The sequence below is a fragment of the Schistocerca serialis genome, chromosome 3 (assembly GCF_023864345.2).
Source record: "Schistocerca serialis cubense isolate TAMUIC-IGC-003099 chromosome 3, iqSchSeri2.2, whole genome shotgun sequence".
Classification (NCBI taxonomy): Eukaryota; Metazoa; Arthropoda; class Insecta; order Orthoptera; family Acrididae; genus Schistocerca; species Schistocerca serialis.
Genome location: NC_064640.1, coordinates 395,671,083 through 395,743,171, shown reverse-complemented (window position 1 = coordinate 395,743,171; position 72,089 = coordinate 395,671,083). Strand labels below are relative to the sequence as shown.

Here is a 72,089-nt window from a genome sequence, read left to right as displayed (position 1 = left end):
TATCTGGTAAGAATCCCATTGCGCGCAGCAAAACTCCACAAGAGAATGGGCAAACTTAGACTATACAGTCTCTTTAATAGATTTATTCCATCATCTTAGTGTTCTGCTAATAAAACCCAATCTTTGGCTCGCCATGGTTTCGATCATTTAATTATTTTCTTCGGATAATTACGTAAATAAAACTTCATTAAGTATCTATTTAAGTTATGTAAAGCGAAAACAGTCAAAAACTGTAAAATAAGGGAAAGAGCACCGTAGTCAGCTTGTACAAAATTCAGTGTTATCCAACATGTTACTAATACCACTCTGCCTCGCACAGATGGTTCATCGTGCGATATTAAAATGTCAGAAAAATATTGTCTAAACATATAATAACATTAATTTAAAACTAAAAATCCATTTGTATAAATGCAAATAACATTCATACATGAGACATCCTGCTAAAATCAGTAATTAAATTGTTGTTCTTAAACTTTGTATGAACTCTGTTTTCGTCAGAGGGAGTCTAAAGTTTGTGCTTCTGCTCGTGTACATTGGGCTCGGTCTGCCAGGGGCTACGCTGCCACAGAGCCTGCTTGTGCAGCGCTGCTAACGTCGTCTTCCTCCGAATACGACTGATTGGGCCGGCTGAATACGTCGTCAAAAGTGGATCACTTCTGACACCCTTCTTGTAGGTGGGTATGACCTTTGTTGTTCTGTCACTCTTTAAGGTCTTATGTTCATTGTGTACCTAATGTTAAATATATACATGTCTGCTAAATACACTACTGGCCATTAAAATTGCTACACCACGAAGATGACTTGCTACAGACGCGAAATTTAATCGACTGGAAGAAGATGCTGTGATATGCAAATGATTAGCTTTTCAGAGCATTCACACAAGGTTGGCGCCGGTGGCGACACCTAGAACGTGCTGACACGAGGAACGTTTCCAACCGATTTCTCATACACAAACAGCAGTTGACGGCCGTTGCCTGGTGAAACGTTGTTGTGATGCCTCGTGTAAGGAGGACAAATGCGTACCATCACGTTTCCGACTTTGGTAAAGGTCGGATTGTAGCCTATCGCGATTGCGGTTTATCGTATCGCGTCATTGCTGCTCGCGTTGGTCGAGATTCAATGACTGTTATCAGAATACGGAATAGGTGGGTTCAGGAGGGTAATACGGAACGCCGTGCTGGATGCCAACGGCCTCGTATCACTAGCAGTCGAGATGACAGGCATCTTATCCGCATGGCTGTAACGGATCGTGCAGCCACATCTCGATCCCTGAGTCAACAGATGGGGACGTTTGCAAGACAACAACCATCTGCACGAACAGTTCGACGACGTTTGCAGCAGCAAATGGTTCAAATGGCTCTGAGCACTATGGGACCTAACTTCTGAGGTCATCAGTCCCCTTGGACTTAGAACTACTTAAACCTAACTAACCTAAGGATATCACTCACATTCATGCCCGAGGCAGGATTCGAACCTGCGACAGTAGCGGTCGCGCGGTTCCAGACTGTAGCGCCTAGCATGGACTATCAGCTCGGAGACCATGGCTGCGGTTACCCTCGACGCTGCATCACAGACAAGAGCGCCTGCGATGGTGTACTCAACGACGAACCTGGGTGCACGAATGGCAAAACCTCATTTTTCGGATATCCAGGTTCTGTTTACAGCATCATGATGGTCGCATCCGTGTTTGGCGACATCGCGGTGAACGCACGTTGGAAGCGTGTATTCGTCATCGCCATACTGGCGTATCACCCGGCGTGATGGTATGGGATGCCATTGGTTACACGTCTCGGTCACCTCTTGTTCGCATTGATGGCACTTTGAACAGTGGACGTTAGATTTCAGATGTGTTACGACCCGTGGCTCTACCCTTCATTCGACCCATGCAAAAACCTACATTTCAGCAGGATAATGCATGATAGCATGTTGCAGGTCCTGTTGGACTGCTGCCCTGGCCAGCACATTCTCGAGATGTGTCACCAACTGAAAACGTCTGGTCAATGGTGGCCGAGCAGCTGGCTCGTCACAATACACCAGTCACTACTCATGATGATCTGTGGTATCGTGTTGAAGCTGCATGGGCAGCTGTACCTGTACACGCCATCCAAGCTCTGTTTGACTCAATGCCCAGGCGTATCAAGGCCGTTATTACGGCCAGTGGTGGTTGTTCTGGGTACTGATTTCTCAGGATCTCTCCACCCAAATTGCGTGATAATGTAATCACATGTCAGTTTTAGTATATTTGTCCAATGAAGACCCGTTTATCATCTTCATTTCTTCTTGGTGTAGCAATTTTAATAGCCAGTAGTGTATAAACTTTCGGTTTTGGTACTTGAGCTTAAACTATAATTGGGAAAGGGTGAAGCTTTTTTGAAAGGAATCCTCCCAGCGAGGGTGTCCAACACTTGGCCTTTCATGTGCCATCGTGACAAGGCTGTACTGTGAATACCTCGATGCCAGGAGAAAGCGGCAACCAGACTCAACTTGTCGATGACAGCGGTCGCAGTCGACTGCTCTAGACTCAGACATTAACCAGACAACCCATTCGCCAATTCAGCGCTGGACTACACAAACCTGCAAGGAGCCATAACATCCAAAACATTCTTCTCATTGTACGGTTCAGATGCCACCTCCTCATGCACTGTACTTTTGCTCGCTACACGACAGGGCACTGAGATTAATAGATGGGCAGTATCACTGCCACTGCACCATTACGCACTCCAAGCATGGAAAAAGTTGCCTGGGCTGGTAAATTGGGATAGGCATTGGTGTGCGCCGATGGCGAGGTACATGTCCGTTGAAAAGCACATTAGTCGATGCCTCCCACTTCGTAACAGTGCACTGCCGGCCGCGGTGGCCGTGCGGTTCTGGCGCTGCAGTCCGGAACCGCGAGGCTGCTACGGTCGCAGGTTCGAATCCTGCCTCGGGCATGGGTGTGTGTGATGTCCTTAGGTTAGTTAGGTTTAAGTAGTTCTAAGTTCTAGGGGACTTATGACCTAAGATGTTGAGTCCCATAGTGCTCAGAGCAATTTGAACCATTTTGTTAACAGTGCACTATTCAGACAGGTGGTGGAGATATTCTCGTGCGAGGAAGTTTTACAAGAGTCATTCAAATACAAGCCAGAATATCGTAACATAACTTTATTGATGATAAATACCAATGCAAAGAGAGTGTCTTATTTTTCTGCATAGCTTCTGTCAACCGAAATACATTTTCTCCATTAGACTGAATTCCTTTATGGAAGAAAGGAGTTGGTTGCAATAGTAGCCAACTGTGCACGTACTGTTCGACCGCAGAATCGTCTTCGAAATGTTCCGTTCCTAATACGTTCCCTTCCTAATGCGTTCTTCAGTGGACCAAACACGACGTAGTCACATAGGGGCAAGGTCTGGGAGAGGATGGAGAAGAAGGGGGGGGGGGGGGTTCAGGACGTTGCCAATATAGTTAGTGAGCTCGAGATAGAACAGCTTATACAAGTATACCTGCAGGAGGAGGACAACACTATTCGGCTGCGGGAGGCATTTGGTGCCTTCTCATCATCCAGTAGCTTGCAGCAGTAGACTTCGCCAATACACGTTGCCTATCACCACACTCCTTAAGAGTCCGAAAGCACATTTACCTGAACTTCCTCGGCTGGCAGTGAAGTCTCCAACTTGATCAGTGTCCCAATTCCACTTCACACTACTACATAACTCGTACTCTTGTTCTTTGACGTACAGTGATGGACACATGTTTCATCGTAGGTCACGACATGACGCAGAAAAGCCTCTACGTCTTCTTGAAGATTCAGAAGTCACTGACAGGCGTCTTTCCGCACGGTCTTTTGGGCCTCGGTGAGAGGTTGTGGAATCCATCTTCCCAACATTTTACTGCATTTTAGTGTATCCGATAAAATTGCATGGGCAATTACTAACAATCTCGGCAACAGTAAGCAACAGTAAAGTGGCGATCGCGTTCCACAAGCTCAAGGAAGCGAATCAAATGAACTAAGTTTTGGTTTATACTCTATATGATCAAAAGTATCCGGACACCTGGCTGCAAATGACATACAAGTTCGTGGCGCCCTCCATTGGTAATGCTGGAATTGAATATGGTGTTGGCCCAACCTTAGTCTTGATGACAGCTTCCACTCTCTCAGGCATACGTTCAATCAGGTGCTGGAAGGTTTCTTAGGGAATGGCAGCCCATTCTTCACCGAGTGCTGCTCTGAGGAGAGGTATCGATATAGGTCGGTGAGGCCTGGCACGAATTCGGCGTTTCAAAACTCCTTAAAGGTGTTCTATAGCATTCAGATCAGGACTCTGTGCAGGCCAGTCCATTACAGGGACGTTACTGTCGTGTAACGACTACGCCACAGTCCGTGCATTATGAACAGGTGCTCGATCGTGTTGAATCGGATCCCCACATTGTGTAGCGTGATTCGTCACTCCACACAACGTTTTTCCACTGTTCAATCCACTGTTCAATCGTTCAATGTTTACGCTCCTTACACCAAGCGAGGCGTCGTTTGGCATTTACCGGCGTGATGTGTGGCTTATGAGCAGCCGCTCGAACGTGAAATCCAAGTTTTTTCACCTCCTGCCTAACTGTCATAATACTTGCAGTGAATCCTGATGCAGTTTGTAATTCCTGTGTGATGGTCTGGATAGATGTCTGCCTATTACACATTACGACTCTCTTCAACTGTCGACGGTCTCTGTCAGTCAACAGACAAGGTCGGCATTTACGCTTTTGTGCTTAACGTTTCCACTTCACTATCACATCGGAAATGTCTAGGAGTGTGCAAATCTCGCGTACAGATGTACGGCATAAGTGACACCCAATCACCTGACCACGTTCGAAGTCCGTGAGTTCCGCGGAGCGTCCCATTCTGCCCTCTCACGATGTCTAATGACTACTGAGGTCACTGATATGAAGTACCTGGCAGTAGGTGGCAACAAAATGCACCTAATATGAAAAACGTATGTTTTTGGGGATGTCCGGATACTTTTGATCACATAGTGTGTACAGTATTTTCGACTATACATGGGTATCGAGCCCATTCGTAAGTTTTGTGCTGTATCACAGTATCGTTTGGTCTCGGAACAGCAAATGCAGCTCATTTTACAGCATGCTTTCAAACTGGTATTTGATTTTTGGTAGTTTATCACAAGGAATGCACATTCAGTTTACTATCGTGTGCGTTTGGCATTGTTTCTACGATAATCACGTACAGAAGACAGACCAAGAAGCAAGTACATTGCTTAAGTCATTGGACTGGTATTCGGAAAGAGCGGTCCGCCCATTAGAGCTTTCAATTTTCAGTGGCTTCCTTAAATCGGTTTAGATGAGTGTTGGCACGATTATAATAATGAGGCCACTTGCTGTCACTTCTACAGTTCCTGCCTGTGTTACATCTCCAACGACTTTGTCTTCGACGGGACTTTAAACTCTAATCTACATTCTGTTCTCCCGGAAAAATCAAGCGGAAACAAACTCTCCACGCACCCTGATCGAGAAATATTCTGCGTTGCAGTTACACCACTGCGCTTGTGAAAATCACTTGCGTACGTAGAACAAAGTAACTACCAGTGACCCTGGAATGTCATTGGGAATGCATCAAAGCTAACGTTTCGTAAAAACAAAGGAAGAAAAAAAAACAATGAATATATGCCTTGCGTCGAGTGACCTTTGATGTTCATGACACTTGCTTTCCAATTCCTCTCTTCCCACCGGGTCCTGAATTTTTCTCGACTTGGAAACTGCAAGACGAATAGATAAGGAAGTGACCTTAAAAAATCACAACACCGAGAAGGAGTCGTGCGACATAAATGAAAGTTGGTAGGTGTGCTTCTACATTTGAAAGATGGTGTCTGTTCAATTTTCACGCCAGTCGCATAAGAGTGGCACTAGTAACGTCACTATGATGATGCAAATCAGGTTTGCAGTAGATACACGCTGTAAAAGTTGTGAGTGTCAGATACCTTTGAGGTTGTACGTGGTGAGTTGATGTTAGTGAAGAATGCCTTTAAGGCGGCAAAGACGCCATTATCAACAGCTGATTGAGTTTGAACGAGGTCGTATAATAGGGCTACGAGAAGTTGGATGTTCATTCTGCGTTATTACAGAAAGACTTGGCGGGAATGTAACTACTGTACATGATTGCTGGCAGCGGTGGTGACGAGAATGTGCTGTCGCACGAAGACCGGCCTCCGGACGACAACCTGGCACTACCGAGAGCAAAGACCATCGTGTTTGGCGTTTGGCTCTGGCGCATCGTACTGCATCTGCAACAGCAATCTGAGCAGCGGATGGCACCACAGTGATACAACGAACTGTTACTTATTGGTTACTTCAAGGACAGCTCCGAGCCAGACACCCTGTAGCGTGCATTCCACTGATCCCAAACCATTGCCATTTGTGACTTTAGTGGTGTCAAGTGCGAGCTCATTGGAAGGCAGGGTGGAGATCTGTGGTATTTTCTGATGACAGCTGGTTATGCTTCGGTGCCAGTGATGGCTGTTTGCTGGTTAGAAGGAGGGCAGTTGAGAGCCTGCACCCAACCTCCCTGCATGCTGGACAGACTGGACCTACTAATGGAGTTATCGTCTGGGGTGCGATTTCGTTTGACAGCAGGAGCACTCTGGGGGCTATCCCACGCACGCCGACTGAAAGCTTGTACGTCAGTCTGGTGATTCCACTTACTGTGCTGCCATTGATGAGCAGCATTCCAGGGCGTGTTTCTGACACGGTGGCGCTCGCCCCCTTACCGTTACCGTTGTTGTAATCCAATATGCTCTACAGAGAGTCAACATGTTGCCTTGACCTGTTCCATCACCAGATCTGTCTCCTCTCGAACACATATTGGGCATTATTGGACGTCAATCGCAGCCTCATCCACAAACAGAATTAACGGTCCCTGTGTTGATCGATGAAGTGCAGAAAGCGTGGAACTCACACCACAAACCGACATCCGACACCTGTACAACACAATGCATGCACGTCTACATGCCTGAGCCGCGTGGGATTAGCCGAGAGGGCTAAGGCGCTGCAGTCATGGACTGTGCGTCTGGTCCCAGCGGAGGTTCGAGTCCTCCCTCGGGCATAGATGTGTGTGTTTGTCCTTAGGATAATTTAGGTTAAGTAGTGTGTAAGATTAGGGACTGATGACCTTAGCAGTTAGGTCCCATAAGATTTCACACACATTTGAACATTTTTTTTTCTACATGCCTGCATTCAACATTCTGGTGGTTACACCGGTCATTAACGTACCAGCACCGAGCGAGGTGGCGCAGTAGTCAGCACACTGGACACGCATTCGGGAGGACGACGGTTCAAACCCGCGTACGGCCATTCTGCTTTAGGTTTTCCGTGGTATCCCTAAATCGCTACAGGGAAATGCCGGGATGGTTACTTTGAAAGGGCACGGCCCACTTCGTTCCCCACCCTTGCCTAATCCGATGGGATCGATGACCTCGCTGTTTGGTCGTTACCTCAAATCAATCAACCAACCAACCAATATACCAGCATTTCACATTTGCAATAGCTTATCTCGCGCTGATAATAACTGTAATCTTGCACTGTTAATCAGTTAAGTACGTTGCCTAGACAAGTGTATTCCAGAAATTTCATTACTCTACATTAATTAGTTTTTGCTGTTGCGATTTTTTTCCGTCAGTGAAGATTAAAATAAAACCTTCTCTTTTCCAGTTGAAATATAATGTGACTCACGATACTGCAACATTAGTTTACTGTCGCGTTACTGCTCCGATAGACGCAGTTTTTATGTAAAATGTACTCTTAAAATAACATTCTTAAGCCAGGAACAGCTAGCAGAATTAATAATATGGGTTATAAAAATCAAAGTGTTCGCCTCGTTCCGTACTTTTAGAATGCTTAGATTCGATTGAGCTACATTTGAAAACAACATGTCGACTTCAGTATAGGTAACTGCTTAACCAAGTAAGGCTCGTTCGGTAGATCAGATGCACTTACAATGAAGAAGGAAAAAGCTGGCCTCACTTGCATAGAAAACTCAGTTACATAAATTGAAGATACGAAAATTTAATTTATGAATCAGATATTGGCAAAAAATCAATGTTAAGTTTACTGATATAGTTTGTGCTGAAGTCCGGTGAATAACAATAAAAGTCCATTACTTCTGTCTCAGATATATGAAGACTTTCATAGGGCATTTTCGACTATTTATAATTCCTATGGCAGTTCTGTGGCCTAGTTTCGAAATTCTAAATAACAACTTCTATTTTGAGTATAAAATCTGTTAACTCATTCGCCAAATTACTACTGTTTATCATTAGCTTGCTTTGAATTTCGTAATAAACAACTGTTAAAGAAAACGGACGTGTACTACGAATAGTCTTAATTTTCTATTGATTGTTAACAGTTTGCGTGTCTAAACGTAAGTCAAAATTTTTTGTTTCGTTTAATGTATACCAGTAATGATTTATGAGACAAATACCTATTTCGTGGAAAATTAATGACGTTTAATGTTTCCTTTGTAACCAGCCATCAAAAGCAGTGAAGATACAGGTAATTTGTAATTACATTTTGTCGACCGATAGCCGAAAAAATTGCAGTCGTAATGCATAGCAACCACATGTAACGAAAGTGATTTTTCTGTAAGGACCGTACCTTCTCTGAACAAATTCTGTAACTTACCCCAATCTGAAACAGTTAAGTCTGCAACTAACAGCGCATAGCTGTTATGTTAAAATACTCTTATTGATTTTCTGCTGGCAGGACGGGCTTGTTGCTGGCTTCGCCATCCCCTCATCCCCCCTCCCCCCGCCCCCAGAACACAATCGTCGTCAATACCATTTTTAATGTGCCACAAATGCCTAAAATTTTGAAAATAATAACAACAAAATGTTTTATAGGATAATTATTGTATAATAATAATGTAATTTGTTAGGCAATCGCTGTATTTTTTGTTTTGAGGGTTATTTATTAAAAAGGGTTGACATAATTTTGAGGAGGCGCACGTCCAACAAGAAAATAGATGAACTGCAAAATAGATTATTTTTCAATTTCGTATCCCCATTATGAGACGTTAAGTGTGCACCTACACAAAGGAAAAAATACTGTCACAGACTACTATCCAACAAAATGAACCTAAATTTATAAGCTCAGAAATTCAGCAGAAGAGGTCAGTAATTGCTAAATCTAACAACAGCAAAATCCAGCCACTGCTATTAGCAAATGAAGTCGATAAAATGTATACACAAAATTGTGAACATCACGAACACATGCTTATCAAAACTGTTCAAAACCAAATTCCTTTACAAACGTGGAAAAGGCATCATTGATGGAATGAAGACTGTGCACAAAAAGTAATATCCCGACATAAAACATGGAGTAGTAACCAGTCGGAAAATGTTCATAACATGTTCCTGGTAGCAAGAAAATACGTTTCAAAGTTAATCAGAAAAATAAAAAGACAATATGACAGCAGTCGTGAAATTGTAGGCGACTTCCAAAATTACACCAGGACGTTTTATACAACCCTTAAAACACAGCAAAATTGATACCACTCCAAAAATTGCTGCTTCAAGATGGAAAATGGACAGTTAGTACTTATCAACCAAGAAAACTGCAGAGAACATTCCCATTTTTTTAAAAAAAGAAAGGAAGCCTCTTAAACTGCTCCGAACCCAACGTAAAGCTTTCTACCAACGTAAAGCTTTCTACCTAGAAAGAATCTGATGAAGACGGAATTGCAGCAGAACTCCTGAAACCAGCTGTCCCAAAAATCCTGAAAGAAATTCATTGATCATGTAGAACATTTGCCAAGCGGAGAAAATTCCGGATGACTGGAAAACTGCGTTGATACTCCCACTACATTTGAAGGGAGGCAGAACGAAAGTTAATAACAACTGCAGTTATTAATGAAACACTAAACAGTACAAAATCTAGGGTAAACTTCAGGGGAGAAAACTCGAAACATCTTCAAATTAACACGAGAGTGAGACAAGGGGAAGGACTCTCTATACTTTCCGTGTCTTAGGCAAAGTAATCCAAAAATGCCGGGAACTGAAAGCAGAGCTAAAAATTGACAAACAAATGAAATCAGGAATAATCTGTATTGGGATAGACTGCTTAGCTTTTGCAGACGACGTGGTAATTCTATGCCAGGACATTCAGACACCACAAAAAAAAAGTTCTTAAAGAAACTGCAGAAAGAGTGGGGCTCCAGATCTTGTTTGAAAAAAGAAAAAAATACTTTTCCAGCAACAATTTGGCACCCAAAATTCTAAAACCTAAATACTGGAAAATCGAGAGTATTTCTCATTTCAAATGTTTAGGCGAAATCGTTAAGGAAACTGGCTTTTAAGATACTGTCTGCGAAATTCGTTGTCAAAAATGGGAAACAGCTTTGAGGTTTACAAGTGACAGCTACAACAAAAAATTCACCTCAAAATACACCGAACTGAGACACTACAGAACAGTCGCCGAACTAGGGTGTCTTTATAGGCCTCACACACACATTTCAAACAGAAAGACACAGATTGAGAAAATTCAAGAGAGATCCAAACGTAGTCATGAAAATGTTAGGTTCGAATTATACTGAAAAAGGAATACACAGCCTAAGAGCAAATAACGAGACTCAAAAGTATACCAACATCTATTCTGTGGGCATACTAAAAGAATGAAAAGAATGGAACCAGCAACATTAATTTGACTGGTTGCAGAATTCTAGGAAACTCGCAGAAGAGCAAAAACTGAAACAATAAAATGGATCCGTACAATGAAAGAAGCAGGAATATCACAAGTTTATATACAACATAGGAAAATACTTAGGAACAAAATTCAGACTAGACAATCTGCCTTGCATAAAATTCAGGAATGCCAGAACAACTTGATTTGACGTGCGTAAAAAAGCCTGTTCTGGGAGAATAAAGGTGATATGGGCACAAAAGGAAGTTGAAACAATGCGCTGAAAACGTACCATGTTGTACATGACCTGGACCGCTAGGGCCAAAACGTGAATAATAATAATAATAATAATAATAACAATTTGTTTACATCAATGTTCAGCACTTTCTTTTAACATAATTCCCTAGAAACCGCAGTTCAGAGAAAGACATTATGTGAAATGCATTCATTGGTAAAGTGCAGTAGATTTACTAAGTATAGTGGAAACAAACTTTCACAACTTTGACAGCGTCATGATTTACAAAATATAAAAATAAGAGTGGGTGCTCACTGTTGTCCTTACTCACCGCTACAGCTGTGAGCACAATTTGCAGATTATGGGCATGCGAGTGTGTAAATACGGGGAATGTTATTTCTTTCTGTCGTTTTCGCCATAGGAAAGACAATCTTCCATTTACTTTATTTTTTATTTTATTTATTTTTTAATTGGTGGCGGGTCTTTCGATTTCTTTCTTGATTTAATTTAATATGATTTGCCATTTCTACTTGTGGACTAGCGAACCATGTAGCATATCTAATGTTGGTGTCATTTATATAAGCAGGTGAACAAGTGTTCTTGCCTGGCTGGAACGTTCAGTGCAGCCGCAGGCCAAACATACATCCGCGTGGACTAGAATCTGAAAAGTATCCTCTGTGCAACATAGCTTGTAATTTTCCTTGCCACTTAAGGTACTCAAAGTTTTGATGCTGGGAGTTAGCTGAGAAATTTGAAATGATTATATCCACAATATAAACACTTGTAGCAAAATGTTGTTGGGGAAGGGGGAGGTGTGTGGCCGTCATAGTCATGACCACTCCCCCCCCCCCCTTACCCCTTGGTCCCTTGAGGTCCGGATCCTGCATCGTTTGGTGCGTACGAATATAAAAACCTATTTTTATGCGAGCTTTGTTTGTAATTTAAACCAAATAAGCTCTGTTGACAAAATTGAGTCGCAATTTTCTAATAATATACAGAATACCAGAGCGGAACGAAACATTTCACTAAAACTCCTGCGTCAATTTGTAACAAGTACAATGTGATATAGTAATACTGCTACTAATTGCAGTCACTGTTCCTCAGTAACTATTTTAGTTATATTTATCATGTAGATACGAACGAATGATATCCGTATTTAGCAACTGAACGTTTGGAATTACAGCGAATGTATGCTTCAAATGTTCGAAAATACACACAATTTCTTTTTTCGATGGTTTAAAAATGCTACACGAACTCACGCACAGAATTCTGAACAGTATTATTAGTTACAAGTCAAAATTGGTAAAACTAACTTTTGTGCTGAAAAAGTGGGCAGTGCAGTGCCTTTACAATGTGTGGCGTGCGGTGTATGAATAAACTGACGCTGGCTGCTGGACAGAGACGAACTGATTTTGAAAAGTATCTGCTAGCCGCCATTGAGTCAACTGCGCATGAGCGGAAGCATGGAGCATTCTCCTGCCATCTGACGAATACAGATAGCAACAAAGCAATAGTTTTGTAATCCACCAGATGGCAATACTAGCAAATCTGTTAAAAAGTAGGTTTATCGAAAAAAAAACACAACAAGAAAGATATATAGTCTGAGTTCGTCGTTCCAGTCAATTATGTAATAAACAAATTTCTCCGACAATAATAATTGCATATTTATGTTTTACATTTTATTCCAGTTGACGCATGTGTTCTCAGTTCTCTTCTTGTAATAGTTTATTTTAAATATTAGTGAACGGGCGTGTGAGGTATAGGGATTTCTTAAGTTTCTCTTGTTACAAAATTTTTGAAAGGGCAGCGTTTAGTGACGCAGTTCCCTATAATACTAGTATAAAATAAGAAGTGTTTAGGCAAGGGTTGTTCGTGATTGCAGTGGAGGAACTCTTTAAGATAATGTACCTGTTTCTTCCTTCCACTAAATATTTGTATCTGAAGTTGGCACCTTGTATGATCGGTGTGTGTGCGCATGTATAAAAACCATTTCTATGTAATTTTTATTATATATTTAAGGCAAATAAGCTCTGTTGACTAAATTCCGTCACAATTTTGTGATAGTAAAGGAAAGAGGAACAAAACATCTAATTAGATCCCCCATGTCAGTTTGTAATAAGTAAAATGTGGTTCAATAACACTGCTACTAACTGTATTCATAGTTCCTCAGTTGCTGCTTTAATTACGTTTATCATGTAAGTACGACCAAATAGTATCCGTCTTTAGCAGTGACTGTTAAATTTTACAACGAAAGTATTCTGCAAATGTTTGAAAAATGCACGCAATTTCATACTAGTGAGCTATTATTTTCAGTGGTTTAAAATGCTACACAGACTAATGCACACAAATCGAAACAGTATTATTTGTTTGAGCTCAAGAGTGGTGCAGATTACTTTCGTCCTGCAAAACTCGGCAGCGTGACGTCCGTCGCATGTGCTACCAGTGGTATATAGATAAACCACCGCTGACTGCTAGACGGAGACGAAATGATTTTGAAAAGTATTACCTGGCCGCCACTGAGTCAATTACGCATGAGCGAAAAAGCCTGGAGGATTCTCCTTTCATCTGACGAATACAGATGGCAACAAAGCAATAGTTTTGTAACCCACAAGGTGTCAATGTTAGCAAGTCAGTCGAAGTATAACGTTCATCGAAAAAAGAAAACTAACAAGAAGACATGTAGATTAATTTTGTCGTTCAAGTTAATTACATAATGAACAAATTCCTCCGAAAGTAGTAAATGCATATTTATTTTGTACATTTTATTACACCGCACACAAGCCGGCCGTGGTGATCGAGCGGTTCTAGGCGCTTCAGTCCGGAACCACGCCGCTGCGACGGTCGCAGGTTCGAATCCTACTTCGGGCGTGGATGTGTGTGATGTCCTTACGTTAGTTAAGTTTAAGTAGTTCTAAGTTTAGGGGACTGATGATCTCAGATGTTAAGTCCCATAGTACTTAGAGCCATTTGAACCGTTTTTGAACAACGCACACATGTCTTTTCAGTTTGCTCCCTAGGTATAGCGTAGTACAGATATGAGCGAAGTTCGGACAAACTAAGGTTCCTCATGGTACAAATTCTTGGACGAGCAGTGTTTAGTGACGTGTTCTCTTACATGTAATCGAAGCGTAAGTAACATATATCTAAGGTTTGTTAGTGATTGTAGGGGGAAATTACTATACAAAAGTTTTGTAATGGCAAACCTTCGTTGGTAGTATGGTTGCACTAAGGAAATAAATTGGAGACAGTGTTCATTACGAAAAACTTATTTTTAAAGGAGAATAAATATTGTCACTCAAAACAAGAGGTCCAGAAAAATATGCAATGTATGGTGAAAGTCGTGCATGATGTCAACTGAAGTTGCTACATCGGAAATTGCAGAAGAAAAGCTAAAAATTAACAGCAAAAAAAGAAAAGGAGTTATTTTTAGCTGGAATTCTTAATCAGTCTTCAATGTAACTTTGTTTTGTTTTAGATATCTTCCAACATCAGCTGTGTCACATATTCCCCAATTCGTGGGTTGACTCAAGATGATTTTCCGGTACTTTAACTGCTTGCCTTGCACATTTCTTTGAAACAGTTGCCATGTCTCAATAACCGCAGAAATATTCTTGCTAATGGTTCACAGTAAGAACGCTGCTCAGGGGAAAACAGCCGTCAGCCTGGTAACGGCGATACGTTGCTGGGATCTGCACACAGGCGACATCTATCCGCATTGGGAGCAAACCATCACCGCAGTACCTCAGCTCATTAAAACCTCGCCTGATACGACGGTGTAACTTTTTTTTAATTAATAACTTTTCTCCTTATACTATGTCGTATTTTGTTGAGTGATACAGGTAGGGACAGATAATAGGATACACAAGAAATTTAAATTTCGTTGCACGTGGCTGACAAGCGAATAGCAGGCGCATCCTAGGCCAAATATCGTCCCCCTTCCCTTTTCCGACCCATAGAAATTGTTAACTGGAATTGATACAGTACGAAAAAATTACACCGTCTAAAGAACCTCTCTGTCTGATGCATATTTAACCCATGTCAATTACTACCACTGTTTTGCACAACTGTACTGCTGTTAAGTTGTAGCATGTATATTTCTAAGCGTCGTTCAACTATCTTCGGCTGCTCCCTTTTTTTGTAAGAATGCATTAGAAGTTTAGGAAAAAGTCTAGGGACATTCGCAGCGTTCATTCACGCTTTTATTGTTTCGTTCACAAGAGCCATTTTTTCGCCTAGTATAATGGATAGTCGCGGAAACTTAGAAGATATACTTATTAGGCAGATGTTCGATTACCAGAGGGCTAATTCAGATATAATGGACAATTTTCAAATGTGTAGTCTAGGAAGTATCCTTTTCTGACAGTGCTATGGTGCCAAAAATGACTTACTAATAACGTCTGAGAAGTATACGCAACTTTTACTACAAAAATCGTGTTACAGTCTCACTGCAGGAAGTTTATTGTACATTGACTTGTTTTCAGTGTTTCTCGATAATATCACACTGTTTATTTACTTTATTGCACTTTATAAGCCCCTTTATAATACTTGACATATAACCGATACGACATGATCTCGGGTAACTTGATTCACTCAAGTTGCTACGGACGGAACGAGATGCTGTAATGAGAAACACAGTATGGGCTAAATATTGAATTGTTAGGTCATAATTATAAAACACACGAGATAGGGCGAGCGGTACTACTATAATGGTAACATCAGTCAGATGGTATCACAAGTACTTGCACAGTATTTTGAACTTGTAGCAGTACGCACTTATTGCACACATCATCTCACCTACATCTCTATTGAATGTACAGCTCTGGAGACTTAATGTAGCTTAAGTAAGGAAAACAAAAGAGTATCTTAATCCACTAGTATCTACTTATCTTTTATGCAAGGGGGAACAGCTATGGAGTCCATCACAACTGACAAAATAGTTTTTTTTTGCGGAGTAAGTGATAAAGCAAGCTGTGTGTCACAACGTGAGAGTTGCACGTAATGTGAAAATGAATCAAGCATATCTCACGGAGGGACAGACTACGTATTTGGTTCTTAGTTCTGTCACAATGACATAGGAAGAAGAATGATGAGCATTGTTTGTCCTCTTTCTTCCATAATTGGATTTGCCTGAAGTGAATTAGGAAACCATGGAAAACTCGTATTAAGAGGACGGATAGGGAGACAGAGAGAAAATGAGAAAATTGTACCTTTACTCAGCTTGTATAATTTTGTTTTCGTTCGTATCGAATGCTGAAACTACTGTCATGAATCTTCAATTACCTGCTGTCGAATTCTGTCGCGTGTGTAGTCTGTTGACGATTCTGCTGATGGCAATTATACTATACCTACATTTAATTGTAGCTAATCTCCGTCCTGAAGACTATTTAAAAAAAGCACAGGCCGTATTTCCCGCGTTGCGGAACGGAACACATAGCTCCGAGCGGGCGGAATTGGTACTAATTCTCAGCAACTGTCAGTAGTCGGTTAGTGTCGGTTCAGCAGATGATGCTTGGTGTACTTAAGGTAAGCTTAATCAATGACTTTACTCTCAAAAGTATTGGCGCATTAGACGCTACAGATAGTATTTTGTACAGAGAGGTGCTTGTTACATCTTTAATAAGGCCGTAAATGTTTTACTTGCGTCCGATGCAAGTCTGGCTGTCATGAGAAACCGGTATCGTCTGCTACGCTTCGTGTTGTAAATAAGCGGTTTCAAGTATTTGATGCAGTCAGCGACAATGTAAATTGTTTGTACCTGTTCTGTATGATTCGTTGAGCGGTGTGTGGAGTGATCTTGGTTGTAACGGATCGCGGATAAACACTTTAGGTGAGGGCTTTAACTTACGGCGTGCTCTGTGGTACACATTCTGAAAATAAGTTTTAAATTTCATGTTGACATGTTATATGTAACATTTAATTTGTGAGTCATCTAATCCGACAGATTATAATTTTGAACATTTTAAAACTTGTATTTAGTGTTATCCATGAGCTGTTTTCTCTTTCGGCTTTTAGGATACAACTAAAACATACGACTTTGTAGCCGTATGTAAGTACATAAAACTGCAACCAGTCACTTTTTGCCTCAGTATTGTGACGGTAATTTTATGTCGAGACACTGTGGTCGTAGTCTTATGTTACTCATTAAACGCATGAACGCATTCTTTTTTTTAAGTGTAGACAGTATGCAATCTGTTGCACAGATAGTTTTATTTGGCACCACGCACAATAAAGTGTCTTGCAGAGTGTAGACGTAAATTTGTCATTTACTTCCTTCTTCTGATATGCTGTGGAACCAGCAAAGCGTTTAGAACTGACTTTTGCGTTTTTTTTTTTTTTTTTTTAACCAAAAGAAAAAGCTCTCTCTCTGTGTGTGTGTGTGTGTGTGTGTGTGTGTGTGTGTGTGTGTGTGTGTGTGTGTGGCGAGTTATTGACACAAGCTATTCTTCCACTATTTTGTGTAAATGGCGATTCTCTTTGTTTTTATGTTCACTCATGCATATTTTGTCTAACTTGGAGAGACACTATTATTCTAATATTTTCCTTCGGTGTTATCGCGTCTTCCAGTATAATAGCACCTTTTATTCTGTCTGGCAGTAATAAGGATGCCTTATTCTCAAGTTTCCTTCCGCTCCTATACGATCCTGCTGTTCTAGATAAATAAGGTGACCATTTAAGTCTTGGTTGGCATATTTAAGCTGAGTGTGTTACAACCGTCGATGACACAGACTAATACTGCTAAAATGTGCCTTCACTGTCAAGACACACAGCAAATTTGAATTCTGGAAAATGTCTGTAAAGATCCTAAATACCACTTTGTAGCATTTCCAAATTGGCACTATATTTTCTCGTATTTACTTAGCCTTTTATACGAACACTATACACTGCCAATGCAATGAGAATGAGTAGGAAAGTGAACTAGAGGCATTTCCTTAACATTATTCAAATTTATTACGACATAAATCATTGTGGGCTTATCATTACAGGAGTTTTTCTGATACTTAACCCTCTCTCGCCAAGCTTCTATGCGCAATACGTCTCCTGCTCAAAAAGATTCCTTTGATTCGTAGACATCAATATTCTATAAAACATATTTTGCATAATTATCGTAACCTCGACCACACTTCTTTGGATGATTTGAACGTATGGCATAGCTTCCTAAAGTAAACCAGTACACGGCTGTTTCGCGATGCTTCCAGAACGTGCTTTCACAGCGTGTTATTCATTTGATATCTTAACTTATCCCGTACATCTTATTTGGTTTATTATATTCTTCTTCTCGTGTCCATATTGTGCATGGAATTCAGCTTTCCTCCACAAATTCTTAATACCTGTTCTGATCAACGGCGCCCATGCGATAGTTTGTAGGGAGGTGGGGGCGGCTAGACCCGGGGGGTAAGGAGTATTTTTAATATTCTGGAAGACGAATGGCAACTTGTAAGTAGCCTAAATAGTTACAGTTCTGACCCTGTTCAAAACCTACGTAATACCGACTTTTAAATCACTTTCTTGGAACAAAAACATCTGTCTACACAGTACTTTTTGCCTTTGTCTGAGAACTAGCCCCCCCCCCCCCCCTCCCTCCTTGCCACTGTATGGGCGCCCTTGGTTCTGATTCAAATGGCAGCTGCAGTTTGAGTGCCCTCTGGTTTTGCTATGTATTATCTATACTTTCCCCGATCACTGTTTTTGTCAAAAAATCGATTAGGTTAACTGAGTCTCCCTAGCGCACGACGTTTATTAAGCATCTAACGTTAAACGTATGTCCGTATAACGCTGATTTGATAGATTTGTAGGCGTCTGCAAGAAGACCGGAACATTATGATTAGGTTACTGTTATGTTCAGTTATAGCAAACATTTGGATATAATTTTTCAAAACCAAGTAACTAAGTGTACAATGGTGATAGACTGAGTTATTCTTTCCGTTTAACAGCATAAAAGTTGCGATGAATGCAGCTACTCCGTGAAATGAAAATTGCGGGACACATTGCTATTAGGTCTATTTGTAGAATTCACATACTCTCTTTTATTGGTCTACATTAATTCGGTTTTCTGAACTCTTATTGGAGCAGACCAGTCTGCGCTTGTTCCTTACACACTTCCTGAAATATTCGAATCCAATAGTCTAGAAGTAAATTTGCATAAGGTAGACTTCACTGATTCTGCGAGATTTAAATTTCTCGATAGCCTACCCCCTTCAGTTAGACAAATCACTGTACACTTCTTGTGTTGTCCAGGAAGGTGGTAAGATGCAAAAGACCCAACTTCTATTCGAAAGAAGTGTCCTTCATACCTGTGTCACGCATTTTTTATTAGATTTAGCGTTGATTATCTAAACCTCTTCACACGCATGACGGTATGGTTTCTTTAACAGAGCTTTAAGCCAAGGGTGCATTTGTAAAAGCTGATACGGACCAGGGCCAGATAAACGAGATTCGCGTTTAGGCGCCTGCCCCCCCCCCCCTTCCCCCTCCCTCACTTAGATTTTCATAGAAACGTAAATTTATTTAGAAAAGTAATACAACATTTCAAAATTTTAAACATGGCTGAAGCAGCAACTGTTAAAAATCTTCACGGTAAATGATAACAGCCAGACAGTTGAAGGATAAAGATTTATTGAAATCCTTGACACGGTTTCGGTATATCTAAATATACCTTCATCAGAAGCAAAAATGCACCTGAACAGGATGACACCTTCATTAGCAAAAAACTCAGCAACAACTGAGATAGGAGAAAAACAAACGCTTATAGCTTTAAGTAACCATGGAAATTGCCAAAGTATTACAAGCACAAAAACTTTTAGTCACTTACTAAAATCACATCCTGCAGTAGAGATACATAAAACAATCGTGCCAAAGGCGGCAGCAGCAGTTAAGATTAAAATATCACCCCCATCTGTACAGCATAATTATGAAGAGAAAACACTAGTGCCTTCTCTCGTTAAATATGTTCCTTAGCGCAAGCTTCACCTGTTTGTCACTAGGACACAGGCAAATTGGTGTTCATATTTTCTATTGTATGCAGGTGGTTTAAATGGTTCTGATTTGTTGTTGTTGTGGTCTTCAGTCCTGAGACTGGTTTGATGCAGCTCTCCATGCTACTCTATCCTGTGCAAGCTTTTTCATCTCCCAGTACCTACTGCAACCTACATCCTTCTGAATCTGCTTAGTGTATTCATCTCGTGGTCTCCCTCTACGATTTTTACCCTCCACGCTGCCCTCCAATACTAAATTGGTGATCCCTTGATGCCTCAGAACATGCCCTACCAACCGATCCCTTCTTCTGGTCAAGTTGTGCCACAAACTTCTCTTCTCCCCAATCCTATTCAATACTTCCTCATTAGTTACATGATCTACCCATCTAATCTTCAGCATTCTTCTGTAGCACCACATTTCGAAAGCTTCTATTCTCTTCTTGTCTAAACTATTTATCGTCCATGTTTCACTTCCATACATGGCTACACTCCATACGAATACTTTCAGAAATGACTTCCTGACACTTAAATCAATACTCTTCTTCAGAAACGCTTTCCTTGCCATTGCCAGTCTACATTTTATATCCTCTCTACTTCGACCATCATCAGTTATTTTGCTCCCCAAATAGCGAAACTCCTTTACTACTTTAAGTGCCTCATTTCCTAATCTAATTCCCTCAGCATCACCCGACTTAATTCGACTACATTCCATTATCTTTGTTTTGCTTTTGTTGATGTTCATCTTATATCCTCCTTTCAAGACACTGTCGATTCCATTCAACTGCTCTTCCAAGTCCTTTGCTGTCTCTGACAGAATTACAATGTCATCGGCGAACCTCAAAGTATTTATTTCTTCTCCATGAATTTTAATACCTACTCCGAATTTTTCTTTTGTTTCCTTTACTGCTTGCTCAATATACAGATTGAACAACATCGGGGAGAGGCTACAACCCTGTCTTACTCCCTTCCCAACCACTGCTTCCCTTTCATGCCCCTCGACTCTTATAACTGCCATCTGGTTTCTGTACAAATTGTAAATAGCCTTTCGCTCCCTGTATTTTACCCCTGCCACCTTTAGAATTTGAAAGAGAGTATTCCAGTCAACATTGTCAAAAGCTTTCTCTAAGTCTACAAATGCTAGAAACGTAGGTTTGCCTTTCCTTAATCTTTCTTCTAAGATAAGTCGTAAGGTCAGTATTGCCTCACGTGTTCCAGTGTTTCTACGGAATCCAAACTGATCTTCCCCGAGGTTGGCTTCTACTAGTTTTTCCATTCGTCTGTAAAGAATTCGTGTTAGTATTTTGCAGCTGTGACTTATTAAGCTGATAGTTCGGTAATTTTCACATCTGTCAACACCTGCTTTCTTTGGGATTGGAATTATTATATTCTTCTTGAAGTCTGAGGGTATTTCGCCTGTTTCATACATCTTGCTCACCAGATGGTAGAGTTTTGTCAGGACTGGCTCTCCCACGGCCGTCAGTAGTTCCAATGGAATATTGTCTACTCCGGGGGCCTTGTTTCGACTCAGGTCTTTCAGTGCTCTGTCAAACTCTTCACGCAGTATCGTATCTCCCATTTCATCTTCATCTACATCCTCTTCCATTTCCATAATATTGTCCTCAAGTACATCGCCCTTGTATAGACCCTCTATATACTCCTTCCACCTTTCTGCTTTCCCTTCTTTGCTTAGCACTGGGTTTCCATCTGAGCTCTTGATATTCATACAAGTCGTTCTCTTATCTCCAAAGGTCTCTTTAATTTTCCTGTAGGCGGTATCTATCTTACCCCTAGTGAGATAGGCCTCTACATCCTTACATTTGTCCTCTAGCCATCCCTGCTTAGCCATTTTGCACTTCCTGTCGATCTCATTTTTGAGACGTTTGTATTCCTTTTTGCTTGTTTCACTTACTGCATTTTTATATTTTCTCCTTTCATCAATTAAATTCAATATTTCTTCTGTTACCCAAGGATTTCTACTAGCCCTCGTCTTTTTACCTACTTGATCCTCTGCTGCCTTCACTACTTCATCCCTCAAAGCTACCCATTCTTCTTCTACTGTATTTCTGTGGTTCTGATATGTTTTATTTATTAAGACAGAGGGTTTGAATTAGCACAACCCTTAAAATTTTGACGCGCATGAGTATGTATCCTAGGTTTTAATGTGCGCGAGTGTCTCGCGCATACCACAAGTGCCCTCTCGGTGAAACTGTCTGCCCTAGTGCTTCCACTCCCTCTTCATGCTAGTTCACAAGCTAAGTAGTGAGAGTATGCTGCGTTCGCATCGACCATCTTTTCATAATCAAGCTGTACAGATAGAGGTGATATTTTAACTACTGGAGCCGCCTTTGGTGCGATTGTTTTGTGTATCTCCACTGCAGGATGTGATTTTAGTAAATGACTAAAAGTTTTTGTGCTTGTAATACTTCGGTAATTCTCATGGCTACTTAAGGCTATAAGCGTTTTTTTTTTTCTTATATCTCAGTTATGTTGCTACGTTTTTTGCTAATAAAGGTGTCATCCTGTTCAGGTGTATTTTTGCTTCTGATGAAGGTATATTTCGATATACCGAAACCGTGGTCAAGGATTTCAATAAATCTTTTACCTGCAACTGTTTGGCTGCTATCATTTACCGTAAAGTAATACAACTCAATTGCTTTAAATGCGCTGCAGTGCACTCGTCTGTTTTTCAAAGCCAACGCTGTTGCTCCACGGGCCCAACTGCCTCATTCTGAAGGGCGGAGTCTAGCAAACACCAGAGTTCAATCTCCTTATTCACTCGTTGGGCCCTCCGTGCGGTAATCGCCTAGCAAAGTCAGTTGTTATTGGTTTTTTCCGTCTTGAGCTAGCTGCAATTTAATTAAAGAGCATTTTACACCAGACGAGTTTCGATTCCCTGGTTTTTCTGCAAATCGGATAATATGTTTGTACTTTGGACACGTACGTTTGTACATGTCACAGAACGACCACGGAAGATGCTTTATAAATAAAAGCAAAACGTGTCTGGTGTAAAATTCTCTGTAATTAAATTGCAGTAAGCTCAAGTCGGAGAAACCAATAATAACTGATTGTAACAGGTGCTGCCGAAGATGGACATGCAAAAAAACACCTACCAAAATATTCACTGCTAACTGGGTTATGTGCAGGTGCTCGCTTAAGGTGTCACCATTATATAGGTGGTATGGGTCACACAAATATCCTTTGAGGGCCGCATGCGATTTACTTCACCATCTCCCAATCACTCATTCACACACTGTGTTCCGTAACTCTCACCACGGAGCATGGCCTTCGGGGATATGGAACAATAACGTTATGCATTAACTGGCAGAAGCAACCAACGCAGGCTACAATCAGCTGAGACTACTGCTAAGCAACTAACGTTGATGACTCTGGTAATCACTTGAAGACGGTTGATTATTATGGCACTTAAATCTGTATTACACGTGTCATCGTCGTCTTCAGTCTGAAGGCTCATAGGATGCGGCTCTCCGTATATTCTACTCTGTGAAAGCCTCTTCATCAGTGCAGAGCTATTACAACTTACATACACTTGAGCTTGTAACGATACTCGTATGTAGGTGAGCGATTTGGCCGCCTGGAGTAGGTATGAGGGAAGGAAAGTGAAATTATTGTACGCCTGAACGATAGCAGGCGCAGGGTTCAGGGCGCGCCGCGGCCGATCCGGCTACGTGACCGCTACGAGCGAGTCCATGTACAAATACGAGCAGCCTCACCCGGAACGTGTAAATCTCAAAGCTGGGAATTTGGAAGACTGTTAATCGCATGGTGTTTGTGCAGGAATGCACCAAAGACGCTGAAAGATGGCTTCTTACAGCTCTTTGAAAATCTACACTGAAGAGCCATAGAAATTGATACACCTGCCTAATATCGTGTAGGCTCCCCCCCCCCCCCCCCCTCCCGAGCACGCAGACGCAGAAGTGCCACAACACGACGTGGCATGGACTCGAATAATGTCTGAAGTAGTGCTGGAGGAAACTGACACCATGAATCCTGTAGGGCTGTCCATAAATCCGTACGAGGGGGTGGAGATCTCTTCTGAACAGCACATTGCAAGGCATCCCAGATATGCTCAATGTTCATGTCTTGGGAGTCTGGCGGCCAGCGGAAGTGTTTAAACCGAGAAGAGTGTTCCTGGAGCCACTCCGTAGCAATTTTGGACGTGTGGGGTGTCGCATTGTCCTGCTGGAATTGCCCAAGTCCATCGATATGCAAAATGAACATGAACAGATGCACGTTATCAGACAGGATGCTTACGTACGTATCACTAGTCAGTGTCGTATTTAGTCAGATCAGGGGCTTCTACCACTCCAACTAAACACGCTCCACACCATCAGAGAGCCTCTACCAGCTTGAACAGTCCACTGCTGAAATGCAGGGTCCATGGATTCATGGGGTTGTCTCCATATCCGTACACGTCCATCCGCTCGATACAATTTGAAACGAGACTCGTTCGACCACGCAAGATGTTTCCAGTGATCAATAGTCCAATGTCGGTGTTGACGCGTCCAGGCGAGGCGTAAAGCTTTGTGTCGTGCAGTCATCAAGGGTATACGAGTGGGCCAAATGCTTCACCGAATGGTTCGCACGCTGACATTTGTCGATGACCTAGCACTGAAATCTGCAGCAATTTGTGGAAGGGTTGCACTTCCGTCACGTTGAACGATTCTCTTCAGTCGTGGTTGGTCCCGTTCTTGCAGGATCTTTTTCCGGCCTCAGCGTTGTCGGATATTTGATGTTTTACCGAATTCGTGATACTCATGGTATACTCGTGAAATGGTCGCATGGAAAAATCCCTACTTCATCACTACCTCGGAGATACTACAGCTCATCGTTCGTGCACCGAATATAATACCACGTTCCAACTCAGTTAAACCTTGATAACCTGCCACTGTAGCAGCAGTAACTGATCTAACACCTGCATCAGACATTTATCTTATATAGGCGTTGCCGACCGCAGCGCAGTATTCTGCACGTTTACATATGTCTGTATTTGAATACACATGTCTATACCAGTTTCTTTGGCGCTTCAGTGTATAATAATCTGCAGTCAAATAATAATGCAAATCTGACATCGTCGACCTCAGATAAGTGATGTGCATCCAGTGCCACAACAATATTTTCGGTATCTTAAAACTCCAGGCGTAAATATTTCGCAGTGAATAAATATTTTTGCCATGAACCTCTGAATGAACAGCTTTTAAACGCTTAATGCAATTTCATCGTACGATATATCGCATTGCACTATAACTATGATCTCTGAAAGCTACGTATCTGTACCTATTTTATTTCTTGATTTGTTACGTTTTTTATACAGTTTCATTATGCAAATTTTTGTCGGGAACATCGTATCTTCCACCATTACACAGAAACTGAATACAGCATGACTACTCATATTTTTTCATGCTTGTGTATTTATTTAATGAAATGTTTAGTCTTGTGCCAGCAACTTCATTTAAATATTAATTACAATTTATAATAAAAATTATGGCAATTTAATAAGTGGTCAGTTGCATGTGTTAGCTGACATCACCTTTGTAAAAGTGTGCCAAAAGACGCTCCTGACAAACAGGCGTAAATAATTTGTTTAAATAATCTTAACAATGATCTGTTGTCATTTATAGTGAGCGCACTTGCACAAGAATACTGGCTAATTTATTTATGGAAAAACCTAAATTTACAAATGGTTCAAATGGCTCTGAGCACTATAGGCCTCAGCATCTGAGGTCATCAGTCTCCTAGAACTTAGAACCACTTAAACCTAACTAACCTAAGGACATCACACACATCCATGCCCGAGGCAGGATTCGAACCTGCGACCGTATTGGTCGCGCGGTTCCACACTGAAGCGCCTAGAACCGCTGGGCCACACCGGCCGGCGTAAATTAACATTTATTGTGAATGGTCTGAGTGTGACCGAATGCTTATAAAATTTTTGTTTAAATATTGTTGTAATATATTAGTTTAGTCTGGGAGATGGTCGAGTTGAGTCAAATGATGTCTGTTGAACGACACATTTTTTTAGTGAAGAGCTCAAGGGAGCGCTTCTGCGCACTTTTAGGCGAATACTGGGAGTCAGACCTGCCTGTGGTAACGAATGGTATTCAGTCGTGGAGGTGTTTGAGTCCGGGCGGTGAACGGTCGCTATCATGCTTCAACTTCTGAAGCGGTTTTGTAATTTGGGAGGTCTGAGTGTGCTCCAGAGTTGGACTCTTAACATTTTCCACTAGAATTACAGAACTGAGGATTGACAGGGCATGAATTACTATTCTTTGTCTCGTGCGTGATAATTTACAAATCATCATGTTAAACTCTAAACTGTTTCGAGTTGGTGAATATTTCGTGTATTGTGGTTATGAAATGGACTTCGTTTTTGCGTAACTTTACAGCTTTTGATACGGATACTTTCTGTCTGTATTTTAACTGAATATCGCAGGAACGCTTCCCGTTTATTGGAGATGTCATTTCTTAAATAAACGCTATTCAACACAATTCTCTGTCTGCCCCCCCCCCCCCCAGGGGGTCCACAACTCTTTTGTGGATACGTGCGTAGCGAGCACGGGACCCCGAGCTAATGTGGCCCTCCTTCCTTTCCGGGCTGCATACCCTCCCTTTCCGCATCCTTCCCCGTCCCCCATCTTCGCCCCCTCCCCTCACCTCTGGCTCTTTCTTTCCCTTTCTCCCCCTCTGGGAGTATGGTTTGTGCCTATGTCCGGAGACGGACGCTCGAAACTGTTACAAATTCCTTGCTTTCTATACTTAGAAGTCTTCGTCCTTCCTCTGTCCTTCTCTTTTCCTTCCCTCTTCTCTTTGCCCTTTTCTCCGCTTCGGCGTTTGAGACCCCTCTTCTTTCCTTTCCCTTTCTCTTTTTTCCTCCCTGTGCGTGTCTGAAGGCCGACCCACGCACTTCCATGCGTAGCTGGTGACGGGGTAACGCGTAATTCCCCGCCCCGGGTAGACAGGTAGGACACGTACGTACCCCCTGGTAACGGCCAGGCCCAGGGAGGGGTGATTACCCGAGCTGATACCTTCCGAAAGTGCCGATTGGTCCCTCCGTCCGTTTGTCGGGAGGTGTGATCTGAGGTGTGAACAATCACCTAAGGCGGGAGTGCCATCAAAAAGGGCCCCCACAAGGGAGGAGCGCGCCATCGGAGACGCCGGTAATCATGGGGGATTCTTCCGCAATGGTTTCCTCACCTTCCACTATGCCTGCTCACAAGCGTAAGTTCACTGAGTCTCAGCCACAGACAGTTCTTCCATCGTTGCCACAGTTCCTTGTTGTTTCTCGGTCTGACGAAGGTCACGACTTCTCCACGGTCAACCCTTTCATTATTCAGAAAGGTGTCGACGCAATTGCAGGTCCTGTAAAGTCTTGTTCCAGATTACGGAATGGCACCCTGTTGTTAGAAACAGTCAGTGCCCTCCAGGCACAAAAATTGCTGTGTACCTCACTACTACACACCTTCCCTGTCCGGGTGGAACCGCACCGTACTTTAAATTGCTCGCGTGGAGTCGTTTACACACGCTCCCTCGATGGATTGTCTGACGAAGAAATTCAGCACTACCTGTCTGACCAGGGCGTAACGGCTGTTCATAGGGTTATGAAAAGGGTTGACACGAACATCATTCCAACCCACACTGTCTTCTTGACATTTGACAAAGTTCAACTCCCATCGAAAATCAAAGCAGGCTATGAGATAATTTCCGTTCGCCCTTACGTCCCAAACCCTACGCGTTGCTATCGGTGTCAGCGGTTCAATCACACCAGCCAGTCCTGTTCCAATCTGGCCAAATGTGTTACGTGTGGCAAGGATGCCCATGAGGGCGTTTGTCCACCTCCATCCCCTCGCTGCATCAACTGTATGGGTGACCACGCTGCTTCCTCTCGAGATTGCCCCGTTTTTAAGGACGAAAACCTCATCCAGGAAATTAGGGTGAAGGAAAAGGTGTCGACCTTTGCTGCTCGAAAATTATTCGCCAGTCGACAGCCCACCGTGCCGCAGACAGGAAAATACAGCACTGTCCTTGCTTCTCCTCGGCCAACAAAGGAGGCGGCCACGCAGACTTGCGACCTCACCTTTAGTGCCACGGTCGTCAGATCGGCCAGCGCAAAGATCGGCCGTTCAACCTCACCACTTTCGCCTGCCCACTCTCTGGCTCACCCTTCGTCGGGTTCTGCTAAATCTCGAGCCCTAAAGTCAGACACAAAGACTTCGAAAAAAGAGCATACTCGTGAAGAGTTTTTACGTACCGCAACTTCCCAACCATCGGTTCCTCCTTCATCTAAGCATCATACTTCCAAGAAGGCTACAAAGAAACCCAGTTCCTCTCCTTCTCCACCCAGGCGTGTCCCATCTACAGCACCACCTGGCGGAAATCGCCCTCGGCCGTCTTCTGTGTCGCCGAGGCGCACTGCTGGCGGCCGATCAACCGGCCGATCGCTGGTGGCAGGAGCTGCTCCTAACCAACCTATGGATCAGGATCTTCTGCCTTCGGCTGAATGCCATTCCATGCTGTCGGTCGCCAGCTCTGAGCAGTCGTTGAGTTGACAGCGACCTTGATCACATTCCTCCATCTTCTGTTCACCCTATGTCCATTATCCACTGGAATATCCGCGGTATTCGAGCCAACCAGGATGAATTGTCGATCTCCTTACGATCCTACTCGCCGGTCATCTTCTGTCTTCAGGAAACAAAGCTGCGTCCCCATGACCACTTTGTTGTCCCTCATTTTCAGTCCGTCCGATATGATCTCCCCTCTGTTGAAGGCACTCCAGCACATGGAGGACTCATGATTCTTCTTCAGGAAACTCTCCATTATCACCCGATCCATTTAAACACCTCCTTCCAAGCTGTCGCCGTCCGTCTTTCCCTTTCCGGATACACGTTCTCTCTTTGTACTGTATACATTCCATCGTCCACGAGCTGATCTCCTTCATCTTCTTGGTCAGCTTCCACCCCCCTATTTGCTGGTTTGGGACTTCAATGCCCACCACCCGCTTTGGGGATCTCCACATCCTTGTCCACGTGACTCACTATTGCTAGACGTCTTCCACCAAGCGGATCTAGTTTGCCTCAACACTGGGGTCCCTACATTTTTGTCTGCCTCCACGACAAATTCATCTCATTTGGACCTTGCGGTCGGTACTGTTCCGCTAGCTCGGCGCTTCGAGTGGTTCGCCCTTGATGATACACACTCGAGTGACCACTTTCCATGTGTCCTTAGACTGCAGCCTCAACTGCCATACATGCGCCCGCGACGCTGGAAGTTTACCCAAGCTGATTGGACACTTTTTTTGTCTCTAGCGACATTCGATGACCGTCACTTTCCCAGCGTCGACGATGAGGTCACACATATTACCGACGTTATTCTTACAGCTGCGGAACATTCAATACTGCGCACCTCCGAATTGCCCCGGCGCCCCCCAGTTCCTTGGTGGAACGAGGCATGCCGTGATGCAATACGTGAGCGGCGACGTGCTCTCCGCGTTTTCCGCCACCATTCTACTTTGGCCAACTGTATCCGCTATAAGCAGTTCCGAGCGCGATGCCGTCGTGTCATCCGCGATAGCAAGAAGGCAAGCTGGAAATTCTTTATTAGCTCATTTAACACCTTCACTCCCTCCCGGGAAGTTTGGAGTCGGCTTCGACGGTTCTCAGGCGCGCCTAGTTTCTCCCCAGTCTCTGGGCTCACTGTCGCGCATGACACATTAGTGGACCCCGTCGCAATTTCTAACTCGTTGGGTCAGCACTTTGCTGAGATTTCGAGCTCTTCAAATTACCCGCCAGCGTTTCTCCCGAAGAAACGTGCAGCGGAAGTGCGACCTCTTGCTTTCTCCTCTCAAAATCGCGAAAGCTACAATACTGTTTTCTCCATGCGGGAACTCCAACATGCACTCTCTTCTTCTCGCTCCTCCGCCCCAGGACCGGATGTTATCCACGTCCAAATGTTGCTGCATTTATCAACCCATAGTCTGCGTTACCTCCTTCGCCTTTATAATCGAATTTGGACCGACAGTACTTTTCCCAGACGATGGCGGGAAGCTATCGTCGTTCCTGTTCCGAAACCTGGAAAGGACAAACATCTCCCCTTTAGCTATCGCCCCATTTCTCTCACGAGTAATGTCTGTAAGGTTTTGGAGCGTATGGTGAACTACCGTTTAGCGTGGTGGCTGGAATCCCGCAGTCTTTTAACACCTGCCCAATGCGGATTCCGAAAGCATCGTTCTGCAGTTGACCATCTTGTTGCTCTCTCCACTTATATCATGAACAATTTTCTCCGGAAACGCCAAACAGTAGCAATATTTTTTGATCTGGAGAGAGCATACGATACCTGTTGGAGGACAGGCATCCTCCACACACTGTTCTCTTGGGGCTTTCGAGGTCGGCTGCCCCTTTTTCTTCGCGAATTTATGGCAGAGCGCACATTTAGGGTGCGGGTGAACACTACTCTCTCCCGTACTTTCTCCCAAGAAAACGGGGTACCCCAGGGCTCCGTGCTGAGTGTTGTACTGTTTGCCATTGCCATCAATCCCATTATGGATTGTCTCCTTCCTGATGTCTCGGGCTCCCTCTTTGTGGACGATTTTGCGATCTACTACAGCTCTCAACGGACCAGCCTTCTTGAACGACGTCTTCAAGGATGTCTCGATCGCCTCCACTCTTGGAGCATCGAAACCGGCTTCCGTTTTTCTCCCAGTAAGACCGTTTGTGTTAATTTTTGGCGACGTAAGGAGTTTCTTCCGCCCTCCTTACATCTAGGTCCTGTCAACCTTCCGTTTTCAGACGTCGCTAAATTCTTGGGTCTTATGTTTGACAGAAAACTGTGCTGGTCCTTCCACGTTTCCTATCTTTCGGCTCGCTGTCTGCGATCCCTTAACACCCTCCGTGTCCTGAATGGTACCTCCTGGGGAGCGGACAGAGTGGTCCTTCTCCGCCTCTATCGCGCCTTAGTCCGCTCGAAATTGGACTATGGAAGCATAGTCTACTCCTCTGCTCGGCCGTCTATTCTTCAGCGTCTCGACTCTATCCACCACCGTGGATTACGTTTAGTGTCTGGAGCTTTTTACACCAGCCCTGAGGAAAGCCTTTATGCTGAGACTGCTGAACCTCCGCTGTCCAATCGGCGAGCAGTCCTTCTGAGTCGTCATGCTAGCCATCTGTCTTCCATGCCTGCTAATCCAGCCCATGACCTTTTTCTCGACGCCTCCTTTGATGTAGGGTATGCAGGCCGCCCCTCCTCCCTACTACCACCGGGAGTCCGCTTCCGTCAACTGCTCCATTCTCTTTCCTTCCGCTTTCCTAAAACCTTCTTGACAACTTGGGGTACAGCACCGCCTTGGCTCCGTCCCCGGATCTGCCTGCTCCGTGACCTTTGTCGATTTCCCAAGGATGGTACCCCTTTACTTGTTTATCGTCGGGCATTTGCTGCTCTATGTGCACAAATGACGGACGCCACATTTATTTACACCGACGGCTCGAAAACATTGTTAGGTGTAGGGAGTGCCTATATTGTTGGCGACACCCCAAATCACTTTCGGCTTCCCGACCAGTGTTCGGTTTATACTGCGGAGCTTTACGCTGTTCTCCAGGCTGTCCACTACATCCGCCGCCATCAACGGATACAGTACGTTATCTGCTCAGATTCTCTCACCTCTCTCCTCAGTCTCCAAGCTCTTTACCCTGTGCACCCTCTGGTCCACCGGATTCAGGACTGTCTGCGCTTGCTCCACATGGGGGGCGTTTCGGTGGCGTTCCTCTGGCTCCCGGGACACGCTGGTATCTGTGGGAATGAGGCGGCCGATACAGCGGCCAAGGCTACAGTCTCTCTTCTTCGGCCAGCTATTCAGTCGATTCCCTTCACCGATGTACGGAGCGTTTTATGTCGTCGAGTTGTTCTTTAATGGTACGCACATTGGTCGACACTTCCCCATAATAAATTGCGGGACGTGAAAGCTCTTCCTTGTGCTTGGACCTCTTCCTCCCGAACGCGTCGTCGGGAGGAGGTAATTTTAGCTAGACTCCGGATAGGGCACTGTCTTTTTAGCCATCGACATCTTTTAAGCGGCGATCCTCCCCCACTCTGTCCCCACTGCTCTCAGCTGTGGACGGTAAGACACCTTTTAATTGAGTGCCCCTATTTTAATCCGTTACGCTCCCGTCCACAGCTATCGCCTGATATATCGTCGATTTTAGCAGATGACACGCGCTCAGCCGACCGCGTTCTCAAGTTTATTAGTGCCAGTGAAATGACGTCAGTCATTTGAAGCTTTTTTGGGGACAACCAACCCCTTTCTGTAGTGGATTTTTAAGCCGTCCTTCTGCTTTTAGTTTCTCCAATTTTATGACTTTCGTTCCCATTGCTACTGGTTTTCAATTTCGGTTTTTTACTGTTTCCTAAGTCACGGACCGGGCGCTAATGACCATAGCAGTTTTGCGCCCTAAAACCAAAACAAAAAAAAAAACAATTCTCTGTTGTATACATCAGTTACAGACGTTAGAATAGAACCTTTGTTATTATTCATTTAACTTCTTATTTGTATTTCCGTGTATTTTATCAACTTGAAATTCTAGTCAATGCATTGACTGTTTGGCTGCAGGATCACAGCAACGAGTTAGCTGCGGAAAATAAAAGCAGCCATGTCCCTCGACCCTATGACTACATTGAACTATTCTTTTTAAACTGAGCTGTGCATAGCCCAAATACGTATAATAAGAGTAACCGCAGTAAAGACGCAAATATACTCCTGGAAATTGAAATAAGAACACCGTGAATTCATTGTCCCAGGAAGGGGAAACTTTATTGACACATTCCTGGGGTCAGATACATCACATGATCACACTGACAGAACCACAGGCACATAGACACAGGCAACAGAGCATGCACAATGTCGGCACTAGTACAGTGTATATCCACGTTTCGCAGCAATGCAGGCTGCTATTCTCCCATGGAGACGATCGTAGAGATGCTGGATGTAGTCCTGTGGAACGGCTTGCCATGCCATTTCCACCTGGCGCCTCAGTTGGACCAGCGTTCGTGCTGGACGTGCAGACCGCGTGAGACGACGCTTCATCCAGTCCCAAACATGCTCAATGGGGGACAGATCCGGAGATCTTGCTGGCCAGGGTAGTTGACTTACACCTTCTAGAGCACGTTGGGTGGCACGGGATACATGCGGAAGTGCATTGTCCTGTTGGAACAGCAAGTTCCCTTGCCGGTCTAGGAATGGTAGAACGATGGGTTCGATGACGGTTTGGATGTACCGTGCACTATTCAGTGTCCCCTCGACGATCACCAGTGTAGGAGATCGCTCCCCACACCATGATGCCGGGTGTTGGCCCTGTGTGCCTCGGTCGTATGCAGTCCTGATTGTGGCGATCACCTGCACGGCGCCAAACACGCATACGACCATCATTGGCACCAAGGCAGAAGCGACTCTCATCGCTGAAGACGACACGTCTCCATTCGTCCCTCCATTCACGCCTGTCGCGACACCACTGGAGGCGGGCTGCACGATGTTGGGGCGTGAGCGGAAGACGGCCTAACGGTGTGCGGGACCGTAGCCCAGCTTCATGGAGACGGTTGCGAATGGTCCTCGCCGATACCCCAGGAGCAACAGTGTCCCTAATTTGCTGGGAAGTGGCGGTGCGGTCCCCTACGGCACTGCGTAGGATCCTACGGTCTTGGCGTGCATCCGTGCGTCGCTGCGGTCCGGTCCCAGGTCGACGGGCACGTGCACCTTCCGCCGACCACTGGCGACAACATCGATGTACTGTGGAGACCTCACGCCCCACGTGTTGAGCAATTCGGCGGTACGTCCACCCGGCCTCCCGCATGCCCACTATACGCCCTCGCTCAAAGTCCGTCAACTGCACATACGGTTCACGTCCACGCTGTCGCGGCATGCTACCAGTGTTAAAGACTGCGATGGAGCTCCGTATGCCACTGCAAACTGGCTGACACTGACGGCGGCGGTGCACAAATGCTGCGCAGCTAGCGCCATTCGACGGCCAACACCGCGGTTCCTGGTGTGTCCGCTGTGCCGTGCGTGTGATCATTGCTTGTACAGCCCTCTCGCAGTGTCCGGAGCAAGTATGGTGGGTCTGACACACCGGTGTCAATGTGTTCTTTTTTCCATTTCCAGGAGTGTAGTTTGGTCGTATGAGGTGCTGCTTGGAAGAGCAACCACCTAGCAGTAACCGTTACGTACCATCGCAAGCCTCCTTATTGTAGTCAAGTCTTTGTATTCTTTTATATTCTTTTCACTTCTTCCCCCACGCGTGCCTCCCTTCATTGGCAAGTTAACAATTCTTTCATATTTTAGTACGTTTCCTGTTAACCGAATAGTTTGTTTAGTCATGCTGTGACACAATTTTTTTTCTTTCCGATTCGATTTAGTATTTCCTTATTACTCACTTCATATACCTATCTAATCGTCAGCATTATTCTGCGCGCCAAACTTCAAATGTTATTTTACTGCTCAAATAGCAAAATTCATCTACTACCTTCAGAGACCCATTTCCTAATTTAATTCCTTCAGCATCACTCTGTTTAAATAGACTACATTCGATTACCCTTGTTTTATGTATGTTAATGTTTACCTTGCAACTTTTTTTCCAAGACACTGTCCATTCCATTCAACTGATCTTCGAAGTCCACTGTTGTCATTGACGGTATTACAACGTCATCCACAAACCGCAATGTTTTTAATTCTCCTCCCAGACCATTAATTACCTTTGCAAATTTGTTCTTGATTTTCTTCACTTCCTGCTCGATGTATACATTGAGTAACGTCGGGGTATACTACAACTCTCATTCCCTTCTCAACCACTGCTTCCTTTCACGTCCTTACACCTTCTCCCTGCTTCAGAATATAAAGTGTATATTCTAGTTAACATTGTCAAAAGCCTTCTCTGAATTTTCAAAAGATATAAACATTGATTTTCCTTTCTTTAGTTTATCTTAGAAGTTGTAGATTCTGTATTGCCTAGGGTGGTCCTACATCTTTCCAGAAATGAAGGTAATCTTTTCGCAGATCATTCGTCTGTGAATAATCCGCGTTAATATTTTACAACCATGATTTATTTAACTGTTGGTTCGGTAATATTAATATCTAGCAGTACATTCCGTGTTTGGAATTGGGTTTCTTAAATTCTTCTCGAAGTCTGTGAGGGTATTTAGCATTTCGCGTACATTTTACGGACTTGGTAGAATAGTTTTGTTGATTCACTCAAAGGTCTTAATAATTTTGAGGGGGGGATAATTATATATAGGGTGATTCCGTGATGCCACAAAGTTTCTGGGATGATGGAGAAGGACAAACATATCAATTTGAAGTAAGTGACCCCGGCTTGGAAACAAACGTGTCGAAAGTTAAAAGCAAATCTTGTTCTGATGCCTCTGACAGTGGTTACATGTACCGGTACTGTTGTTGCTGAAGTTGTAGGGTAGACAACTTTCAGAGGTGTATGTAGTATGGACCAGCACAAGAAAATGTTCAGTAAATATGGTCTCCAAAATGCATACGTCAAGACCTTTAGACTAATGGTGGTGATGAGTTCCCGGACCAAACTGCTGAGGTCATCGGTCTCTAGGCTTACACACTACTTAATCTAACTTAAACTAACTTACACTAAAGACAGCACATACAACCATGCCCGAAGGAGGACTCGAACCCCCGACGGGGGGAGCTGCGCGAACCATGGCAATGCGCATAAGACCTCAAGGCTACTCCGCGCGGCTCTTTCTACATCTACATCGGTACTCTGCAAATCACATTTAAGTGCCTGGCAGAGGGTTCATCGAGCCACTTTCACAATTCTCTATCATTCCAATCTCGTATAGCACGCGGAAAGAATGAACACCTATATCTTTCCGTACGAGCTCTGATTTCCCTTATTTTATCGTGGTGATCGTTCCTCCCTATGTAGGTCGGTGTCAACAAAATATTTTCGCATTTGGAGGAGAAAGTTGGTGATTGGAATTTCGTGAGAAGATTCCGTCGCAACGAAAAATACCTTTCTTTTAACGATATCCAGCCCAAATCCTATATCATTTCTGAGACACTATCTCTCATATTTCGCGATAATATAAAACGTGCTGCCTTTATTTGAACTTTTTCGATGTACTCCGACAGTCTTATCTGGTAAGGATCCCACACAGCGCAGCAGTATTGTAAAAGAGGACGGACAAGCGTAGTAGGTCTGTTACATTTTCTAAGTGTCCTGCCAATAAAACGCAGTCTTTGGTTAGCCTTCCCCACAACTTTTTCTGTGTGTTCCTTCCAATTTAAGTTGATCGTAATTGTAATACCTAGGTATTTAGTTGAATTTACGGCTTTCATATTTGACTGATTTGTCGTGTAACCGAAATTTAACGAGTTTCTTTTAGTACTCATGTGGATGACCTCACACTTTTCGTTATTCAGGGTCAACTGCCACTTTTCGCACCATTCAGATATCTTTTCTAAATCGTTTTGCAGTTTGTTTTGATCTTCTGATGACTTTATTAGTCGATAAACGACAGCGTCATCAGCAAACAACCGAAGACGGCTGCTCAGATTGTCTCCCAAATCGTTTATATAGATAAGGAACAGCAAAGGGCCTATAACACTACCTTGGGGAACGCCAGAAATCACTTCTGTTTTATTCGATGACTTTCCGTCAATTACTACGAACTGTAACTTCTCTGACAGGAAATCACAAATCCAGTCACATAACTGAGACGATATTCCATAAGCACGCAATTTCACTACGAACTGCTTGTGTGGTACAATGTCAAAAGCCTTCCGGAAATCCAGAAACCCAGAAATATGGAATCGATCTGAAATCCCTTGTCAATAGCACTCAACACTTCATGTGAATAAAGAGCTAGTTGTTTAGACTAATGACTAATACTGTACTTACAATAACCAACGTGATGATCTATACTTTGCGTAAGGGGTGGCGTAAAGGATGAAGAGAAGGTCTGAGGGTGATATAAAACAACTAAAATTGCGATCTGGTCGGTAACATTGACATCAACCTCTTTATTAGGCATTCTAGGATGCTAATTCCGTTACCGCTAATGTTGGCATTCAACAAGCATGTCCTAGAACAAAATGTGCATGTCTCTTGTACAGTCACGTTATCGTCCAGTGATTGGTAATAATATGTTCTACAGAATTATTCTTTCTTTTTTTTCTTCTGTACCCCAGTCGCAAGAAATGGAACCTTTACGTATCACTTGGTTGTCCGTCAGTTAAGATACCTTTTCTCAGGAAATGATAGAGATACCAACTTGAAATTTATGTAATATACTAAGATTGACGGCCCCTTGGCTGTGTAAGAAACTTAAAAATTGTATGTCCATGTAACAAAAAATATGGCCATTTGTTACACATTTAAATACTCGCAAACTCCCTCATCAAACGTATAGTGTGCTTTCCGTTGACCTATAATCGTGAGTTTGGACAGAAGCCAGATTTCACAGTACAAGTAAAGGAAAATAATGCGAAAAGGTGCCGGCGGAGGTTCGAGTCCTCTCTCTCTCTCTCTCTCTCTCTCTCTCTCTCTCTCTCTCTCTCTCTCTCTCTCTCTCTCTCTGTGTGTGTGTGTGTGTGTGTGTGTGTGTGTGTGTGTGTGTGTGTGTGTGTGTGTGTGTGTGTGTGTGTGTGTGTGTTTTTGTCCTTAGGATAATTTAGGTTAAGTAGTGTGTAAGCTTAGGGATTGATGACCTTAGCAGTTAAGTCCCGTAAGATTTCACACACATTCATTCATTCAATGCGAAAAGCGCGTACCTAGAAACCGATAAGTCGCGAGATCGAATTTCAATCGGTCCATGAATTTTTCACTCTTCGGTTTAACGCAGCCTTCACCTCTCAACGAAGAGTCGTCATAAGCGGCACATGGTTCGGTTTCCACGTTAGTTTTAATTCCACGTTCCTCGATTGGATAACTGGGGTAGGTTAGGGACATGAAGGTCGCCTAAGTGACGTCCAATTGAAAGACTTTTATCAGGCCACTGAGCCACATGTAATTATTGTTATTATCTATATACATCATTTTGCATGCAGCTTCCAGAGTACGAGTCCTGCTCGCACGACTCCGGTTATTTTTGGGTAATTTATGAGTTCAGGCTTCTGCGACATTATTTAAACAAGCTTTTACGGTCACTAATAAAGCTGAGGCTCAGTTAGAAAATGGTGCGGGGCGTAAAGACCGTTGCCTGTTTACTGGGTTGCTTCTGAATTTTTCTTGAACTACACTACTGGCCATTAAAATTGCTACACCACGAAGATGATGTGCTACAGACGCGAAACTTAACCGACAGGAAGAAGATGCTGTGATATGCAAATGATTAGCTTTTCAGAGCATTCACACAAGGTTGGGCGCCGATGGCAACACCTACAACGCGCTGACATGAGGAAAGTTTCCAACGGATTTCTCATACAGAAACAGCAGTTGACCAGCGTTGCCTGGTGAAACGTTGTTGTGATGCCTCGTGTAAGGAGGGGAAATGTGTACCATTACGTTTCCGACTTTGATAAAGGTCAGATTGTACCCTATCGCGATTGCAGTTTATCCTATCGCGACATTTCTGCTAACGTTGGTCGAGATCCAATGACTGTTAGCAGAATATGGAATCGGTGGGTTCAGGAGGGTAATACGGAACGCCGTGCTGGATCCCAATGGCCTCGCATCATCAGCAGTCGAGATGACAGGCATCTTATCCGCATGGCTGTAACGGATCGTGCAGCCACGTCTCGATCCTTGAGTCAACAGATGGGGACGTTTGCAAGACAACAACTATCTGCACGAACAGTTCGACGATGTTTGCAGCAGCATGGACTATCCATGGCTGCGGTTACCCTTGACGTTGCATCACAGACAGGAGCGCCTGCGACGGTGTACTCAACAACGAACCTGGGTGCACGAATGGCAAAACGTCATTTTTTCGGTTGAATCCAGGTTCTGTTTACAGCATCATGATGGTCCCATCCGTGTTTGGCGACATCGCGGTGAACGCACATTGGAAGCGTGTATTCGTCATCGCCATACTGGCTATCACCCGGCGTGATGGTACGGGATGCCACTGGTTACAGGTCTCGGTCACCTATTATTGGCATTGACGGCACTTTGAACAGTGGACGTTACATTTCAGATGTGTTACGACCCGTGGCTCTACCCTTCATTCGATCCCTGCGAAACCCTACATTTCAGCAGGATAATGCACGACTGCATGTTGCAGGTCCTGTACGGGCCTTTCTGGATACAGAAAATAGACTACTGCTCTGGCCAGCCCATTCTCCATATTTCTCACCAACTGGAAACGTCTGGTCAATGGTGGCCGAGCAACTGGCTCGTCACAATACGCCAGTCACTACTCTTGATGAACTGTGGTATCGTGTTGAAGCTGCATGGGCAGCCGTACCTGTACACGCAATCCAAGCTCTGTTTGACTCAATGCCCAGGCGTATCAACGCCGTTATTACGGCCAGAGGTGGTTGTTCTGGGTACTGATTCCTGCGGATCTATGCACGCAAATTGCGTGAAAATGTAATCACATGTCAGTTCTAGTATAATACATTTGTCCAATGAATACCCGTTTATCATCTGTATTTCTTCATGGTGTAGCAATTTTAATGGTCAGTAGTGTAGTCCATACAAACCATCGTAAATCAAAATTCAGATGTGCGCATTGTTTCTTATACTAGACTGTGTGTCACCGCAATGTGACCTCGCTCAGGTACGCTGCGGCGAACCCAATCATTAGCAGTGCCTCTATAACAAATCGATATCATACTTTAAGGCTGGGCTTCAAACAGAATGTCTCCAATTAGAGGAAGTTGAAATAATGAAGTTGTGCCTTATTCTGATTTTGTCTGACAAACCTGGACATATTAAGTACGTGGTTAGGATCTCGCTGCGCAATCTAAAGATACGGCCGTTTATGTCAAGAAAATTTACGCGAAAGGTCAAAAAATGGCTCTAAGAACTATGCGACCAAACTACTTAGATCATCAGTCCCCTATACTTAGAACTACTTCAACCTACCTAATCTAACACACATCCATGCCCGGGGAAGGATTCGAACTGACGGCGCAAGGAGCCGCGCGGTCCGCGATGTGACGCCGTTAAGCGCACGGCTAAGCCGCGCCGGCAAGCTGTTAATATCATCTGGTGTTACTAAAAAGTTATTCACTTCTGGTGAATGATTTTCTGCGCAGTCCATTTAAGAAAGAATAACTGAAATATATTTGATGTTACGGAAGAGGAATGACGCCTAATTCATTTGCCCTTGTCTTTATTCATGATGTTAGATTCGCAATCTGAGCATACATACTATCCATAACCACACTTTAGATCTAAGTCATAGTCACATATATGCGAATACAACAAATTTGCTTGTACTTGAGGTATTTCGTTTCCCACGAAGTGGTGGATGATGATGCTGTGGCGTCTTCGAAGCGCGAGCTTCTCCAGTGCTAGCTATCTCAGCACATAAGCTGAGCGAACTTGCATAGTATGTTGGTAGCACTTCTTCGCCTTGCCTGTTATGCTGTGTAGCAGACTATAAAGCTGTGCGGATCAGCATAACGAAAAGGCGAGGGGTTTCTCTCGTTTCGTCGACAACTGTACCTACGTTGATGTTTCAATATTATTTCCGCCTTTTGCATTTTGATCGTTTAAATTTTTTGAGGGTTTACCGGACAAAAGATTGTAACATGTGAAAGTCATTTTTTTTGTAAAATGTTTTTAATTGGGTCTTAAATGTTTATAAACAGTGGTGACTCGTGAATATATCTTTAGGGTGTTCACAAATTTTTGGATTCAGATAAATTTGAGAGTGTTAAAGTAATAGCATCTGCTGCATAACAGTTACGCTTATCAACAGCCACTGCCAATAATAATAACGACAGTAATAATAATAAAGTAATAATAATAATGCGATGTATAACTTACCTTACAAAAGAAAGAATTGTTTTTGTGGAATTTTGTTGTTTTCTACATAATTAAGTACAGTTTAAGGCAATAATGAAGTAATGTGTTAGCTTTGGCAACTCTCCACTTCGCATTTTTGTGTAAATGGGGGTCTTCGTTCTTTTTCATTTTTTCGTAGAAATGTACAAGATCCCTTATAGACGTATTAGTTCACGAATTTAATTCCGGGCTGAAAATAAGATATTCTTACGCTGCACCCACACAACAATTTGTGCTAACTGTACACTTCCTTGTTCAACGTTCGCTTGCAGTCACGCTTATCTGATTTTGTCACTCTCTCAATCAAAGGATCTGTTCGCGGGGACCGTAATTCTTTGTGCCTAACTTTTCGTGGTAATTTTCTGTTCCTAGAATGAGATTTTCACTTTGCAGTGGAGTGTGCACTGATATGAAACTCTCTCGCTGGTTAAAGCTGTGTGTTGGACCGATACTCTAACTCGGGACCTTTGCCTTTGGCGGGCAAGTACTCTACCGACTGAGCTACCCAAGCACGGCTCACGACCCATTCTTACACCTTTACTTTCCTGTTAGTATTTAAAATAGCTTCAACATGTCTCATGGTTACACTGCACACGAAAGCCGATACCCGCACAGTAAACAACCTACTCCAAATATAAAATGCCGTTTATGGAAATGATTAAACTCAAGTGTTGATGTTTACCAACATGGTCACTTGACTAGAATACAAATGAGCGCTGAGGTCCATAGGGGCGTAAAGCACACCACCATCGATCCATCATTTAAGAGAGAATATCAGAGAAATCAGTGATACAGCTTTTCGTGAATTTTCATATACACCGTGTTGGCCTATAGTACAGATGAACCTGACTCACCATGAGATCAACAGTGTCCAGAAGCATGATGATACAATCTCACAATCAACGGTGATGTGGTTTAGGCACTTACGATTCTCAGCGCCTCAAATGGATCACTGTGTGATAAAATTCATAACTTAACATACTAACTCATTCAAAAATCCACAAAATAGGTTTACTGTCAGTACAAATTTAACATATACTGACGCCTCATGTAATTTTACTACAGTTTGTAGTGAGAAAATTAGCATATCTGAGGAGTGTGCTGTCATCTAGCAGGATTTATGCCGAGCGAAAGGGGATAAAAGTGTGCTGCAGTGTGCTACTACCTGGTGGCATTGACATAAACTTCTAGTTGAGTAGTAAGGGCTAGCTGTGAACATCGTGAATCGTGCACGTTGTTTATCAAATCCGTATGTATTTGGCCTGTAAGGCTAGAGCTCCTAAAAACACAGGCTGGCGCATCCGCCATTTTGCTTCCCAACGAATGCTAAACTCAGCACGTAGCTTATTCGAACTGTGTTGTTTTGTTCAAGTTTTCTGAAATACACACATCAGAAAAAGTTTGGCATCACCACGGTTCCCAGAACTCCTGAAGAAAGACGTTTACTGTGGATATTGTGTCACAGACACAGTCCCTTTGACTGTTCAGAAATGTCACTAAACCCGCCCAAAGATGTAAACAAACATGCATGAGCAGGGCCTGTTAGACGGAGGGGTCCGACAGCCGATCAGTTCGAGTCATCCCACCAGGAAGGAGGTGCACGGCTAGGGTTGCCTGTAGTACAACCATGCCTAGACGGTCAATACCGCGGTTCGATCGCGTCCGCATTGTTACTTTGTGCCAGGAAGGGCTCTCAACAAGGGTAGTGTCCAGGCGTCTCGGAGTGAACCAAAGCGATGTTGTTCCGACATGGAGGAGATACAGAGAGACAGGAACTGTCGATGACACGCCTCGCTCAGTCCGCCCAAGGGCTACTACTGCAGTGAATCACCGCTACCTATGGATTATGGCTCGGAGGAAACCTGACGGCAACGCCACCATGTTGAATAATGCTTTTCGTGCAGCCACAGGTCGTCGTGTTACGACTCAAACTGTGCACAATAGGGTGCATGATGCGCAACTTCAATCCAGATGTCCATGGCGAGGTCCATCTTTGCTACCATGGCACCATTCAGTGCAGTACAGATGGGTCGAACAACATGCCGAATGGATCACTCAGGATTGATATCAGGTTCTCCTCACCGATGAGTATCGCATATGACTTCAACCAGACAATCGTCGGTGACGTGTTTGGAGGCAGTCCGGTCGGACTGAACGCCTTAGACACACTGTCCAGCGAGTGCAGCTAGGTGGACGTTCCATGCCGTTTTAGGGTAGCATTATGTGGGGCCGACGTCGCTGATGGTATGGAAGGCGCCGTAACCGCTGTTAGATACGTGAATGCCATCCTCCGACCGATCCATCGTGCTCATCTTGTGAATGATTTCCTTCAGGATAACGACATCGCTTGACTAGAGTGTCCAGCATGTTCACCAGACATGAACCCTATCGCACATGCCTGTGATAGATTGAAAAGGGCTGTTTATGGACAACATGATCCACCAACCACTCTGAGGAATCAACGCCGAATCGACGTTGAGGAGTGGGACAATCTGGACCAACAGTGCCTTGATGAACTTGTGGATAGTATGCCACGACGAATACAGGAATGCATCAGTGCAAGAGGACGTGCTGCTGGGTATTAGAGGTACCGGTGTGTACAGCAATCTGGACCACCACTACCTCTCAAGATCTCGCTCTATGGTGGTATAACATGCAATGTGTGGTTTTCATGAGCAACAAAAAGGGCGAAGGGCGGAAATGATGTTTCCAATTTTCTGTACAGGTTCCGGAACTCTCGGAAACGAGATGATGCAAAACTTTTTTTGGTTTGTGTATTTTAGAGGTGTCCCTGCATAGAGCCTTAAGTCGTGCTATTTTGAGCTTTCATTCCAGTCATGTTTACATCGACAGTACACAGAAATCGCGCATTCTACTTGCTTATTGCCGCTTTTCTTTGATGTCTGAATGGAGAATAAAGGTGCAAGAAACATGTATATTTCTGTGATAGAATCGCGTACTATGTTTTATTTTCTTCTGGGAATTCAAATTAAATATTCGATAATGGCGTTTGTTAAATCATGTACCAGGCTCCTATAAATACGAGTTATCGCGGATGCATCTAAAGTACATATTTGCGCCATAACCAAGTATAAACACGAAACTCACCAAACACGGCACTTCTAATTGAATGAAGGCTTGCTTCGTTAAATTCCCGGGACACACAAGAACACACTTAAAACTTACACACTACAAAATTCCTTCTCTAAGGTAAACCACAAGTTATGTGTAAATATGGAAAATGGTTAAAGTTGACAAAGGGTCGACTATCTTTACTGTTAACTTCAAACTTCTGCATTCTTCCAGTTAAATATGAAGTAAACTACTTGTGCACTGTCTCACTAATACCACAATACTTAAGCTTATCTAGAAGAATCTCATGATTCACATAGTTAAAAACCTTTGAGAGGGCACAAAAATTCCCAAAGGGTGATGTTCGGATTTTCCGAGAATTTAATATTTGATCAGTGAAAGCATATATAGCATTTTCTGTTGAGAAGCCTTTTTGAGAACCAAATTGACATTTTGTTAGCACTTCATTTTTACAAATACTCTCGAACACATTAATTTTTCAAGAATTTTGAGTAAAGTTGTCAGAAGTGAGATTGGGCGGTAGTTGTTAGCATCAGACATATCCCCCTTTTCATGCAATGATTTAACAATAGCATATTCCAGTCTGTCTGGAAAAATGTCCTGTTTGAGTTATCTACTACATATGTGGCTGAGAATCCTACTTATCTCTTAGGAACAAACTTTTAATTCAAATGGTTCAAATGGCTCTGAGCACTATGGAACTTAACATCTAAGGTCATCAGTTCCCTAGACTTAGAACTACCTAAACCTAACTTACCTAAGGACATCACACACATCCATGCCCGAGGCAGGATTCGAACTTGCGACCCCTTTTATTAACTTGTCCGCTTTTAACTGTGCTCAGGCAGACATTTGCGCTGCCTGATACGCTCCCTGCCCTTTTACTAGATGACTCTGCCATGGTGGACTTAGTTTTGTGTTTTATTCGGGCAGGGGTTTTTTATAGTTTAATCTGAGTGTTTATGTTTTTTAGTGTTGATTCTGGCTTTTAGCCTCTGATTTTAAACTGAGTTTTTAATGTGTTGTTGGTGGTTGGCTTTTCCTCTTTTTTTCTCTATGGTCGGCCAACCACCGCCACACTCTGTGTGTTTTAATTTGTTTTGTCTGATCTCTGTCGGAGTCTTTCTCGTCCTGTGTCGTCTGACGTCTTTCCTGCTGTTCGTTTTTTTTATTCTCTTTGGGCGGTTTTAATTTTTTGGAAAAAGGGACCGATGACCATCGCAGTCTGGTCCCTTTCATCCCATCACCCAACCCCCGAACCTGCGACCGTAGCGGTCGCGCGGTTCCAGACTGAAGCGCCTAGAACCGTTTGGCCACGCCGGCCGGCCAAACTTTTAGTACTCTGTTGGTAATGCCATCAATTCCATGTGAGCTTTTACTTTTGAGTGAATTTATTATTTTCCTAATTTCAGTAGGAAAACCTACGTTCAAATATCACATACGACTTTTACTATTAAATATTGCTTCAGGTCATAACAAATATTATTTACTTACGATACATAACTGTGCGCTCCGTCCGGGTTCAAAGTTATCGCGACGACAGTTAAGTCTATTTTTTTCTTCTCTCCGAATCTTCTGGGAAACGAACCATTGTAAATCCACTTCTAGAATGGTTAGAACAGTTTATGGCAGTACAACTGCCCATGATTTCGTGGTAAAGTGCCGTGACGCAAATCCTATAGCACCGCAGAACGTTTACACTTCAGAGCTCTGGGAAACAAAAAAGTGGATGCACCAGCTCGCACTTATAGGAGCCTTACGCAAGGCAATTACGCCAAGCGAGTTGCGCATGCGCAGAAGTCCGTTAAAACGTGCACCACTGAAGGTGTGCTAGCGATTCTGACGCCAAGTTTTACGGAGTCTAGAGGAGCAGTAGCGTGGTAGATTCAAGTGCCGTATCTTTCAGATTGTTGCATCAAAGAAAAATAACCAATAAATCGGCAAGGTGTTCAAAGTTAGGGTGTTCACGTGCTCTTGTGCTCTTACACAGCAACGACCGCTGATTATAAATTTCAAACAGTCCATCAGATCCTCTAGATTATAAAGGAATCTGCCAAGCTGTTCCTTACTGGAACTTGCTGCTCATGGGTCACGTTTCCTCAGCCTTATGTCTTAACATCCTTTCATAAATCATAGTAAAACTCTTTAACCGCCTTCATTTGTGTCTTATAGGACCGATGCCACATTTTCAGTTGCCTTGCATACAGCGGCAGTTGCTTTGCAAGCAGGGGTTGTACAAAAACATGGAAACACAGCAAGAAATGCATGCTTGAACATAAGTGCAGATGCTAGTCAAGCCTGCTGGTTGCTCTGTTGTATTTGAGCACCATACTCACCTCCGCAATGTCCTCAATTCGTTGCAAGTGTTAGTTAGGTCAGACCAGGATTCTGTGTAGTTGTGAGTGCATTATGTTGGAGCGACGTGAATTAGAACATGGGCAGATAGTTGGTGCCCGTGTTTTGGATGCTTCCATAATGAAGGGAGCCAAAGTGTTTGCTGTTTCTACAGGCACCATATCGAATATTTATACCATTTACTCGGAAAGCGGAAAAACATCGTCTGCTAAGTCACGACACGGACGAAAATGTATGTTGAATGATCGTGACAGGCGGTCGTTGAAGAAGATTGAGACGAAAAATGAGAGGACAATTGCAGTAAAAATCACTACAGAACAGAAGGTCGCACTCTCGAAACCTGTCAGTACCAAAACAACGCGAAGGGATCTTCATACGGAAGGAACTGCAGGGTGAGCTAGAATTACAAAACCAGTGACCAGTGATGCAAATGTCCATAAAAGGAAAACGTCATGCCTAAGCCATAAAACCTGCACTATGGAGCAATGGAAGAAAGTCATTTGGTGGGATGATGCTTGTTTCACACTGTCGCCATCTTCTAGTCGAATTTACACCCCAGGGGTGAAAAATGGTGTGGTAATTTGGACAACCATCTCATGGTATTCCATGGGCCTCATGGTTACTCTGCTAGGTCGCATTACTGTCAATGATCATGTGACCATATCGGCTGATCAGGTCCATTGGATGGTACAGCGTTTGTTTCCCAATTGTGATGCTGTGTTCTGAGGCCCTGTTCACACAAAAAAATGGCTCTGAGCACTATAGGACTTAACTTCTGAGATCATGAGTCCCCTAGAACTTAGAACAAGTTAAACCTAACTAACCCAAGAACATCACACACATCCATGCCCGAGGCAGGATTCGAACCTGCGACCGTAGCGGTCGCGCGGTTCCAGACTGAAGCCCCTAGAACCGCTCGGCCACCACGACCGGCCCTGTACACACAGCTCGCACCGTCCAGCACCCGTTTCCTGAGCACGAGAATGAATTATCGTATCTCCCTGACCACTACTGTCCCCCAAATCTCAATATTATTAAATAAACAGCGTGCGTGATCGCTATTCATTTCATTCATCGTTGTCTGAACTTGCCACTATTTTGCAGGAAGATTGGTATAAGGCTCCCTTGAAAACCATTCCGAGACGACTGAAAGCTGCAACCTGTTTTCTACACCGTATTAGTCGTGCTAATTAGTTCTTTTTTTTGGTTTTTGCGCACTTCTTCCAATACCGCTCCCCCTATATTTGTCCACTACATTTCAAATATCATCTTTACTCAAAAGCATACGCTGGATATCTAAATTTTTAATGTAATCATACAATATTATTTCCCATTGATCACTGAATGTACTGGTTAAAAACGTCGTTTCCTAAACACAAGGGTACATTTCGGTTTCCCATAAAGGTTTAAGTCTATTACGTAATGTAGTTGTTAGAACTGCATGTTCCTCACGCACTTTCTTGATGGTCATTTCAAGAAGTGGTACATTTTCTACGACCCTGTTCGTGTTATTTTAATCTCATTTAAAGCCGGAGTCCTCCGTATTTACCAGAGAAAGAAAATTTTCCACGGCTTACAATTTAGAGAATAATATCAATATTTTTTAAGGTTACAATAAAATGTAATATTTGCAAACGAAACACAAAACTCTGAAGTTACGAAAAAGGAATTCAGTTATCGTTCTAACTTGGAATCTGGTCGTGGACGTCTTAGTCGTATTTTGACATGGGTGGCCAAAAGCTTAACTAGTCTATGTAACTCGATTTAGACGCACTGGAGACAGCTATTCAATAGCTGAAATCTAGATCTGCAATAAAAATAGAGATTGGATTTGCGAATGATTGCTGAATTACTTTTTTTGAAATATTCTACAGTCTATGCACACAACTGTTCCTATGGAATCAAAATTGGTTACTCTGCAGTTACGCTCGTGCACCGAGAAATCCACAAGAAACATAACTTTTGCCACTCAGAAACTCACTGCTGCTTTGATTCAAAATTGCGTAGCTAGCGGTTAGATACAGCTCTTGGTCGATGAAATCCTGTCCTATACCACCCGACCTTCAGGTACTCACATTTAGGTCTGTCTCCGTAGTACTCTTTTCTGCTATGCCTATATCTACAGTTTTCAGCAACTACTCTATGTTGCCAATAATTCTCTCTTTGATTCATTATGCTCCCCATCAGACATTTTTTATCGTTGTCTCATTGCAAGACATCTATCCTCCTCACTTGATCAGTTCCTCTGATCATCAACAGTCTCCTGTGATACCACATTTAAAAATCGTCATTTCTATCTTCCCCTCTGTATGTAGTTCGCATTCGTACAAAACTGAGCTTTTCAGGGATCTCTTTGTGATTCCTAGGTTTTTACTTTTGGTTGTTAAGAGCTATTTCTTTTTACAGAACCTCTTTGCTACGTGCAGTCCTTGATACTATATCTTCTTTGACTACCCTAAGTAGAGGATAGTTAAATCCATCAATCTCTTAAAGTTTCTCTTTTAGCTATCCAGTTTATCCACCTACGGCACACTACACTACCTCTGCCTCGTTGTTGTTGTTGTGTGCATTGCAGCCATCAGCTAGCACGTGCTCCACTTCATGAAGAGCCAACCTCAATTCCTGTTTCCTTTCTTTAACGGCTACTATGTAATCAGCGATGGCTATCATGCAGATTCTCTGTCCGTGAAAAAAGCTTTCCTATCGATGTAGCCCTCCACTTCACTTATTGGGCCATCAAAATACAAATGAAAGAACGGTAGTGACAATGAGCAGCTGTGGCTCATGTGTAATTTTAGCCTCCTGTTTTGCTCCATTCATTCTGACTTGTCGATACTGCTTGGTATAAAAATAATTTATTGCGCTTGTATCTAGTGGATAGCCTAAGGATAAAACTATTTTATTCAGTTCCACATTATTACTCGCCTTCTCTAAATCTAAGAATATAACATACTTTTCCTTATGTGTCTCCAGTTTTCCCGTTATTAGCAACGGCAGTGGTGAGATTGCTTCTCCAGTGCTCCTACTTACCTTAAAACCAAACTGGTCCTCTCCTAATGTACTTTCAATTCTTCTTTTCATCCTTTGATAAAGTAAAAATCTAGTGAAACTTTCCTTTTACGTAAATTCAGATCACAGGCTTGTATAATTCTTATTCTGCAGGTTACTTGTTTCTTTGGAGTCTGTGCAGAGCTTTTTGAAACTCAGAGATAGAGATTGAATATCCCTCTCCCATTCTTGCTCTCTGTCCCCAGTGTCAACTGGATTCTTTTCTTCTCGGAAACTATAAAGTTTCCGGAAGTAATGTTTCCATATTTTAATTTTGCTTCCTGCTTCTACAATCTTTTTCATCTCTAATCGCCTCGCGGGGTAGCCGTGCGGTCTAAGGCGCCTTGCCACGGTTCGCGTGGCTCCCTCGTCGGAGGTTCGAGCCCTCCCTTGGGCGTGTGTGTGTGTGTGTGTGTGTGTGTGTGTGTGTGTGTGTTGTCATTAGCGTAAGTTTAAGTTAGATTAAGTAGATTAAGTCCTAGGGACCGATGACCTCAGCAGTTTGGTCCCATAGAACTTACCACAAATTTCCAAATTTCATCTCTAATCAGTGTGCTCCTTATTCTTGTGCATGTTAGTGACTAGCCTGTGAACGGAGTGTATAATATTGCACCTACACAGCGTTTTTCACAGTTTCTATTACAGGCTTCTAGGAGTTGTAGAGATGACTTAGTAGATAAAAGTTCTGATAAGGAAACCATGTTCGGAAATGTACCACTTACTTGTAAAACAAATTTGAAAACCCGACGTGAAATCTCTAGCTTCACGGTATGCACCCAGCGGAAACAATAAGCTCTGACGTGTGTGTTTTACAGGAGCGCACAGTATGGGCAGTGTTATGAATAGCCGTCGTGGGGTTCTCTCCCGCGTGGTGAAGGACGTTGTCACTCAATGTGTGCAGCGCGTCCGTGGAGCACCAGTCAACTCTCCGAGTTATCAACGTACTAGTTTTTCGTATCAGTTTTTGTGCTCAGCGAAAACGGTGTGTGATGTCATAATGATCACAAGGAGAGATTACGGTGCCCTCTTCTCAGTTTATGTGCGTACTGTGACGTGGGAGATTTAAAAATTGTTTGATCTACAAGCTACTTCTACATTCAAATGATGCATTTCCGTAGTGAGCTCCTTACCTAAACTATATCTATTAAATCTCTTTTACAACCCCTAGAAGCCTGTAACAGGCATTGCGAAACATACAGTGTAACTTCCTTTTCTACATTCTTCTTTATCTTTTATATATTTCCGTCATCTTGTCAGTGGTGGGACAAAGGGGTGCAGCCCTACTCTGCATTGTTGCCTAATTTATTCAAATTGGCGCCCATAGATATGGCAACATTGCAGTGATGTCATCGTGGGAAGTTCAAATTTTGGCGGGAAAATAGGTCAATTGGGCTATACTAACCTGACCCCCCCTCCTCTCGCCTCCCCCATCTGGAAACTGGCGAGACACAGACTCAGTCTGAGCTGGACAGCCAGATAGGATGGACAAAAGTCTTTATTTTGTACACATTGCTCCCCTCCCCCATCTGGAAATCGGCGGGAAAAGGACTCAGGTTGTGCTGGGCTGCCAGACAGAGCAGACGTAAGACCTTATTTTGTATGCATTGTTTATTTAAACAATTTGAGCTGCAGTTGAGTACTAAACAGTAGCTCAATCCAGTTTCGTTAATAACTGATGGATATTTTCGCTAATAGTCTAGCACTGTAGAGTTGCTCCAGCCAGTCGAGCTAACAGTCCTATATAGAAAATGACAGGAAACAAGCAATACAGGGGTAGCCTCCTGTCAATCTACACGTGAATAGCTGCTGCTGGGAGGAACAGAAAGCTAGATGAAAATAATTTTAGAACAGCAACCCTCTGTCCTACTGCATCTGTTTATTTTTCCTTTATTGTTATTTCATACCCCTGCCCCATGTGGGCAGGAAGCAGCAAAATTCGCCGCTCTTCAGCCAAGATACTACATAAAACAACACGGGAAAATGGTACATACATAAAATACGGGGATAAAAGATGTTTATAGACGAGAAGGGGAAACAATAGGAGTTAAAGATTCAAAAAATGGGTTAGTTCCACAAGGCATGCTTACATAAAATCCACATATAATTAAAATGACACTCGATGAAGATGTAGCACATAAATACTGATGACACAAATAGCACAATAAGAAACGGCGTTCACAGTAATGAGAGCTGCGCGGGACGATGGCACTGAACACACACTGCACTTATGTTACAGACATGTTGAGAACCAAATCACAACGAAGTAACTGTAGTGAAATTAGAAGGGCAGCAAGGGGCAGCAGGTGGCACACCAAGGGGCAGGAGAGAGGGAGAGTGGGGAGGGAGCAGCCCTGGAGGGAGTGCAAAGGAAATGAGACACAAATAAAAGGACAATTTTTGTATTTAGACACCAAAATAGCCTACGATGGAAGAAGTAAAGAAGAGATAGAATGCGGACAGGCAGTGACAACCAAAAGAGTTTCTGAAAAGAAATGTTTAACATTGAATATAAATTTAGGTGTTAGTCAGTCTTTTCTGAAGATAGTTGTTTGGAGTGTAGCCTTGTACGAAGAGAATCGTGAACGATGAGCAGTAGAGGCCACAAGAGACTCCAAATGTTTGAAATGCTGTGCTGCAGAAGAATACTGAGGATTAGGTGCGTGAATCTGACAACTAATGTAGAGGCACTGAATCAAATCGAATTGAGGAGGAAGGAAATTTATGGTACAGCTTAACTAAAAAAGGGATGGATTGATTGATGGGACACATTCTGAGGGACAACAAATTGCTAATGAAGGGAAGTGTGAGGTATGAAGTCAGATGTATGCTCGAATAGACAGAGATTGCAGTTTTTATGCAGAGATGATGAGGCTTGCACAGGATAAACTAGCGAAGAGAGCTGCATCGAAACTGTCTTTGGACTGGAGGATGAGGAGGATGAGAATGACGCAACAGCTTAGGGCTGTTCTCGGACGATGCTGCTACCTATAGGAAGGTGGCAACAACAGATGCTGACAGTTCTCTCTAATGGTAAATATGAGAAAATGTAACGTACGGCGAAGAGATTCATTGCTGTCTGATGACACGCTAACGATAAATAGCTTGGGACAGCAACAAACCACGTGCCGTGTGTTGCAGGTTGTGTGATTGACGCAGCGTTCTGTAAGCAGCAGAATGGTCCTGTATTCATGTCGGGAACAAGCCGAGATGGAGTTTGTGTACGGTCAAGCAGATGGAAACTATCGCCAGGCAGAACCCGGTCCTCTAAATCTGGTGCACGCACAGTCCGCTTCCTCCCTGCAATGTCGTCTATCTGAAAGGACCCGTGATCTTACAAACGCCCAAAAAGCGCTTGAAATGTTGTGATGTGGTAGGTGTTTGTGGATGTACTTGTCTTGGTATAGCCGTTCGGCCTCTCGACCATTTCCATCTGCTTAGCAGTGCACAATCATCATCGTGGTTTATTTCCGATACCAATACCGAACGATTCCGGTGCTTGCAGTACGCTGCGTCAATCACACAGCCTGCAACACACAAGGAACACCCGGCACGTGGTCAGAGGAACATTTATTCGTCAGCACCATCTACCGTAGCAACGATACATTTTCGGACAAATGTCTATATGACCTTTTTTCCTCCATTTCCAGTCAGTAGTTAGTCCCTGCAGTCTGTCGGTTTTATTAACGTTCACCACGTATATCAAACTATGAGCGACTAATTGCTGACTGAAGTGTTAAGACAAGGTGTATGGTATGAGGAACAATAGCTATTGAACTGTAAGGAGGATAGTGGCGTTATGTAATAAAATAAGAAGAAACTGGATGCTCTGACAAGAAAAAATACAAAATTTTAAATTGCATTTAAAATGCCAATTCTTACAAAAACTTGTTGATATGAACCATGCAGGCCCACGTAGATTCTGCCTTGGAAAAATCTGTATACTTTTGATTTGATCTCATTTATTTACTGCATCGTCCTTTATGTAAATGATGAAAAATACATTTTCTCATTATAATTCTAAGTTTTCTTGCATAACATGCATTCTACAGAGTAATAATCTAAAGTTTTTTATCATTTGTCCGGAAGCATATACAGAAACACTTCTTGTCCTGCAGAGCAATGAAAATTTGTTTTACAGTGTCTTTTGGGATTTGGGATACAGACGCAGCAGATAAATTTTTAACGTGAAAGCCTCGGCCCAAATAAATACACGTGGTGTGATTGATAGATTCTTCTCTTTGGCAATTTTCAGGTTATCTGCTTACAGTATTTTGGCCTAATTTCGGGCTTGCATTGATCCCTCTGCCACTCTTTCTGCGGTGTATCCAATGTCCACAGCAGTGAAACTCCCAATCGAATCAGCACATTCGAAAATTCTGTGTGTTATAAAATTGAGGCATCTTTTGAAATTCGCGTCTAGTCCTGAGGTAAAGAAAATGTTACAACAGACATCATACCGTCAGTTATAGTCTCCGAAACTTCTTTCACAGTTGCGCAGCAGGTAGTGACCGAGGTGGAAACTGGAAGTAGTAAGTAGTTTGCTATCAATCACAGGTTGCAGGGGACTAGCAAATTTCAAGAAATGGTGTTATAAACGTCACGACTTGCAATACATATTTAGAGATACAGTGTCTATGTTGAAAATGCAACAGTTTTCTGACCTGTATTGTTTTGGATTTGTTTTATTGTCACGTGACACATTGTAATTTTGAAAAGTATTTTAGCCTTTCTTATATTGTACGTATACAAATAATACTGTAGCTAATATTTAAAATTATCAGTCGTCTTGTTCTTTCACGTTTTTACAGGAACCACTGGTCTAAAAACAGTAAATCTTTATTAATCTGTAATCAGAAACATTCTGTAGTTATACAACATCTCCTCTTGTTTCCAGAATGAGATTTTCACTCTGCAGCGCAGTGTGCGCTGATATGAAACTTCCTGGCAGATTAAAACTGTGTGCCGGACCGAGACTCGAACTCGGGATCTTTGCCTTTCGCGGGCAAGTGCTCTACCGTGCTTGGGTAGCTCAGTTGGTAGAGCACTTGCCCGCGAAAGGCAAATGTCCCAAGTTCGAGTCTCGGTCCGACACACAGTTTTAATCTGACAGGAAGTTTCATCTCCTCTTGTCTTTAAATGTGCATGTGTACAGATCTGTGAATAAAATTAAAGCCATTTGTTGTTCTTTCAGATTGCAAATTCAAAGTGCGCAGGGTGTCACCAGTTTCGGAAACTGATTAAAAAGAGTACAGCAATGATACAGAACTACAAAACTGACAGGTGAGGCTAGCGATGAAACTCTGTGTGTTGGTGGAGACCCATATTCACCGAATTCGTCACAGTTACATCACAACCTTCCATCTGGCGTGGTCTTACAGTCTCCAAGTACCACGTGAAGAAAGAGGATGATGAACTCTATTCCATCTACGTCTACTGAATTGTTAAAAAGGGCAATGGAGCAAAGGTAAGAGTGCCCCGTTGTGGTCTGTCTGTTGCTGCAATGGCTGCTACTCTTAAGAGATGATCAACACTCGCGCAGCTGTCTGCCAAAGATTGAGAGTATTAGGTGATTACAAGGCTTATTTGAAAGAGGATGAAGCCATTGTACGGAACTCCATATTATCTCAATTTCAGTTACATAGGGTGAATTACCTGAAACTTGCACCTCAAACATTGCGGAAATGGAAAGCGCTATTCATATACGGCTTTCACAGAAAGAATTGGCAGTCAGGGGTTTGTATTGTTGGCCAATCAACAGATTGTAATAATAGTTAGAAAGTGTATATTTTTATGCAAACATAAACTTTTTTAAATGGAGCTTCCAGTCTGGTAAGGAACTACTGCTGCACACGTGCTAGCATTTGAGCGGAGATGTCCTAACAGGCTGCAGTAATGCGTCGTTGCATATCATGGGGTGCAATTGGTATGTCCTTGTAGACAGCGTCTTTCAGATTTCCGCACAGAGTAACGTCTACAGGCGTCAAATCCGGAGAACTGGCTGGACAAGGTACAGGTCCTCTGCGTTCAATCCAACGTTTTGGAAACAATTCGTGAAGACATGTTGTAGTACTTCGTTCACTATAGGCTGGACGGCCATCGTGCTGGTACCACAGGTTCCTCCTAGTCTGCAGACGAACGTCTTCTAGCATCCGTGGAAGATCGTCTGTTCGGAGGCTGCGATACTTGTCAGCGTTTAGTGTTCCTTATGTAAGACATGGGCCTATGAGCAACTATGCAGGTCGAGTGGCACAGACAAGTATCGGTGAGAACACTTTTTGAAATACGATATGTCGTAAAGGACTCGCACGAGAATCCTGCAACACACACCACTGATATTCTAATCTGCCCTACTTTTAGTTTGTTAATGTCAGTACGCATTGTTCCATTAAAAAAAAAAACGGTATGCTTGCAGAAAAGTACAATCTGTTGACTGGCTAAAAATACAAGCGCCTAACAACCAATCCATTCAATCCAATCAGTAGCGCTTTCCATCTCAATATCTGCGGTGCAGTTTTAGGTGATTCACCCTTTATAAATTAGTTTCCGATTATTAATAATAAATCTTTTTAATGCATGTTTGAGTTGCGGTTTTTTCTCTTAAATATTTTATTAAACATGTATTGTAATTGCTGCTTTGCGCATACGTTATTTTCTAAATTCAGCCCCAAAGTTAATTCTGTGAGCAGAAAATAATAGTGCAGTGGACTGGGGGAATTTCATAGCTACACTGTGATCAAAAACCACCTCCGCTAGGACCTTGCCTAGTCGGCGGTGCGGGTCTCCGCATCTTCCCTTCTCTCCTCGGAGTATGGGACCTCATCATCTTCATCATCATCATGTGATCAAAAATATCCGAACACCCCCAAAAACATAAGTTTTTCATATTAGGTGCATTGTGCTGTCACCTACTGCCAGTACTGCATATCAGCGACCTGAGGAGTCATTAGATATTGTGAGAGCGCAGAATGGGGCGCTCCGCGGAACTAAGGGACTTCGTAAGTGGTGAGGTGATTGGGTGTCACTAGCGTCATACGTCTGTACGCGAGATTTCCACCCTCCTAAACATCCCTAGGTCCACTGTTTCCGATGTGATACTGAAGTGTAAACGTGAAGGGACACGTACAACACAAAACTGTACAGACCGACCTCGTTTGTCGACTGACAAAAACCGCCGACAGTTGAAGAGGGTCGTAATGTGTAATAGCAGACATCTATCCAGACCATCACATAGGAATTCCAAACTGCATCAGGATCCACAGTTGGGCGTGAGGTGAGAAAACTTGGATTTCATGGTCGAGCGGCTGCTCATAAGCCACACATCACGCCGGTAAATACCAAACGACGCCTCGCTTGGTGTAAGGAGCGTAAACATTGGACGATTGAACAGTGGAAAAACGTTGAGTGGAGTGACGAATCACGGTACACAATGTGGCGATCCGATGGGAGGGTGTGGATATGCCGGATGACCGGTGAACATCTGCCAGCGTGTGTAGTGCCAAAAGTAGAATTCGGAGGCGGTGGTCTCATGGTGTGGTCGTGTTTTTCATGGAGGGGCTTTCACACCTTGTTGTTTTACGTGGTATTATCACAACAGAGACTTACATTGGTGTTTCAAACACCATCTTGCTTCCCATTGTTGAAGAGCAATTCGGGGATGGCGATTACATCCTTCCACACAATCGACCACCTGTTCATAATACACGTCCTGTTGCGGAGTGGCTACACGACATTAACATCCGTGTAAAGGACTGACCTGCACAGTGTCCTGACCTGAATCCTATAGAACACCTTTGGAATGTTCTGGAACGCCAACTTCGTGCCAGGCCTCACCGACCGACCTCGATACCTTTCCTCAGTGTAGCACTCCGTGACGAATGGGCTGCTATTCCTGAAGAAACCTTCCAGCACCACACTGAACGCATGCCTGCGAGAGTGGAAGCTATCAAGGCTAAGGGTAGGCCATCACCATATTGAATTCCAGCGATACCGATGGAGGGCGCCACGAACTTGTAAGTCATTTTCAGTCATGTGTCGGGGAACATTTGATCATACAGTGTATATGCAAGTCTGGTAAATAATTTAGTAGCTCTCTACATTGAATATGAAAAAAGTTCTTATGAATATCAGGAGTCAAGATTTATATGGTCTCGATACAATGTTCTTCAGTCCAGGAAGACATTAAACATTTAACAGTCAAAGACAGTATTTAAAAAAAGCTAGAAACCTTGAAAGGGGATAAAAATACCTGACATACAGAAACATGAGTAGGATGTGCAGGCAAACTCACCTAAAACAATCAGTCTTTAGCAAGATGTAATGATAGCTCATAGAACGGTATTGCTTTTAGTTTTTATTGTCCAAAATTACTGCATAAATTAAACAGCGCTTTCGTCTTCTCAAGTGGGTATAAAATTCTGATTCCTCTTTCTTCATTCCTTTGTAAAGTGTTTGAAATTCCGCTTCCGAACGCCATGTCTCGGGCGTTATTTCGCTCTTTATCTTCCTCCTGTAATGCAAGAGCAGTCGCTAGGCTGTCCATAGACCCGACCTGAACTCAATACAACATTTTTGATATGAGTCAGAACGTCGACTTCACTCGAGACCCCAGTGTGCAACGTCAACTGTCTTCTCTGGTTTCGGCTGTTGAGAAATAATGAGCTGCAATTCCTCCACAAATATTCAGAAACCTCATTGAATGTGTCCCCAGAACAGTTCAAGCCATCATAAAGGCTAAGGGTGGACACACCCCATATTAATGTCCATTAATTGGTGTACAGATACTGCATGTGCAACATATGGTGAACATAATTTGAATATATCGATAACGATAAAATGTCTCCTGTGTGTGCAAGGTCGACGAAATGAGATTGAATTAAGATAAAACTTCAAACAAAAATGGCACAATGGTAACGTTCACTACGATCCAGTTGGACTACACATTCCATCTGAGCAACTTTTTTTATTAATTCAAATACACAAGGTAATTCTGAAACATAAATGACATTACAACCCCTTAAACATAATGACTGCATGTGGAATGACTAGGCCGGCCGGTGTGGCCGTGCGGTTCTAGGCGCTTCAGTCTGGAACCGCGTGACCGCTACGGTCGCAGGTTCGAATCCTGCCTCGGGCATGGATGTGTGTGATGTCCTTAGGTTAGTTAGATTAAAGTAGCTCTAAGTCTAGGGGACTGATGACTCAGATGTTAAGTCCCATACTGCTCAGAGCCATTTTTTTGGAATGACTAATCACGGAGAGGAACTTGCGTATGAACTTTAAAGTGGGAACAAGATAAGGATTGGCAGTTAAGTGAAACGGAAGGTAATCGTGCATCAATTAATTTATAAAACCCACACATAATTCAATACATGAATGAAACTTTACATTCCACCATCACTGTGACAACGTTAATGAGTGGGAGAGGTCTCAAGGACAGAATCAGAGCTTTCCCACTGAAGTTGATAAATTCCAAGAAAATCCACTCAAAATCGGGTTTATTTTGCATCACATTAAATGTCCTGCATAATGGAATATCTTGCACTTGTAATCTCGAAGTCAGTTACACATGGATATGACTCTGCACAGAATGTCATGCCTCAGACTCTGAAAATAAACTCCAGAGCTGCGTGAACTGATTCGCTTAGTAATGTTACTAGTACGCAAGTGATTTCTGAAGGAAATAAACTCGTACGAATAAAGCAAGCTGACTGTTACTATTCCACACGTGGCTCATCACATGAAAAAACCTAAAACTGATTGGAACGTGGGAAATTATTCAGATCGCAACACAACTTTGGTAAATGTGATGTAGTACACCATCACCAAGCAAATCACGGAATATAGTTAATCACAAGAGAGGCCATTGCTGACGGCAAATGCTCAGTTCTGACATGAAGAAAGCCAAGTTGCCTGACCACACATTTCTCATGAAATTAAGTAAAACAAATTCAATAAAATGAAAGAAAACCATTCCAGAATGTTCTAAGACCCGAGTGAAGTTATTGCCTCATACTTAATCAACATCTGACCGATCTGACCGAAAGAAAGGTACCTTAAGCTGTCTTCTGAAGAAAAATTGGAAATTTGTGGTAGGGTCTTATGGGACCAAACTGCTGAGGTCATCGGTCCCTAAGCTTACACACTACTTAATCTAACTTAAACTAATTTACGCTAAGGACGACACACACACACACACCCACACTCGAGGGAGAACTCGAAACACCGACGGGGGAAGCCGCACGGACCGTGATAAGACGCGTAAGACCGCACGGCTACCCCGCACGGCTGTTCTGAAGGAACAGCAAGTCTTACTATTGCAGTGTCTGGGACCCGAATCCGATTTTAAAATGGCGAGTGGAGGAGGTGTACTTCAGAGAGCACTTTATTTAAGGTGGAGGGGCAGAGGTGCTGGACATCTCAAAATGCCCTTGCGGAAAAGTCTGCAGCACTCAAGATACTAGACTTCTCTGGCAAGAGTTACTGGTATCGATACCATATGATAAAGCTAGTAGAATTGACGTGGGTAAGAAATAAGACGCACTTTCCATTTTCATACTTGACGGTTGTGACAGTACCAGTTTGTTGGGTTGGGTTGTTTTTGGGGAAGGAGACCAGACAGCGAGGTCATTGGTCTCATCGGATTAGGGAAAGACGGGGAAGGAAATCGGCCGTGCCGTTTCAAAGGAACCATCCCGGAATTTGCCTGGAGAAATTTAGAGAAATCACGGGAAACCTAAATCATGATGGCTGGAAGCGGGATTGAACCGTCGTCCTCCCGAATGAGGCACCAGTTTGTTCGTACCGAGTTGGTAGTTGCAGAGGATAGGCGTGCTGCAATTTCTGTAGAAATCGTGAGCAGATCCGCAAGTTTTAGTGGGGAATTTTCTCATTGACTGGCACAGAAAAGTGTCTGAAATTTCACGAAAAAAAATGAGCGTTTGGCGTCATTGGCCGGGAGGCCCCTTATGGGGCAGGTCCGGCCGCCTTGGAGCAGGCCTTATTACATTCGACGCCACATTGGACGACCTGCGCGCCGGATGGGAATGAAATGATGATGAAGATAACACAACACCCAATCCCGTAGCGGAGAATACCCCAACCCAACCGGAAATCGAACTCGGACCCCTTAGGACGGAAGTCCGTCACGCTGACCATTTAGCTATCCGGGAGGACAATATCAGGAACAGAGTGCAGTACTGTTATACAATGGGCGTGCAAAGGAATTAACGAAAAATCGAATGATGCAAGCGATAGCTAGATTAATGATGATGGCGTGTGGAGTGTTTACTGCTAGTCAAGCACTGGAAATGCGAGGTGCGTCTTCTGCACTACCACTTCAGGATAGTTAATGCATGAAAGCAGTAGCAGAGAAGACGAAGACGCAAACCTTAAAGGGGTATAAATTCGTTGTGTGAAATTGTAGTGTAAGTTGTCTAAATCACCTGTATTGTGCTTGCAGGTCAAACACATCATGCCGGATACCTGTAATGGGGTAATGAACCGATCTTCTGGAATGGAGATGATCTGAGAAGTGCAGCCAACGCTGTAATGGCTATAAGGATTTCAATGTCGATAAATGTTTAGGAAGTTTGGAACTTCTTTCTGAAATCCTGTCTCTGCAGCTGCTTCTGTCAGCAAGAAATATTGACTTATTCTGAAGAAACTTAGAGAAAGTTCTCTCTTAGGTATTCATTCAGAAATATATCTTTGGGAGCGTAGTCTCCACACTAACTGCTTAACTACTTTAAGGAAATGGTGATGTTAATAAAGGGTTGAAATGCCAAAGTGTTTTATTTTTCACTGGTTTTCCTATGAATTACATTACTCTTTTGTATGTAAAAGTCATTGAAGTTCCAGTCATAAGTACTGAATAGAGCCTACTTAACATACTGCGTTATCAAGCAAGTTTCGTTATTTTTCACGTCGTTAAACGGAAAGGTACTGTCTCTGACGTAAACCTGGCTACTGTCCGGCCGCCGCACAGACTGAGTCAGAATTGTTCACTTCAGGCGGCAATAAACATAGCCGCATCTCAGAATCTTAGACCTACAGTCTGCACGAACAGGTGACACTGGAAAACGTGGACGTTTCTTGAGGAAGTGTTGTTTTCCGTTCTAAATATTCTGGTGCTGTGTGTGCTCATAGCCTACGGCTAACGTCTTGCAATGAGAACACGAAGTCGGAGTTTGCCCCCCATTCATTGCTATTTTTTAAACATTTCACGTGTACGCTAAAAGTATCTGTGTCTGTAGAAAAGTACTTTTTCTCTTTATTGTGTGACATATTCTGATGACGGCTCAGGCTAAAATGCATAAAGGTGTGTAATCACAAACAAAATAAAAGCGATCAGAAAGGGAAATTAAATGAATTAGTGACAATGGACGTAGACTCATAACAATTTTGTCATTTATATACTAGAAGTATCACACTTACGTGAATGCAAAGACCATTTATTTCACTTTGTGACCCACAAGTAAAAGCAAAACCTTGTAAAAATATTTCTGCGAAGGAGCGCGTTAATCTCTATGCAGCTCAGAAGATTTTGTGCAAGACTGTTAGCTCACGATGCAACCGACGATAGTAAGCAGCCACTGGTGTCTGCGAGGCATTGTTCCTCTTTGCCGTAATGTCCAGTGCATGTTCCCCAACTCACATTGGCAAGTATAGATAATGGTACACTTTTTTTTAAAACGAGACACCTACTTCTTCAATAGTGTGTAGTCTCTCCTTGAAATCGCAGTTTAATTTTTCTAAATCGTACTTCTTGAACACATTTCGTTTTTGTTGCTAGTTCGATTGACGCAACCTAGTCTTAAATTACCCACGTTATAAACGCCGAAAAACTCTTGCAAGAACGCTGAATGACCGCTTTGCCTGGGCAGTGGCAACAGACAAAGTGCAGAAAATTTGTAATACCATAACTGTAGTGGGAAATATGTTATTGAAATTGTACCTATGAAACGCATTTAAATGGCGTAGAGAGCGAAGTGTCTCAGAGCCAAAATTAAGTGCGTTAACCTGTTTTAACTGCAAAAATTCTTCTTTCAAATCCTGCTCATTAACGTCTAAGCTGTACAAAGATTCCACATTTCCTACACACTCTGATACTGCAGAATCGTCTAGGATTATGTAGTTCCTTGAGTAATCAATTATGTCCATCACATTGTATGGGGCAGCAAACCTTACAATTAAGTTTCCTAAAACTGTTTTTAGAATAACATTGAAAACAATTAGTTTGAATCTGTTCTCTGGGCTCTGATTTAAATCTTCTTTTGGTGTTTCATCTACAAAGGGTATTATATTGCCTTTAGTTTCTCTGTCACGCAAGTCAGTATATTCAATACCTTCTCCTAACGTGCAACTTTCTGCTTAAGTAGTGTCCCAACTATTTCTCAATTTAACTCCACCACCTGTAATATTGGTACTTTCATCATCTATTGTGGCTTCCCTTGCTTGAAGCACAACGTTACGTTACGTATGTTTGTTGTAGATTTATTATATCACACTTAGGACATCAAGACACACTGAAGTGATTTCAGGTACTTCTGATTGATCGGTAGTTCAGTACGTGTCTCTGCAGAAAAGTTAAAAGCAAGTTCCACAATCCTTTGCAATCCTGACAAACGATTAGCAAATCGACGCGCGACATCTATCCGCGCAGACCATATACCGCTTGAAAAGATACTTTCTTTTAAGACTTTCCATCTTTTGGAAATGTGTGAATCCCAGCGTTCTCCTACATAAATAGTTTTATGGGATTGATGGGATGGCCAATCAATTCATAATCTCATATCTAACCGTAAGAATATGAATATTTGTACTTAGTAACTCAACCAATATAGTCTGGGGACATAATGCTGACTGGGTAAAAATCGCGTATAGGGTTCCCCAAGGTTCAAACGTAGACACATTATTGTTCCATATATATATATATATATATATATATATATATATATATATATATATATATATATAATACGATCTTCTGTCTAATATACAAGAGGCAGAATTAGTTCTTTTTGTAAATGACGCTACCATTCTAATCAAACCAAGCATACATACAAAAAAGACAAAAATGCTAAACAATGTTCTTAAAAAGTATCATTGACTGATTTTTCTGCAAAAGGTCTGACCCTCAGTTTTAAAAAGACACAAAATATTCAGTTCTGCACATCTATGGGTACTACACCACTAATAAATGTAACAAATGGCGAGGAAATATTAAATAGGGTGGAAACTTAAAATGTCCATATTGATGAGGATTTAAACTGAAAATAGCACATTTTGAAACTCCTCAAAAAAACTTAGTCCAGCCCGATTTGCACTTAGAATCATTGCAAATCTTGGACAGAGTCGAATCAGTAAGGTGACACCTTTGCATGTTTTCATTCAGTAATGTCACATGGAATAATGTTTTGGGATAACTCATCTTAAAGACAGTCTTCATTGGGTAGCATTGTGACTACTGCTCCACATTACATTTATTCCCTCGTGAAGTTCGCTTAAATAATCTACTGCAGTTCAAAAAGAACAATGCTGTACACAATTACAATACCAGAAGGAAAAATTACATTCATTACTACACATTAAGGTTGTCTTTAGCACAATAGTATGCACAATGCTGCAACAAAAAGTTTTGATCACTTACCTAGTGATACAAAATGTCTGACAGACAGCGAAGTAAAATTTGAACACAAACTAAGGAAGTTTATCCTTAACAACTCCAACTATTCCGTAGAAGCATTTCTGTTACTTTAATGTGTAAAAGGTGGTTGGTTAGACTTGCTAACTCACATCTGTATACATGTTTCCTCTTTTTGGAAAGAAACACTGAGAAATGTTCAAAATGTAAACATGGCACAAATTAATTTGAGATGTGAATGCAAAATGACACTTCCACATCATAATCTATCGTGAAAAATGATCTGTGGAACATGAAACTAACTAACCAATAAAAAATTATGTGTTTTAGAGAAAATTCCAAAAACGGACTACATTCGCGCAACTCTCCGCAGCATGGACACCACAAAGATTTAATTAATGATCACCGTGAGGAGAAAAATTGACAGCTTACTTTCTTTTAATATAGGCGCTTGAGCTCCCTGATGTCACTCATATAGCTTCCGTTGTAATACGTCTGAAATCTACAAGCAAATCGTGAATCATTTCAGTGATCGACTAACCAGCCTTTTTGTCACAGTCAATAAAGCAGAGAACACTAATTCTGTATAGATTTTCTTCACGACGGCAACATAGTGCAGTATGAAAACATTTTACTCTGTTTGGGCTTCATCGGGAGTCGCATCTACCCTACAAGAAAAGTATCTGTGACGTTTTACCTCTGTTAAAATAATTTGGCGACTAAAATGCCCTACTATATCAATAAATCCGTTCTGAACACCGTTTGATAGAGCGAATGAACCATGCGCTTTCATCTTTGTTGCGTCTCTTCAACTTTTCTTAAATGTCCTTTCACAGCTGGATCAAACTTCGCCAAAAACTCCTTAGACGCCAAAAAACTGTCATGCGACGATCTCCGGCTAAGTCATCCTCACCTCTCAAAGCTAAACCTCTTTCCACGAGAAAAGGGATCACTTAGATTATGCGCTACAGTACTTCTCTTCAGTACTGTTTTTCTCTTACAATGTTTTGGTCTAAAAGATTTTCTGTGGCTGTACTACTGTTTAGGACATTTTTTAATTTGCGTGATTCTGAGTGCGACGTATTGTGGTCAGCGCTGTTTTTATATTCAATCACTTTTCCTTTTAGCTTTTTCCAGCCTTTTGATAATCCCCAGTAGCCTAGAGCCAAATCAGACTTTAGCGACATCCATTTATCGCGAAAACAATCGGTAAGAGAAGTAAAATGCTTGCTTTTCTTCGCTCCAAACAAGCAAGACCGTCTTTGAAATTACCCATTTTCTAATATGTGCTCAAATACACTTCAGGGTAAATGTCACCGAGCGAGGTGGCGCAGTGGTTAGACACTGGACTCGCATTCGGGAGGACGACGGTTCAATCCCGCGTCCGGCCATCCTGATTTAGGTTTTCCGTGATTTCCCTAAATATCTCCAGGCAAATACCGGGATGGTTCCATTGAAAGGGCACGGCCGACTTCCTTCCCCGTCCTTCCCCAATACGATGAGACCGATGACCTCGCTGTTTGGTCTCCTTCCCCAAAACAACCAACCAACCAACCAGGGTAAAGGTTGACAACTTTTTCAGTCGCCTGCTTTCACTTTTTTGTGTGCACTCTTCGTCACAACAAATGCTACACTTACTGTCTGCTATATCCGCGGTCAGCAGACAAGAACCATTCTCAGGACATAAAGAAACAAAAGTTTATTTCCTGCCAGTAAAGGCCAATTCATTTTTAGTGGTGGCGACCACACCTGAAGGGCGAAATAAGAAACCATAATTGGCTGAGGGCGCAATTATTTCAATAACAAATCACTTTTGGCTAAATACCCAAACAACAAAATAAATCTCGGCAGAACGTCATTTCTAATAGAACAACAGTTAATACCTCCACTAACTAGTCTGGTGGAAAGCCGGTACTGAAAAGCACTTAAGCAGCTCGAATTAGGCTGTCAACGTAGTTTAGAAAATATAGAAGTATGTCAATTATGTTTTCTGGAGTTAGACATCAATCACTGAGTCAATGTCCACAATAGATGAGATGTTTTAGAGTTTGTGCAACCAAAGCCAACAATCAGTATAATTTGCAGATCCAGACTGTTGACAAAGCGTCGTAGCCCACACGTCATCTGGTAGTGGTCCGGAGCATAGTGATTGCTCCGGGAGGAGGACGCGGCAACACAGCGGCAGTGGACCCCGATGCGTGGATGGTGGGAAGGGGGCGGGAGGCTTTAACCTGCTGTTCAGCCAGTAGACATTATTCTCAAACTTAGATGCTTAAACACAAAACAAAGAGACATATTTACCACGAATTTAAAATTACTTTAAAAGGTTATGTTAAGGGGGAAGGTAAGAAATAATACAGTCTCCATAATTGTTTAAAAACAGTGATAAAAATGTGGACAGAAAGCACAGTTAAAAATACTTGAGGAACACTCAACTCTTGGAGGAGGAAATACTTGAAAACACTGAACAAGACAGGAAAGACAATGCTCATTAAAAACAGAGCACTGTACACTTTCACTAAAAGTGGAAATGGACCTGCTCTGGGATGGTACATTGTTGATGAAAAGAAAGGTAGGTGTGGAGGGAGATAGGAGAGAGGTGGTGATGAGAACTGAGAACTTGTAAGAGATGACGATGAGACAGGGGTGGCTGTGGGGAGGAGATAGGGGTAGTTGGTATTGTGATCTATAAATTTGAAAGAAAAAGAGGGTGGGCGATGGCAGGGAAGGGGAAAAGGAGGAGAAGTAGAATGGGGAGAGGACGAGTTGGGAGCATTTGGGGGTTGGAGGTATGGAGGTGTGTAAGGTGGAATGGATTCAGAGTTGTTAGGATGGATATATGTTGGGCTGAGTTCATGTTCTGGGAAACAGTTGAAATTTCTTTGGGAGAGGACGTGGAGGGTGTACAGGTGGAGGTTAGTGGTACGTGTAGCTGGAGGCATGGCTGTACACCAATACTGGAAAGGAGAGGGGACACAGTAGGATTGTTGGAGTCGAGTTAGCAGATGGTGTAGGTTATTCAGAGGTGTTCAGTGTGAGTGAGGTGTGGTGGGAATTTGATAAGTTGGTAAAGGATCATTGTGTGGATGGAAAGCAGAGGCGGACAGCATGGCGTTAGGAGGTCTGGACTTATAGAATTTGGGTGGGGTGGGCATCCACGCAACATTTTCATAGCAAGGGATGCGGCAGATCAGTGATTTCTATGAGTGAAGGACGGTGGAGGGGTGTAGTTCCCATGTTCACCCAGTTAGAAGTTTTAGTAATTTTAATCTACTATGGGCTTTCTGTTGGATGGTTAGAAGGTGAAGTTTCCACGTTATCTGCCTGTCAGAGGTTAGTCCAAAGTATTTTAGTGTGTTAGTTTGTCGGATAAGAAGGTTGTAAATGGTAAAGTAGAAGTAGTTGGAACTGAAGGTATGGGTGCTGCGTCCTATAACTATTGTCTGGGTTTTGGAGGAGTTAATCTTAAGGAGCCATTGGTTAGACCAGCAGGTAAACTGACTGAGGTGGATCTGGAGGGATTTTTGGGATTTCTCGGCAAATTTACAGTGGATGAGAGGTAAAAGAGAGATGAGAGAAAGGAATATTCTGCAGTGGAGTGTAAGGTACGGGAATAGGTGTTGTCAACAATGACATTGGATTGGCGACTGGATATGAAGGATGCAATAAGGTGGACATAGTTGATTGAAAATGAATAAGTCTGGAGTTTGAAACGGAGACCGGAATAGTATATGCAGTCGTATGGCTTTTTAGGTGAAGGGAGACAAAGATGGTGGATTTAGGGTTGTTGAGATGTTGGGATAGGAGATGGGTGATGTTCAGGAGTTGATCATCAGTAGAGGAGGAGGGACAGGAGTCACATTGGGTAATAGGCAGCACATGGTGTTGATGCAGATGGCAGTGGATACTATGTCGGGAGAGAATGGATTCAAAGACCTTGCTAAACACGGAGGTGAGGCAGATCGGGCAGCACGAGGAGGTATCAGTGGGAGGATTTTTCGGTTTGAGGAAATGTAGGATTTTAGACGAGGTAGATGAGAAAGGAGATATGGCATTCTTTGCGGTGTCAATAGGTAATACGGTGGTGACCAGAGGATGTGTTGCGTTTTCTATGTAGTATTTGGGATGTTTAATTCTGTATCTGATAATGTTTTCCAAGTACTGGAAGCTAGAAGCCATGAGTGGGACTGTGGAATATGTGCATTCGTGGGCAGTAGGGAATTGGGAGTAGTCAGTGTGAGGATCATCAGGGATAGGGAAGATGTCGAAGTGATAGGCTGCAAAGTGATTGGCTTTGATCAGGTCGTCAAGTAATGGATGGTTGTTGTGAAGGATCGGGTAGTGAGGAATGGGATAGGTGCCAGTAAGTAGGTGGAATACTTTCTGTGGTCTGTGCGCGGCTTTAAATAGGCTGCCCGCCGAAAAATATTCTGCGACATATTTTAAATCACGTCCCTAGGTGCAATAAACTAGTCCGTGTACTTTGCGACCTTTAGCGACGTATCTGATGCCTCCTGGCGGCTGTCGGTGTGACCTACCTGGCGGCCTACAGGCAGGCCCCTGCATGGTCCGACGGTCCGGGACCCGCCTGACGGATCTGTTGTGCAGGTGGCCGACGCGCGAAGGCGCACGTCCGAGATATACACTAACGGAACAAAAAAAAATTTTGGTACTCCCTGTTAGAGGTTTCCCGTTCATTCAAGAATTATTGTTGCACCAATGCATATGGAGTACACGAAATGATTACATTTACAGATCAATAGCACAAATGTTTCTGAGCTACTAGGTATCCACACATGCTGAAACACCTATATCAGTACGTGGTGCAGCCTCCACGGGCGGCAATCGATCGTACACATGGCGAATACTGTCCTGGAATACATTATGCCACAACTGATCGACCTGTTCGCATAGTTCTGTACGAGTTTGTAACTTCCCTCCTGCTTACTTCTTCCACCTATTGTCGACATTTAACAATGCCCAGTCCAAGTAATTAATAAGCAAAGTCTTTTATGAAAATTGCGAGGAGCGAAGATTACAGTAAACTTTCAAGTTTACTTAGCTTCTCATGTTGAGATGGCTCCTATTCTACTTGTCTAGGGATCTGATTCTTGAAGCTGAAAATCTAACATCAGGTCGTCACGGTTGGTTTGAACTAAATAAATTGGAAGATTGTTGTTGCAGAATTTTTTACGTAAATATATTTTCCACTCATTTTCTCACATATTAGTATATCTAACACTATTTCGATTTTTCACATTAACAAAGCAGAAATTGCGAGGGGCGTTTGAAAATCCTTGCAAAGTCCGAGAGATGACACCACTGGCGCTTATTGAGGTCATGTTTAGTTAGTAGCATCTTTGGAAAGAAAGCAACCAAGTTTCAGCCATATTGGTCTATTTCTTTGTGTTTGGCATTCGTGTGAATCAAGGAAGTCGAGTGATTGTCAAAAGATGGACGAAAAAGAATTTCGTATGGTGATTAAACATTATTTTATAAAAAGATACTAAAGAGAAGCTTGATGAACATTACGGTGACTCTGCAACTTCGATTAGAACAGTATATAAGTGGTTTAAAAATTTTCGGAGTGGCCATATGAGCACAAGTGATGCTGAACGTTCTGGATACCCTGTGGAGGTTACGACTCCAGAAATCATTGTGATATGGTGATGGATGACAGAAGAGTTAAGGTGCGTGAGATTGCTAGTGCTGTGGGCACCTCGAATGAACGGTTACATAATATATTGTATACGCATTTGGTCATGAGAAAGCTATCTGCAAGATGGGTCCCGCGATTGCTCACGCTTGACCAAAAACAGAATCGTGTGAAGTGTTGCAAGGATGGTTTGCAGTTATTCAGGAAGAATCCGCAGGACTTACAGCGGCGTTTCGTCACTGTGGATGAAACATGGATACGTTACTATACTCCTGAGATGAAACAGCAATCTAAACAATGGGTTACCAAGGGAGAATCTGCACCAAAAAGGCGAAGACCATTCCTTCGGCCGGAAAGGTTATGGCGACTGTCTTTTGGGATTCGCAAGGTATAATTCTCATCGACTATCTGGAAAAAGGTAAAACTGTTACAGGTGCATATTATTCATCGTTATTGGACCGTTTGCAAACCGAGCTGCAAGAATAACGCCGGCGATTGGACCGCAAAAAATTCCTTTTACATCACGGCAATGCACCAGCACACACCTCAGCAGTTGTGGTCGCAAAATTGTTGGAAATAGGATTCCATCTCGTTTCACATCCCCTCTATTCTCCAGACTTGGCTCCCTCGGACTACTATTTGTTCACCAATTTGAAGAAATGGCTGGCGGGACAAAGATTTTATTCAAACGAGGAGGTGATTGCAGCAACTAATAGCTATTTTGCAGACTTGGACAATTCCTATTATTCGGAAGGGATCCACAAATTAGAACAGCGTTGGAAGAAGTGTATAAGTCTAAAACGCGACTATGTCGAAAAATAAAAAAGATTTACCCCAAACACGTAAGTAGTTTTTATTTTTGCACGGGAACAACAATATTCCAAAGGGTTTTTAATTTTTCTTAACAAATGAATTCCTATTAGTTTTCGTTACATTATTAATTTCGATTATTATTTCATAAATGAATCCAAAAATAAATATAGTAAATAGTGTAGGATTGCGTGATTAATAATAGGAATTTTAAGTGTGCAAATAATTCGTAATTTCAAATGTTTCTTTAAGAAAATAATTTTAACTGTACATTCAGAACTAGTACTTATCTATTATAACATCGAAACAAAAATATTTTATAAAGTAATTCCTTCTCATAAATTTTAGCTTGAAATATAACATACTGTGCATAAAATTATATTAAAGTTTTCAGAACTGAGAAAATATTGACCTATTCAAAATTCCAGAAATAATACTGGTATCGACAACTACTGTCGGAGAAAAGTAATGCTAGGGAAGGATGTCACTTTACAAGTTGTTGGTTGAACTGCCGCACGAGTTACTTCTGGTTCCATCATATCCCTCCAAGTGCACCACTGGAGACAAATCAGGCGACCGTGCTGGCCACGGAAGTTGCTGTACGTCTCGCAGAGCACGTTTAGTTTCATGGGCAGTGGGTGGGCGTGCATTATCCTGTTGGAACAATACATCACTTTCCTGCTGTAAGAACGCCAAAAGAACGGGTCTAGGAACATACTGCACGTATCGAGCTCTGGTTAACGTACCTCCAGAGACATCAAAGATGAGCGAGAGTTGTATATTGTCACACCACAGTCTATAAGGCATGGGGTAAGGCCAGTGTGTCTTGGACGAATACACTCTACGAGACAGCGCTCACTAGGTCGTCGTAAGCCCAAAACGACCATCACTTGCATGCAGGCAAATCTGCTTTCATCATTGAGGCCCGCGGCGCGTCATTCCATCTTCCAAGTGATCCTCTGACCGCATCAGTCAAGCCGTGCATGTCGAACTGATTCGCAGCAGTTCGTGTTGACACGTCTGGGCTCATAAGCCCTCTTATCTGTGCTGTGGTAGCTGTACGATCTGCCTCTGCTGCCATCATAACACGACGACCCTGGCGGGCGTCTGTGCTGCTTGGACGTCCAGAGTCTCGTCTACGGACGTGAGATTGCTCACGTGACAACTACACCAGCACAGTTACACAACTGATGCAACACGTCCAAGTCGTGTGGCAGTTCGCCGAAAGGACCATCCCGCCACTCGGAAGGCCACAATCTGACCCCTTTCAAACTCGGTCAGTTGGCTGTAAGAAGCACGGGCTCCGTGGCATGGTTGCCTGCTTGATTCACACGTTGCACCACACCAAGCCTTCTGGCTGTGAGTGATCCCATTTAAAGCGTTGAGACAGATGGCGCTCTGGTAGCTATGCCACTTTGCTATATGTTGGCGGACGACGTTGAAACCATCGGCCGCTCCACCTACGAACAGACAACGGCTTATGACGCACCAGGCAATGGACACAACACACGCAAGAGCTGCTTGCGCAGAGGACACCGGAGCCTTAGGGAGGTCGCCCTCGCCCTCTCAGATGCAGGTTGTCAGGTTATGGTCGATAACACGGCAGGCGGTATCAAGCACAATCATTACATCAGTCCCTCCCAGAATATT

General features: G+C 43.0%; 1 long non-coding RNA gene across 1 annotated transcript; it reads left to right on the top strand.

The window, feature by feature from the left end:
- The first annotated feature begins 16,365 nt into the window (after positions 1-16,365).
- LOC126471618 (uncharacterized) lies at positions 16,366-60,916 on the top strand. The gene is made up of 3 exons (XR_007586351.1): positions 16,366-16,412; positions 54,524-54,796; positions 60,791-60,916. It is a non-coding gene; the product is annotated as an uncharacterized LOC126471618 (long non-coding RNA).
- Positions 60,917-72,089: the final 11,173 nt, after the last annotated feature.